The sequence below is a fragment of the Hevea brasiliensis genome, chromosome 2, assembly GCF_030052815.1.
Source record: "Hevea brasiliensis isolate MT/VB/25A 57/8 chromosome 2, ASM3005281v1, whole genome shotgun sequence".
NCBI lineage: Eukaryota > Viridiplantae > Streptophyta > Magnoliopsida > Malpighiales > Euphorbiaceae > Hevea > Hevea brasiliensis.
The window spans coordinates 104538642-104609849 of NC_079494.1; the positions used below are offsets into that span (position 1 = coordinate 104538642).

The 71208-nt window shown below is 31.9% G+C and overlaps 5 protein-coding genes, 2 long non-coding RNA genes and 1 other non-coding gene across 12 annotated transcripts; 5 read left to right on the forward strand and 3 right to left on the reverse strand.

The window, feature by feature from the left end:
- Window positions 1-1412: 1412 nt before the first annotated feature.
- LOC110648255 (pentatricopeptide repeat-containing protein At1g26460, mitochondrial) lies at window positions 1413-5821 on the forward strand. Of its 2 annotated transcripts, none has more exons than XM_021802427.2 (6): window positions 1413-2116; window positions 2302-2524; window positions 2638-3123; window positions 4149-4355; window positions 4940-5077; window positions 5170-5821. In XM_021802427.2, the coding sequence occupies exons 1-6, from the start codon at window positions 1494-1496 to the stop codon at window positions 5353-5355; spliced, it is 1863 nt and encodes a 620-aa protein (XP_021658119.2). In that variant the 5' UTR covers window positions 1413-1493; the 3' UTR covers window positions 5356-5821. The 2 variants fall into 2 exon arrangements, with proteins under 2 accessions (XP_021658119.2, XP_057993138.1); XM_058137155.1 differs by having other exon boundaries at window positions 4983-5077; window positions 5170-5313.
- A 2476-nt stretch (window positions 5822-8297) lies between these two features.
- LOC110648256 (triose phosphate/phosphate translocator, chloroplastic) lies at window positions 8298-15749 on the reverse strand. Of its 2 annotated transcripts, none has more exons than XM_021802428.2 (12): window positions 15136-15749; window positions 14867-14938; window positions 14529-14594; window positions 14282-14360; window positions 14080-14200; window positions 13373-13468; window positions 13105-13217; window positions 12363-12440; window positions 12144-12260; window positions 11863-11962; window positions 11438-11538; window positions 8298-8542 (listed from the first exon to the last, which is right to left on the reverse strand). In XM_021802428.2, exons 1-12 carry the CDS (start codon window positions 15420-15422, stop codon window positions 8483-8485), a joined length of 1290 nt encoding a protein of 429 aa, XP_021658120.2. In that variant the 5' UTR covers window positions 15423-15749; the 3' UTR covers window positions 8298-8482. The 2 variants fall into 2 exon arrangements, with proteins under 2 accessions (XP_021658120.2, XP_021658121.2); XM_021802429.2 differs by having other exon boundaries at window positions 8298-8842; window positions 15136-15746.
- Window positions 15750-20231: 4482 nt separating this feature from the next.
- On the forward strand, window positions 20232-22071 carry LOC131170603 (uncharacterized). Its single transcript, XR_009141399.1, has 3 exons — window positions 20232-20561; window positions 20801-21095; window positions 21293-22071. It is a non-coding gene; the product is annotated as an uncharacterized LOC131170603 (long non-coding RNA).
- A 9499-nt stretch (window positions 22072-31570) lies between these two features.
- On the forward strand, window positions 31571-33726 carry LOC131170607 (uncharacterized). The gene is made up of 4 exons (XR_009141400.1): window positions 31571-32274; window positions 32341-32717; window positions 32839-33133; window positions 33239-33726. It is a non-coding gene; the product is annotated as an uncharacterized LOC131170607 (long non-coding RNA).
- Window positions 33727-35723: 1997 nt separating this feature from the next.
- Window positions 35724-38045, forward strand: LOC110639227 (uncharacterized). The gene is made up of 5 exons (XM_021790085.2): window positions 35724-36035; window positions 36139-36211; window positions 36951-37002; window positions 37116-37185; window positions 37571-38045. The coding sequence occupies exons 1-5, from the start codon at window positions 35931-35933 to the stop codon at window positions 37652-37654; spliced, it is 384 nt and encodes a 127-aa protein (XP_021645777.2). The 5' UTR covers window positions 35724-35930; the 3' UTR covers window positions 37655-38045.
- Window positions 38046-39560: 1515 nt separating this feature from the next.
- Window positions 39561-41415, reverse strand: LOC110639230 (14-3-3-like protein GF14 iota). Its single transcript, XM_021790090.2, has 7 exons — window positions 41327-41415; window positions 40937-41243; window positions 40620-40707; window positions 40425-40534; window positions 40168-40316; window positions 40000-40046; window positions 39561-39914 (listed from the first exon to the last, which is right to left on the reverse strand). The coding sequence occupies exons 1-7, from the start codon at window positions 41397-41399 to the stop codon at window positions 39903-39905; spliced, it is 786 nt and encodes a 261-aa protein (XP_021645782.2). The 5' UTR covers window positions 41400-41415; the 3' UTR covers window positions 39561-39902.
- A 257-nt stretch (window positions 41416-41672) lies between these two features.
- Window positions 41673-41745, forward strand: TRNAA-UGC (transfer RNA alanine (anticodon UGC)). Its single transcript has one exon. It is a non-coding gene; the product is annotated as a tRNA-Ala (tRNA).
- A 1605-nt stretch (window positions 41746-43350) lies between these two features.
- LOC110639229 (probable methyltransferase PMT5) lies at window positions 43351-49381 on the reverse strand. 3 transcript variants are annotated; one of them, XR_009144369.1, is made up of 10 exons: window positions 48988-49374; window positions 47612-48526; window positions 47367-47502; window positions 46882-47122; window positions 46468-46693; window positions 46087-46249; window positions 45417-45718; window positions 45189-45321; window positions 44468-44671; window positions 43351-43854 (listed from the first exon to the last, which is right to left on the reverse strand). XR_009144369.1 is itself a non-coding variant. In XM_058137181.1 (10 exons), exons 2-9 carry the CDS (start codon window positions 48121-48123, stop codon window positions 44522-44524), a joined length of 1863 nt encoding a protein of 620 aa, XP_057993164.1. In that variant the 5' UTR covers window positions 48124-48526; window positions 48988-49374; the 3' UTR covers window positions 43351-43854; window positions 44486-44521. The 3 variants fall into 3 exon arrangements, 2 of the variants coding, with proteins under 2 accessions (XP_057993164.1, XP_057993168.1); XM_058137181.1 differs by having other exon boundaries at window positions 44486-44671; XM_058137185.1 differs by lacking the exons at window positions 43351-43854; window positions 44468-44671; window positions 45189-45321 and having other exon boundaries at window positions 45468-45720; window positions 46085-46249; window positions 48988-49381.
- Between the last annotated feature and the right edge of the window lie 21827 nt (window positions 49382-71208).

Genomic DNA, 71208 nt, shown 5'->3' on the forward strand with positions numbered 1-71208 from the left:
CTATATGAAATTTAATAAATATTAATAAATTCAATTTAGCTTACTTTTTAAAAAAAATTACTATCAATGAAATTAGTATATGTGGCAAGGAAAAAAATTACTAGCAATGAATTTAATTTAATATTGCCACTTGTGACATAAATATAACAGTTTTAGAATTCTATTTGGCAATATTAAAGAAAATTTGGTTGTTTTAAATATTACTACGTAACATAAATATAATAGCTTTAGAATCCTGGTTGACAACACAAGAGAAAAATTTGTATGCCTTATATATATATTATGTTAAGATATTTATTAATTAAGTACTAACAAAGCAATAACACGTAGCATTAAAAATCACATGAAACTTTTTTATAATAAAATAAAATAAAAATAAAAATATGTATTTTTAGAGTTCATGCAAATTAAAAAGCCACCAAAGTTTTGGTGGAGCCAAAAGAATAATACTTGAAAGTTTTGGTTGAAATTCTGTGGTTGCTTTTAGGTCACTTTACTAGATATTCCCTAAAGTCTTTGATTAGGCTTTTGAAATTCCCAATAGCCCAAAAAGAGAACAATTTCATCACTAGCTATATATATATATATTACTTTTTTCAGAAAATATTTTCTGTTGCATTTTATAGTATTTAAGACACTCAAAATAAGTTGATAAAAAATAATTTTTTTAATAAAAAACCCTCACCTTTTATATAGAAAGTCATTTATTATTTTTTAAATTTTAATAATTAATTAAAATATGAAAATATTTATATATACTGATATAAATATATATTATTAATTTAATATTATAATCAAACAATTAAAAATATTTTTCAGATATAAATTATTTTTTATAAAATAAATGATACTTAAATAAAAATTTGTTTATTTTTATTTTCTTTACTAAAAACTTGTTTTCAGGCACTTTTTCTATAATCTATTAAGGGAATATATAATTTATGTGTAATATAATTTTTAATAAATTATAAATTTATAATTTAATCACAAATATATTTAGATTTGTGTTAATCATATATTATGTTAATTAAATATAACTTTAGTATCTTAAAATTGAAAAAATAATTATGATATCTTAACTACAACTAACACAATTATTTCTAAATAATCACGTCTTTATCACAATCATTTATGCATTCAACATGTGATGATATTGAAAATTAATTATTCATTATTTTATTTTTATTTTATTATTTTTTTTGGTAGATTAATTATTTTATTTTTTGATGCTAGTTGTAATATTCCCTTGGTAAGCTTAAACAGTGCCTATCGGCCTGTGAATGTGAAAGGCCGGACTAAATTTTAAGATAACACCGAAGAAGAGCCAAGCCCAAGAACTTAAAGCCCAACCCATTAATTTTATTTATTTATTTAATTAGATGCCCACATATTTTCAGATAATATCTATAATACCCTCTATGCTAAGCTTACCATTTCCCACGCAGAGATGCCATGCCTGATAAACCCTAATCAGAACCTCACATAGGTCATCAATGGCGTATAAAATGGGAATCCTTACACGAAACAAAATCATAATCAAAACCTTTAGCTCCATCAAATCCATCTCCACCTTCACCTTCCTCTCTCAAGAACCCCAACTTGCTACCGAGCCAACCCACTCCGATCCTATCCCCCCCACCACCACCACTCGTTTACCTCCAAACCCAGCCTTCGGCAGTCCACTCTACAATGAGAACTTGCGCAACCCAATCCCAAACTCATCCCCTGGTGGTCAGTCTCTAATTAATTTCGGCTTCCTCCAGCAAACGCTAGCTGGTCGCATCCGGTCCATGTCTCAAAATCTCGACCTCAATGATCTGTTGAATGTGTTCGCGGATTGGATGAGCTCGCAGCGATGGCCTGATGTGAAACAACTGTTTGAGTTCTGGATAAGGTCGCTGGACAAAAATGGCAAGCCTAATAAGTCTGATGTCAATTTGTATAATCATTATTTGAGAGCAAATTTGATGATGGGAGCTACTGCTGGGGATATGTTGGACTTGGTTGCTCGGATGGAGGAGTATGGTTTGTTGCCTAACACAGCTTCCTTCAATTTGGTGCTCAAAGCCATGTACCAGGCCAGAGAGACTAAGGCTGCCGAGAAGTTGGTCCAAAGGTTAGCAATTTGAGATTTTTCTTTTGGTGGGATTTTATGTGAAAGGGAGGGGGTGATTACATCTTGATGAATCATTTACATTCTGTTTCTAGTTGATTTTAGAATTGGAATTGACACTTCTCTCATGAGTCTCTTTTAAGTTACTGTTCATTGGTTATATGATCAGATGTTGTACACTATTTCAGGATGGAGCAGACAGGGAATGATTCTCAGCCTGATGATGAGTCATATGATTTGGTTATTGAAATCCTCTTCTTGACAGAACAAATTGATGTTGCCTTGAAATATATAGATAAGAGTTTGAAATATGGTTATACGTTATCAGTGAGAGTGTTTAATGATTGTGTAAACAGTTGTGTTAATAAAGGCAGACTGGATGCGTTGGTGTTGATAATTGAAAAGTGCAAGGTACTTACTGATTAACTAATAGTTAAATCATTCTGCAAAGGGTGAATCTTTGCTACTTGAATTTTATATATGAAATTCTGTAATGTTACTTTATACATATGTGCTGCTTTTAGACAATGGATCAGAACAAAGCTTTCTGTCCAACTTGGACCACGTGCAACTTTATTGCAGAAGCTGCAATGAGAGAGGATAATAACAAGTTAGCATATTATGCCTTAGAATTTATGGCCAAATGGATTGCCAGGGGTGAGAATACTAGGCCTGCTGTTCTTCTTTCTGCAGATGAAGGGCTGGTTGTATCTGCACTTGGAACTGCTGGCAGGACCTACAGTTCTACTCTCTTGGATGCATCATGCAAAATTCTTCACCAATCATTACGTGAAAAAAAGACACCTAACCCAGAATCTTATATTGGGAAAATATATGCCTATGCATCACTGGGGAATCTACAGAAGGCATTTAGTACTCTGCGTGAATTTGAGTCTGCTTATGGGAGTTCTTCTGGCAAAGAAGCTGAAGAAGAACTGTTCTCACCATTTACTTCTCTATATCCTATGGTTGTGGCATGCTCAAAGAAAGGTTTTGAGACTCTGGACTCGGTATTTCTTTATATTTGGAAGTAATAAATATTCGAATCATTTTGCTATGTTTTCACTAATTGTTTAGTTTTTCAAATTCTATATATATATTTGTTGAATAACTGCAAATTGATGTTAATGGTGAACTTTTAGTTTGTTTACTTTTACTATATAACAAGTTGAGAGCTGAAGATTGGAAAAGGGTAGACAAATCACTACACTAAAATTTTTCATTATGATAACCAATTTATTCAAATTTCAAAGCATCATGACCTAGGTTTTATCAAATTATTGGGCTGTTCAACTGATGTGTATTTTAGCTCTTTTATCCAAAATATTATGAAGCAAATTATTTATGTTTTTTAGTGTGGCTATAAAATTTTTTTGATATTGCCTGTTACGACACTGGTTTCCAATGCTATGTGCTTTGAGGCTCTTTCATGGTCACATCACAGTTGTACTAAATTTATGCTTCTCCGTGGCTACTATACTGATATACTTATCTTCGTTAATCTTTAACATTCTTTATAGTTTACTAAAAGGAATATATTTTGATTTGAAGTTTTCAAAAGCGGAGAAAAAGCTTGATATTTGTTTTTGTTTGTAAATTGTAACTTGATTTATTATTGCACATCATCATACACATTTTATTTTATAACGTTGGTTGTTCAGCTTATGAGCAAATGTATGGTTGTGCCTTGGATTGCATGCTATTTCAATGAAATAGATTAATATTTTCAGCTCAAAGTTGCTGTTACAATTGTTTTTGGCAAAAGCATTATACCTGGGATTCAATTGCTTTACCAGAGTTTTTCATTAGAGACATGCTCTTGTTTTTTTCTGCTTTGCGAATTCTTATGCCATTGTGTTCCAAAGCAACTCAAAAGCAATTTTTTGTTGCTTTTAGCAAAAACATCCAAGGATCCCACTGGAAAAGATCAAAGCATTTGTGATTTCTGTTATCTTGGTTCTACTACTTGATTCCCTTTATTTTTATTCACTTATTTGTGCAGGGTTGCTAAATATTTATTCTTAAAATATATCAGGTATATTTTCAGCTGGGGAATTTGAGCTGTGCAGAACATCCATACAAGTCTGTTGCTGCTCTTAATTGTATAGTTTTAGGTTGTGCAAATATATGGGACCTTGACCGTGCCTATCAAACTTTTGAGGCGATTGGCTCTTCTTTTGGATTGACCCCTGATATTCATTCATACAATGCTCTTATGTATGCCTTTGGAAGGCTTAAGAAGGTGGAAATTTTTAGTCCCTCATCTCTTTTCTCCTTGCTGTCCTCTTCCTTCCAAAATCACAACAAATAATAATAATAATAAAATGAAACATAAAAAAAATCTTGACCACACCATTTTGTTTCCCGCAAGATGTACATAGGCTTCATTATGTTGGATGTGTTCACATTCTTGCACTGCCTGCAATGAGGAATTTACACAATATCTAGGAGATTGCCAACATGTTGATCTTGGAAAGAAAAAGGAAGAAATGAAACATTTTTGGCAGTCACGTTGAACTGTTGGGACTTGGGACTTAGTTTTGCTGTGAAACTGTAGGAGTCAAAATTATGCCTTTTTGGGCCATATATATATATATATATATATATATATATATATGTATATGCCAATATACTGCAGAAGGGCGTACTCGGCCAATGATTGTATCTACATCAGCATCGGATAACATGCATGTATGGTCATGAGCCTGTGTGATTAGTACCCACCAACATAATTCACAAAAATATGCTGGGAAGCACTCTTATGAATTGCTTGTTTGATATGCTCAGTTTCTTTTATGGTTAAAATTCCTTTGCTTTTCTCATCAGACATTTGAGGCTACAAGGTTGTTTGATCACATGGTAACTTTAGGTATCAAACCCAACTCAACATCATATTCATTGCTTGTTGATGTTCATCTCATCAATCGAGATGCAAAATCTGCTCTCTCTGTAATTGACGAGATGGTAAGTTCAACTTTCTTCTCATCGAGTGCTTATTGAGAGCACTTGTGTGATTCTAATCTCTCAGAAATTAATTTGTATGTTTTGCTGGTCAGGTGTCTGTCGGATTTATCCCCTCAAAGGAAACACTAAGGAAGGTCAGAAGGCGTTGTGTTCGTGAGATGGACTATGACAGTGATGCTTGTGTGGACTCCTTGACTAAAAAGTTCAAAATTCGAATGGGTCTTGAGAATCGTAGGGACATCCTATTCAATCTTGAGTATGGCACTGATTATGCTTGATAGGTAAAAGTCTGATGAAAGAAATCTTGTTGAAATACTGCACGAAGTTTTCGAAAGGGCTATACTGGTGTTTGCTCAGGTTCCATGAGATGAAATATCTACCCCTTGGTAATCTGTTGCCTTGATTTACGTTTTGTTTGGATTGGATGGGGGTGAGTGAAGGGTAAATAAGAGTAAGGAGTAGTAAGTAACTATTATACTTTTTGTTTTGGAAGAGATGAGTTAGTGAAGGGTAAGAGTAAGTAAGGGTTAGGCTTACCTTCCTTTCCTTTCCTTGCTCCTTAAATTCTAGTTTTTCTTACACCCCAAATTGAGATGTAAGCAGAAGGAGGTAAAAGTTAAAAATTATTTTATTTTTAATTTTTCTATTGTGTCCTTAATTTTTTATTAAAAATCTAATTATACTCATTAAAAGTAAACTTAACTTACCAGTACAAATAAATGTCTTCTCTTTCAAATTGCTGTACCTGATCTCTTCGCTCTTATGGATTTTGAATTCTTCCATAAACAAGGTTAGTTTTACCATTCTATTTAATTTCAGTCGTTAAATCATTTGTTCTTTCAATAAATTGTTATAATTATTATTTTTTAATTATCAATTTTTTAAATAATACATTATTTATTCAGTCTTTGTTAGATTTGTCCATTATTGTTTTGATTTATTAATTTTGTGATTTATTCATTGTGGACCATTACTTTTTGCAAATTCTAGATTTATTACGATGGATTTATTATTTAATAAATTATCTAATTACAAACCAAAAAAATATTACTTTATGTTTTGTTTTGTATTATATGTAACAAGAACATCAACTTCAACAGGCATGCCAACATCTACTTCTTTTTGAGTTAGCATATTCATAATAACCCTTGTACCTGTAGAATACATAAACTCAAAACAATTATACTATTATCAATTTTAACATATTGCAGCAGTTACAAAAAGTAAGAAACAAAAAGTGTAGATTTTTATCTGCAGATAAAATAGTGGCTCCATATATGATTTTTCAAGTAAATTTTATTTTATATTTAATTAAAATTATATATTTTATAAAATATTAAATACTTTTATTAATTATAATTATTTAAATATAAAACACTAAAAATAATTAATTAGATAATAATATATTTTTTTAAAGAGTAGAAAATATTTAATAAAAAAATAATATGTTCTATTCAATTTTTATTTTTTTTTTTATATTATAGTCTTAAAGACCAATTGATTGTTGGGATATTTTGATGCCTTGTTAGGCATATATATATATTGAGATTGCAAGGGTTTTTTAAGCTTAGCCTTCTAAATTAGTTTCCTTATTAATTCGTTTTATTTTTATATATATTTTGAGATTGTAAGGGTGAGATTGCAAGGGTTCTTTTTATGTTAGCTTTCTAAATTAGTTACCTTATTAATTCGCTTTATTTTTACCTTTAAGTTATTTAGTAATATAAAATCTTTCTATTATTATTAACAATAATTCTAAGTGCTTATCCTCTAATTTCGGTGGTTAAATTTCTTTTATATATATATATATATATATATATATATATATATATATATATATATATATATATATATATATATATATATGTGAAGTGGAAGATAAATTCTTTCATGTAGATAAATTCTTTTCATGTAGTTAAATTTTAATTTCATCCATTTTAATTTCATCCATTAAAAACAGACCGTGTAAAATGGTTAATTGTTACCATTCAAGGCCATTAATAAATAAAAACTTGCAAAAGTTTATTTTATAATGATAATATTTTACCTTTTAAAAAAATAAAATATTTTAAAAGATGTAAAATAACATTTGTATTACTTTGTAAATATCTAGGTTGAATGTGAAAATAGTACATGTTATGAATTGACATAAAAAAATAATTGAAAATTCAAATTATAAGTTGCTAAGTAAAAAATAAAAGTTCTTAATTTACATATTAAAAAAATAAAAAATAAAATTTTATTCAATAAGAAAGGGTATTTTTATATATCTAATAGTTATTTGTCCTTTTTTTACTTCTTTTTAAATATAAAAAATATACATCAACTCTTTTTATTTTTTCATTAATTCCTCCTTTTCAAGTATGAATTTTTTTTATTATAACTTTTCTTACCTTTACTCTTTCACTTCTTTACCCTCCCTTTCTCTAATTACCCTTTTCTCGCCTCATCCAAATTAAACAGGAATCCTGCGTTAACCATAATTTGCTGATTTACATCGTTTGACTTCTTTCAGGTTGCTCATCATTCTGCCTGACGATCTCAGTTTGTAGAGTTAGTTCATTGCTTGAAAGCTTCTTTTTGAACAAAAAGTCATTCTTGTTTCGTAAATTACTAATTGGAATTTATAATGTCTTTGTAGTAATCCCTTCTTTTTTAGTTAATACTTCTTTAATCAGCTTTGGTGGACTTGGAAAGCTCCCATCAAGATCCCTGAGCTGTCTTCGACTCCAGGCAAGACTTGCCACCCGAATTTCCATATAGGTTTTAAGTTCTTTCTTCAACCACACGAAAGCTGTCCCATCCCATTTTTTCTTTTTCTTTTTTCTCTTTAAATGTGTAAACTGTAAATTGTATTTTACAACTAAGGAGGGGGGGCGCCGCCTGCAAAGAATTGGAATTTGATTCATGAGGCCATTAGCTCACTAGTTGAGCGCTTTAGATACGGCCACAGATCTAGGTTGGGTCTAAAATATTGGTCAATGACTCATGGTTCTGATATCGTATTAAAACTGTGTCTATCCTCTCTTGAAAGGGTCTGGTTTGAGTGAGTCCTATTTAAATCATATTTGAAAAAAATAAAATCAAGAGTTTAACTATTAAATTGATTCAAATCGAATTAGAATTGAAATCATCAAAATTTTGTAGTCCAGTTTAGGACTCTTAATTCTATGGACCCAAACCTTAAATTTTGATTTGAAATTGAATTGTAAATAGTCCATGGTCGAAACTAGAGTATTTATAATGTAATGTAAGAGATCAATGGTTTAAATTTTAATAGCGCTCATCCAAAAATTTCAGACATAAAAAATAAAAAGAACTTGGTTTAGCAGGAGAATACCAAGATGCCACGCCTGATGCCAAGTTGTCAATGTGATGTAGCTTTAGGTATAGGCTGGGTCGTGATCAAAGATCAGAATTGCCGTATTTATTTGCACAGGAACTAGCGGCGCAGGAGAGCCGAACCTATAGATATATGGTAAAGATTTGAGAAGATTAAAAAAGAGGTAGGCGGGGGTACAGCAAAGTATGCTTGGCGCAACAGCAACTCCTTAGAATGCAGTATTAAAGAAAATGTGTACATTTTGCCTCTCCGATACTACCCTCTAAATATGGAAAAGTAAATATCACCATAATATTTTATGGCCTTCTTTGTCAGCTGATCTTATTCTTTCAACAATTTCAAAGAGCTTAAAATTTTTCACTTCCCTTTGAATTTGAACCCCACACAATATTTCCTTATGATGCAGGAGCTAAAGCAGCCTTCTGAAATGGTAAAGAAAGTTCATGAGTATACGATACGAAATCATCTGTACCAAAAATGAATAAGAAAAAATAATGACTAAAATTTGGTCCTTGTAGTATGGCAGGACCTATTAATTCTTATGTAACTCAGGACTAGGACTGTAATTTAGTGATCCCCTTCGGTATCCATGCTGTTTTTTTTTTGTTATTATGCAATTGTTAAAAAAAATTCTATTATTAAAACATATTTGTTTTAATTGCTCCATGTTTTTAAAGAGAAAATTGCTGCAAATAGTGAAAACCAAAAAAAATATCTTTTATTTGTTCGTCATTTTGTTTTCAGGGATATAATATTTTAGCATTGGATAACAACTAAAACAAAAAAACAGCATGGATACCAAACCGCTCAAAAGTTACAAGCTCATGCTTTGTTCACGTTTCCTAGAAATCAGAAGGGAGGCTTTAAAAGCGTCACTGCATATCTCAAGCTATTTCATCTTTGCCCGCTACCACATCTAGCCATAGCTCAAGACAGAAATAAGAACTACGCACTGCTCATGTGCGGTAGGTCTAAAGGCATACATAATGTCTTTACTTGTATGAACATATCATATATGATGAGTTAAAGGACAAACAGGGATGATGCTAAAACTTATGGTTTGAGGTCACGTCCACTACAGGATGAAATCATAAGTTGAAGAAAATCTCAACCGAGGCTTGTTAGTTATTCTGTCCTTCTCTTTATTACCCATTGTGACAGAATAGCGAAGGCTTCTAATCCTTTCGATCTTTGGGCATTAAGGAACTCAAACATTTTTTTTATCAAAATAGTTCATGTGTTTTATTCTCATAACAATCCTATAAATACAGGACTTTGGAAAGGACTTCTATTCAACTAATAAATAGCTAATACAGGACTCCCTGTTTAGAAATTACTCTTAACTCATTATAAATAGCTAATACATGACTGCCTATTTAGAAAGAACACTGTTGGCCCCATAAGCTCCAATGAGCTTGTTTTTGATGGTGACAGAACTTAATGAACTTAATTTAGCCCTTGTGCATAGTGTTAAGTCACTTTTGTTGGATGTATCTTTGAAAGACTTTGATAGAAGAGGCTTATGTATGTGGACGAAGCATTTAAAGTAGCTTATCATTTTGTATAACACAAGATGAATCAAAGTTGAGGAGAAGATAGAATAGAAATTGCTCTAATAGGCCAAATGTAAGGGATAAAATAGTTCTTTTGCCAAAAATTGAACTATAAAAGTTTTACATTTTAAATTTAAATGTTCAGAAATTGTTTCTAACTTATTTCTAAAGCTTTTGAATGGCCAAAATAATTTGTGGAAGTGGTTCATGAAAATCCAAAATCTTTGGAGGATGATTCAGATAGTAGCGAAATTAGCTAGCTACTTTTATCATCTAATTTTGCTAAAAGTCAAAATTAGCTACCTAATTTCATCCAGGTAACATTTTTTACTAACTACTTTTGGAAACACTTCCCTAAAATCAGTCTACACATTTTCAAGGAACTAACAACTAGTTTTTCAAATTTTTCTAGCTGTTGGTCCCTTTTTTGAGCACTAACATCTGCTTTTCAAATGTGTCTATATAAGGCTTCATTTACTTCTTTTGCACCTAATTAAAGCATTACAACCCTTAGAAATGTATTGTGAACATTATGAGCTTTCATTCTTGAGCATTAACTTCTCTATTGTTCTTTCATAGGTAAACTTTCTCTCTCATCTTAATACCTCTCTAATATTGTAAGCTTGAGTAAGTGATAGCGATTCAATCAAACCCAAACCTATTTAAGGTTCTCAAGCATCTTATAAGCTTGAAAGTGAGAGTTTTTGTGAAGAAGATATTGTAAAGGTTGCAAGCATGGTGAAGCTTCTGGTTGATTGTAGTGGCTTTTTCTTTGCTTCTTGAAATTAGACATATAGTGGAGAGTAACTCTCAAGGTCTTTTTTTAAGGAGTAGATGTAGACTAGCGAGAGCCGAACCACTATAAAATCATAGTGTTTGATCTTTCTCTTCCTTTACTCTTTAATTGCAAGTATGTTAATAAATTATTTTGGTTTACACATGTTGATATATTATCTGAAGTTGTTGAAACTGAAATTGATTGAGTTGTCATTCTGTCTTTGAGCTTTAAAGTGAAAGAAAAAGTTGGTTTAATTGGTTTATGATCTTTTGACTATTGTCTCTTGCACATATCACACACTTTAATTTCTCATCCTACACGCTTGAGAGTGCTTAGCTCCAATATTTCACAGTGTCTTGAGTAAGGGCCCAAAAAATTGTTAAAAGTTACCAATTCACCCCCCTCCCAATCACTTTCTCAGGGACAACAAAGACTAAATGATATTTAATAAATTCCTAAGTAACTCTTTTTTTTCTCCATGCATATATCACATATAAGACTGCCTTGAGAAGGGATCCAAGTTTGCTGGAACCAAAACTTATGTTAATACTGAATACTCAGACATCTGGTGCTGTTTAAGTAACTGCTCTATAAACTTACCCATGGAAGGAAAAAATCTCAAAAAATTTATCCATGGAAAACAAAATAAAAAATTGGAGAAAACATGATGGCTTAAAATATCTTACCCGTTTTTGCTCTTCCATGTTAGCCTTTATGAGAGAGTAGATGGCAACACCTGCAATGGCTATTGCAGTACCAATTCCAGTTTGAGTGGAAATTCTATTGCCTGCACATTTTGCAATCATTACTAAAATAAAAAAATAATGTCCAAAAAAGGTGGCTTGCAGCCAAGTTGAGAATTCCTACAAACAATGACACGAGATTCAGGAAGATCTAATTCCACAAGATATGATATTTTAGATAGCACGGTTCCTTCATTTTATTTCAGTATTTTTATGGAAAGAAAGCTTAGATCAAGCAACAGTTTGGTAAATGTAGCACCATCTCTTTTAACTTAAGCCCCATAATGATAAAAAGGACCTTTTTCACATCAGAAACATGCTTGTTCAAATTTTGTATGCAGTTCATATGAAAGATTAGTAGTAATTACCAAATACAACAATGGAGAATCCAATGACAAAAACTCGCTTCAACACATTTCCAACAGCATGTGTAAGTGGTGCAACTCGTTCCAAAGTATTTGTGGCAACCTGAAATTTAAAGCTCAAATGCAGTAGAGTACAAATTAAAGAGAGGGTTGGAGGGAGCGTTATGAAATCATGTCTATTAAAAGAGGCAAAGAGCATATGGGATTCATATTTTCGCAAATGCAATAATTAGTTTGGCATGTAAAGTTATAAGGAGATCTAGAAGTTTTATAAAAATGAATACCTGGTTATACAGATGATAAAACAGTCCAATCCAAAACAAATCAGACACAAACTTAAATAATCCCACTTTGGCAATTGCGCCTCTGAAACCATACTGCATCAGCTGAGGGCCCTCTATCTGAAAACACACTCAGATGAACCAACAGTCAGATATTAACAACAAAAACAAAGCAATAAAGATGATAAAATTTCAGTTGGATTCTGTGACAAGTATACTCACTAGTACTGCTGGAGGGATGCAAAACAAGAGGGCAATTATTGAAATGTAAGCATACACATTTGTGCTGTCCATACCAGTCTGTTAAAAATTGAATGGCAGTTAAAGAAGATGGTAAATCTAGTAACCAGAAATACATACTAGTACTCCTAACTTGATTTTCAATAGAAAAATTGCTTATATGAGCACTGTTCAGAATGACAGGATCTACAAATCTTTAGTTTGAATCTATTAATTTTAAAAATTCCACAGATTACATCTGTTGGCTTTATAGTTTAATTAAAGTTATGTTGCACGCCTTGAAGTATATATTGGGAGTATTCGGACCTTTGTGGAATAAGTGTCCTTTCATGCCTGAAACCAACAGCAAAAGGTTTTAAATAACTCTCAAAAATTCTGTTGTTTTCAACGTCCAAGAATAATGGTGCACCTGATAATCACAATAACATCAAGGAAACTACATTCAATTGAGTTGACTCTTCAAATTTGTCAGGTAGTAACAAATCCAGTGTAATTATAGAGATTTGTTTTTCTATAATCTGACTCAATTTAATCTGTCCCCAAAGGGTGCTTTTCAAATTTAAAAAAAAAAAATGATCTCAACACATCATTTCCAGACATGATGATAACCAATAGCCAAAGGATCCCTTCAGAAATGAAATTATTAAAGAAACTATTACATCCACCTCAACAGGTTACAAAAATGAAGAACAAGACAAACATCACACCACCTAAACAATCTTACCATTGCTTTTTTTGAATAGATACTTCTGTAGGTAAAAGCAATGTTTGAAATCATTGCACTTATGAACCCAGTCCAGTTGAAGGAAAGTTCAGTCAATGATGCCATTGATACACCTAATAGAGAAGTCAGAAAACCTCAATCAATAGGGTGCACAACAGGATTTCATATTGCATACATATCAGTATTGACTAACAGGTGTATATGCCAATATTTTTTAGAATTTTAGTTTGAAAAGATGGTATTTTATTTTTATAGTCCTAGAAATTACCAATAACTACTGGAGCCAATGACAACCATAGGGACAATGGAATTTGATGCCCCAGGACAAATTGAGAAGCAGCAGCATTGAAGAATGGCTCTAGAGCTGTAGAGGAACAAAGGGAAATAGTTAATAGATAGAATCCATCAAAGCTTTAATTCTCTCTCAACTTTGCTACTGTGTTAAACTAAAGATAAAAAAAAATGCACGAAAACTAAACTTCGATAATCAAAGCTGAACAAAATAAAAAGATGAAACCTCATCACCAAAACATAGTCAAGTCACTTAAGAAGTTTGTAGCTGTATCACTTTGCAAAAGCTTGAAAAAATCCATCAATGAGAAACTTATCCAGAAATGCTTTTCAATGGAATCTGTAAATACTATGTTAAACGTACATCTAAGACTATCTATATAATCCGGTCTGCAATTGGGGAATAACAAGCATAATAAATTTTCACAAAATAGAAATGTAGAAGATGATATGAATAAACAACTAATGTCAACAACCCTAGCTCTTGAACATTCTAGTGTTCTAAGCATTGAGGAAAAATGAAGTTTGCACTTATTTGTGTGCATTTGGATGTGGGCAAGTGCAACTGGAATCAAAACTGGATGTCCTCATTGTTCTGTAAAAGTAACAATTTTTAACACAGTTTTTTCACTAGTTAAAAGCAATTTCCAATAGTTACTTTCGCATCATTCAGATCATCAATACCTTTGATGGTGTGTGTAAAAGAGACAGCAACAGCTGCAAATGACACATTAGACATTACATGTCCAAGGGCATGACAGAATGCAACTGGAGTCAATAGTAGCAGGAGGTCCCTGTCAATCGGCTAGTTAGAGAGTAAATCATGTCATTAGTGAAGCCTCACTGAACCTTGTAGAGAAAAGATAGCAAGGCAACTGTAGCTTACTGCACGTTTTGGTAGACCAACAGCCCAAGAAACAAGACAGTATGCCACTCCAACTAAGAGATGTATGACCGATACAAAACTGCAAAGGGATTTTTCCAAATGTGAAAGAGAATAATACACTTCAAAAGCCATGGTTTTGTGCATTTTATAGAAAACAAACGTTTGGGGTGTGGTATAGGATATAATATGAACTCATCACTTGAAATCTAAGTTAAAAAAGCAGAATTGTCTAGCAAGATCCACATACTATGGATATGGGAAATAATTATAGACCTTCTTGTTCAGAATGTTGAAGACGACATTTAAGAAGTACCTACATAGAAAACACAAATCAATCCTTAATCTTTGGACCATATACAAGCAAATACTCATAAAACACACAAGGAGCTGCATAGCATTTTAGAAGCTACATGCTCCTTCCTGCAGTGTTAAATTGGCATAAAAAAGAAAAAAAAAGTCTATTTCCTGATAAATTTGAAGTTTTAAACACGTGTAGACAATCATGTATTCATACATTTTGGTTCATGGAATAGCATGAGAACAAAAGCTATTTGGCGTGAACCAAACAAAATTGACATAGCTTACCACATAAAGAAGAAGAAACCCGTAACCAGTGCAGGAAATCTCTCGCCAAAGCTTTTAGCAGGCTCCACATGTCTACAGCCACAAAAACAAGTAACAAACAGATAAAAACTACAACGATATCAATTACAGTCCAACACAAATATCTTACTAATACAGCAGAAGCATAAGTCGAAAAGAAGAGCGAAAATTGAAACTTTCTTATTTTCATTTCCTCCATTTTCTCATCAGCCAAACGGAAGCATACTAAAAGAACAAGTAATAAGTCTGACCCTTCGGCATCAGCAGCTGCAGCTTTTACGACAGGAAGTTCAACAGAACCTCGTCGCCTAATCGTTTGACTCCAACCGGCGAGTCTCAACGGCTTGCTTGAGAATTCAACTGGCAAAGGAGAGTTTGGAATGTCCGGCAACGAAGAGAAAGCCAAGCGAGTATCGAGGTGTGATCGAGTTTTAAGCAAAACATGATTTGGCGTAATTCTGCTAGGCGATAAGTAGAGTGAAGGCAAGCGAGAAGCACAAATTGAAGAATGAATTGAGGCTGTGACAGAAGAAGCCATTGAAAGAGCGAGCGAAATCTAACAAAGAAACTCGAAAGAGAATTGATATTTGGCAGTAAACGTTGATTGAAAACAAACACAGACGTCGAAATCGAGGGATTAAGGATTTTATAAGCGGAGATATCAGTAAGAGAGAGAGAGAGAGAGAGAGAGAGATTATAGCGCTCTTCTTCCTTGAAAGAGAAGCCTTTTTAAAGAAAAACATAAAAAAAAGAGGCTTAGCTCATGATTCAGGAACTCCAACACACGATAGAAGCAGAAGAAAAAGACTGTCAAGCGGCGTTTTGATTCTTTTGTCTGTTTGCCCCAATTTCCCTCGTAAATTTCACCGCTTTTCCGCTAAACAGTGAACAACTTTTGAGATTTTTTTTTTAAATTTCTTATATTATTCTTTTAAACAAATTATAAAAAATTACTAGAATGTACTTAAATTTTTTAAAGATAAATTTATCACATTAAATGCTTTAATTCTTTTTCACAATTATATTTTAAGAAAAATTATAGAATACTTTCTACGTATATAAAAATAATATTCATTCTCTTATAAAAAAAAATAAATTTTTTTTAATATAAAAAAATAAATATTATATTATTATAAAAAATAATATATATATATTAAAAAAATTATAAAATATTTACTGTATATATGAACATAATATTTTATTTCTCATAAAATAATAAATTTTTCTTATAAAAGAAAAGATAAATTCTAGATGATGATTATGATCGAGTGTATTTAATAATTTTTTATATTTTAATTTTTTATTTTTAAATGAAATAATATAATATTTATAAAAAAATATCACATTTAACATTAAAATATGGTGTACAATTTTAAAAAGGGAGTATCGATAAAGTTAATCGGTGTAAAAAAATTATTAATTTAAAAAAGAACGATGGTAATTATAATTTAAATAAAAAGGGTTAATTTATTTAAAGAATTATTAATTTATTAAAAATAAAAATACAATTTTTTTAGAGGTTACAAAGTTTTTTTAAATTTAATTTAATAATTTTTTTTAAAGTTGAGTAATAAATATAGAAGAAAATATAAGATATAAATATTGCAACAATTTTAAATGAGATTACCATATTTATTTTACTGAAGAGTGTTTTAATTCTATTATTTTAATTAAAATAATAATATACTGAATTTTGAAAATAAGGACTCGCTTTAAAAATTAAGAATTATGTATTGCATATTTAAAATTTAATTGAATATCTATCATATGAAAATCTTACCAATTTATTCTATTCTTTTTCACCTCTCTTTCTAAAAAAGTAAAAGAGAAAATATTGATGGTGACTAAATTATATTTAATTATTTAATAATTACGAAGCAATGGAAGCACTGGCTGATTAAATGGAATTTAAATTTTTTTATTACATTCTTAAATAGCTAAGGTTTTTTTTTTAATTTTATAATAATGCTTTTTTATTCTCGTAGTTATTATTTATTTTATATAATTTATTAATAAAAAATTACTATTTAATGTAATTAATGATATCAATAATGTCTCTCAATTTTATTTTTTATTATAAAAATATCTAATTTTTAAATTGAGTATCATTAAAATTATTGTTATATACTATTATAGGTTTACTGGTGAATTTATGACTAAATTTTATTTGTCTATCCCTTAAATTCAACATATATATTATGTCCATTTCTCAATTTTAATTTATCTCATAAAAATTTTTAAATTTAATTTAATACAAATAATTTTTAATATAAAAGATACTAAATAATAATTAAAAATGAATGTATTATTTTTTTTAATTTAATAAATAGAGATAAAACTATATATAATATCAACTTATATAAAAAAATTAAATTATAAATACTTAATTACGTTTAAATATTTTTAAAATAAAGTAAAATAATTACATGTTATTAATTTTTTCTTATATTTAAATAAGTCAAAGAAATTAAGATAAATTAGATATAAATCTTTTAGTTATTAATAAAAAGAAAATTAAAAAATAATATATGTAAAATTAATATAATCATATGATAAATTAAATTAAACTTAATTGTAAATTTTTATAAAAATATTAATTATAAACAGCATTGATTATTTACGTGAAAACAGTTATACAATAAAATCAAAAATATAAAATTTACTATTTTGTGAATAAAATTACACATAAATCAGATACACCTAATAATTTACCTCTATAATATCATTTCATATTATATGACCAATTAAAATAAATTATATATACACAATTTATTATTTATATTTTAAAAAATAATTGTAGTCTATTAGTATAATTTATTTTAATCAAAATTTAATAATTTTAAGAATGAGTTTAATATTATTAAATATAGGTTTTTTTTTTTTACTGTATTTGAAATATTTTATAAAATTTCAACAAGCAGCCCATCCTTTTCTATTGAATTTATGAAAAAAAAAAAACTTGGATTTTATTGATGAATGTCCCTTGGTGAGTTGTTTAATTTAATTAATAGTCCCAACAGCTTACCTAGAGGAGATCGTTGAGCAGAAGGAAGTGGCCGGTTGAAGATGCCTAAGCCTAAAGGAGAATTATATATGGAAATTTTATTATTAAAATAATTGAATGGAATTGGCAATTAATTAATAAATTAATGTAGTTTGGCAAGGTTGGCTTGCGTTGCCGCTCATGCCTGTAAGAGTTGAAGAAAAAGAGAAAATAGCAGCATTTGCTCATACGTCCAGGGACAGATGCGCATGTATTATTTTTATAATTATGTAAAATTTATATTTACTTTTCGAAAAAAAAGAAAAAATACTTTTAAATATATCAAAAATATTTTATAATTTTTTTGACATAAATGGCCTTGGTGGCCCACCTTCAATTCCACTATTAATTTATTATTAGCACTTTGCACGTCATTTTGTTTTTCATGCTACTTGAAAAAGATTTATGGCTTTTTTTTTTTAATTTATTATGTGGTTTCAACTCAAATTTTTTTACTTCGAAAAAAAAAGGTAAATCTTTACCACTTAAGGGTTACAAATTTGAATTGATTTAATTTAAAATTTGAATTTTTTAAATAATTCTGTTTATTCAATTTTTAATTTATTTAGTATATTTTTAAAAAATTGGAAGAATCAAATTGAATAATTTATTCCTTAATTAAGGCTTTATTTATTTTACATAAAATATTTTTTTACATTTTTTTAGCATTTATGACTCTTACAAAAATAATTAAAAGAAAATATTTTATTAATTAAAAAAAAAATTAAATTATTTTTAAAAAAATGACTTTCTCTTAAAAATGACTTTCCCTTAAAAAAACGTTATTTTAATAATCCCATTAAAAATATAAAAAAAATTCTATATATATATATAAATTTAATATTATAATTAAATAAAAAAACCTTTTAATAAAAATATTTTTTTATAAAATAATTTTCATGAAAAATATTTTTTAAGCTTAAATGTTATTATTTTTAAATTAGAGTAAAAATTAAGAAATATAATTGAAATGGGCATGATATGGGTTCAAAGCTGAAAAAATCTAATGTAAAGCTCACACCAATAAATAGAATCAAATTAATTTTTCAAAATTTTAAATTGAATCAAACCAACTCGATGGATGTTCCCACCTTGTATCTGACACTTCATTATGATTGAGAATATGTTTAGTTTAACGGTAACAATTAAATATGAATGATTCACGATCAATTATGGGCGATGAGGAGTTGGTGATTTTAGAATTGTAAATAAGTATCAAGAGTTTTGATAATTCAATAATTAAAGTAACGTCAAATTATAAAATTACTAATAAAAATATTTATTTTATATATATATATATATATATATATATATATATATGTCATGTAATGAATTTTAGTTATTATATATAATTATTTCCTTAGAAAATAATTTGATTGGTCAACAGTTTAGGAAGCTTAGGAATGCTGGCGTGCCAGATACTGAGTATATCGGTTGTACACTTTTCTAGTTTCTCTCAAACAGTTGTGAAAATCTGATTAGACTGAATATAATTTTTTTAAAATCTCACTTCAAATGAACAATTAAAATAATAAAAAATTGTGGTGATCGTTAAAAATTTAAGTATAAAGCTTGAAAAATAAAAAACAAAGCTGAAAAAAATAAAAAGGTAAATAAAATTAAAGATAAATAGGTTGATGGAGTCTATTGTTATTGATTGAGTGGGTAGGTCTTGAACATTGCATAGCAGAGTATATTTATAGTAGTACCTGACTGATTCTATGAAAATTTTGGAACTAGCACTTGCTTCATGTTGCACGTCCAGTCTATTCCTGTAACTTTTCAGCACTTATTTCTTAACCGCTGATAACTTATCTATGATCTAGTAACTTCTTGTAGTTTGACTAACTTCTTATAACTTTCTTCTAATAATCATCAAGAATAATATCTAATTATTTAATTCAGACATCATAGTTAAATTAATACAATAAAATTAATAAAATTAATTTCACAAACAATCAATTAATCAATCATGAGCCTAAAATAATTAATAAGCTAATTAAATTATTTTTTCTGTAAACAATCGTCTTCTCACATTGATTGGCCAGCAAGGCCATTCTAATGTGGTCATTTAATTATCCTTAAACACTTGAACCTCTCTTGCTTCTCTGTTACCTGAATAATTTTATCGTAACTTTACTTGCAAGCTTGTTTTAAGAATTTAAATTTAAATAAAATTCAATCTTTATAAGTCTTAATTCTAATAGACTTCTATCAAAAGTCTACTCAATCTTTCACTTTCATAAAGCAATTTACTAATATACTTTAATTGCTTTTCTCTTTCCTACGACCCATCTTCTTATTTCTTCTCATTTATTCTCTAATATTCAAAGAAACTCATTATCCACATATCAAAGAGCTTATGATAATTCTTCCTTCTCCAATCACAAACCCATCATGCTCAAGTTTTTTCCTTTGCCTCTTCCTTTCTTCTTTCTTTAGTGCACCACTCTCTCATTATGCGATTTCCTTGCCATTCGGTTATTGTCCGTCGACCACACCACCCGCGGCTTCCATTTTTGCCATTACTTCTTAGATTTCGGCAACCATTACCGATTCTTCTTTGTGAGCATCATCGACTCACACTCCTTAGTGTGATTTTACATCATTTGGTCGACACCCATCACATATATGGTATTCCTCCTCTTTTTTTGATTTCAAGCTTTCTTTTGAATCAATCTTGGCTATAGTAGCCATTTCTTGATAATATGGATACTTGTATTATTTGGTTGTTGTTGATTTATATGAAATTTGAAGATTTGGAAAGAACTATAGGTACTATGAATTTTGTTTCTTCAGAAATGAAATTGGTACCTTTGTACTATCTTGACTCTCTTTATGCACTAAGGGCATGTTACATAACTTATTTGCAGTATGGTTATCTTTAGATTTTCTGCTGTCAATATGTCATCTACTGCACCTGTCACATTTGGTACAACACCTAGCACCTGGTACCACATTGGAATAGCACCTGTCGCTACATCTGCAGTGCATTTGGTACAACACCTAGCATCTCACTTGGTACCAGTGCTGGAGCGACATCTCCTCTAGTGGTTTCCCCCCTGAGTTCCTCTATTCTAGGATTCAATGCTTTTTCTACCCTGAGGGTTTTCTTTCCTCCTAGCTTCCCAGCATCCAGTATTAACCCTTTCTACATAGTAGCTAGAGGTAAGAAATTCTTGTTGTACCTGTTATTCCTGTTTCAATCATTATTGTTGCCTTATGTGTTTCCCTACGAGTTGTGTTATTGCTTTCTTTCCTGAAGATTGGCCTTTATTTTAATATGCCAATTTTCTGTTCCTTCCCAGTAAAAGGGAAACTCAATCAAAATTCTTTTTGACTAGGTACTGTCATTATTTTTACAGGTGCTGCCTCAGGATTCTCTTCGTTTAGTAACTCTTCAAGTGTTAGACCCTCCTCCACTAGTTCATCTATGATAGTAAATGTTCTCTCCTTACTTATAATTTCCTTAGCCGCTTCCCATGTTATTTCTTTAACTCTTCCCTTACTTTATTTCTATAGAACCTAGGCATGGCTAATGCTAGCATTGGACTGCTTCACACTCTTACTGACTTTCTAGGTCCTCTTTTTCCTCTTGGCAAAGTAGATGAGCTGTTAGCTTGGAAGGCTCTGAAAGCTATTTAAAAATCAGGGGAAATAAAATCTTCACTGAGATACACACTTGGGTGAGCTGAGTGGATTGAAGACTTTCTCCCATATGCTCGAGCCTTTAGCAGAAGGTTGGCATTAAGAAGTTCATCTACTTGACTTGCTTTGCTCCTTCATTCTGCCCTAGACTCATCTTAGGTTCTCTTCAGTTTTAGACCCGCACTTGTAACTCCTTTATCTTGCCTATGGGACCCATATCCATCACCTGAAGGGCATCTACATGTTGACAGGTCTACTAGTGATTGGTGATGATGCTCTTAGTTTGATTACAGAGCCTAAGCTGAAATATCAACACAAAGGGAAGTTTACTTCTTATGCTATTTTGATCTCTGCTAGGACAGGTACCACCACTACTGACCACTTTATTTTAATTTGGTGTCTCCTATCTAAGTACCTGTTCCGTCCTGCATTTGGCCAGCCTTCTGTTGAGATCCTTCCTTTGGCTCATTTCATAGCCATATGAGGTGATGATGCTTTGGAGAGTTGATGTGTCCCAACCGCAAGTGCACGGGTCGTTCAAGTAGTATAGAAAAAAGATATCGTTCCCACGAGGAGTTGTGTTAATGATTGAATTTTTGATATAAAATAAAATATGTTAAAAATTGTATTTTAATCAAATTAATAAAAGAAATTTAGGAATTTGAAGCATAAGGTATGAAAATGCAAAACTAAATTTAAACAATGACTAATTTAATAATTCGCAAAATAAAAAATTTGATAATAATGAAAATTAATAAAATGAGATTAAACTAAACACTCAAAAGTAAAATTCCAAGCAATAATTGATGAAAGACGATTCTGGAGTTAAAGGTTCATATTTAAGTCATTTTGGGATTTTTCCTAGCTAGCCCAATCCATGAAATTTATAGGTTTAAAGGAGATTAATTCTAAAATCCTTTGAAAACTCTTTCGAGTGAGACAAAGCGTGCCTTAATTAACTTAATCCTACTTTCGTGGAGTTAAAATTAACCAAGACCCATTAGGTTCTTTAATCAATCAATTAAAACCCTCTTAACCCTTAGTCTATTTCTAAATCTAAGTTAATTAAGTCCAATTTCTTGATTAACTATCACTTGGTTTTCTCCTTTCGGTGCTTCAACCAAGGATTAAGAACATAACTTAATGGGGCCCTTCATTAAGCATGTGAATAAGCACACAAGAAATGGATTAAACCTCATAAATTCATTAAATTGGGACTAACCCAGTTCAAATCCACAAAAATAATTAAATATTACATCCCTTACTCCAGAATCAAAGTAAAACTACTCACTACCCATAATGTTTACAAGATATTCTTAGTTTGTATGGAAATAAAACTTTAATCTAAGCTAGGAAATAAGAAACTAAACACTAGAAATGTAGGAAAAATGTAAGAAAAGAAAGAAATCTCCAAATCTGGTTGGAAATGGTGTGGAAAATGATTGTGTCTCTTCAGCTGCTCCTCTTTCTCCTCTTCCTTTCCTTTTTCTGCTCCTTTTTAGTCTTCCCCCTTCTAAATTGGGAAATGGCACTATTTATAGCATTTTCTGACATGGAGCCCTAAAATGGTGTGTTTGAGGAGGGATTTTCTGAGGGAATCTTCTGCCAGCTCATTAATGAACTCTTTATGGGACTGCATAAGTGGACTGCATAAGTCATGCAGTCCTTTATGCGATTTGGTGTCTGGTTCACTTATGCGAAACTGCATGACTTGGTGCATAGGTTATGCACAATTCCGTGAAAGTGCATAAGGGAGGCGTGAATGTGCATAAGCTATGCAGTCTCCTTATGCACATTTTGGCAGGTATTGGAACAGTGATTTTTCTCCTTATGCAGATCTGCATAGCTTATGCGGCAAGTTATGCACAATTTGGTCAATGCATATTTCAGCTTGAAAACTTGTTTTTGACATCTTTGGCTGTAGAAGTCACTCCTCAATGGCAAAAATTCTCTTCAGTCCTTCAAAAACACCATTTTTTCCTATAAAACAAAGTAAAAATTACAAATTAATGCAAAATTGACAACTATGAAAAACTAACTAAATAACTAATGAAATTGGCTAAAAATGACTAATAATAAAATAAAATGGCTATGAAATTAGACCTAAATGACTATGTAAAATATATGCATCAAATACCTCCAAACTCAAGCTTTTGCTTGTCCTCAAGCAAACTTAAAATTGCAATGCAAATTTTTTTAGGGGTGCCTTATCCAAAGAGCTATGAAAATCAACTATTAAAGTAACTTAACACACCTTTAGCCACACCAACAATCCATATACCCATCCTTCAAAATGCAAAGAATCTAATGCTTATCCAAGCTTTCACCGCTTAGCCATCAAGTCAATTATCATTCAAAATCCCCAAACCAACCAATCAAAAGAGAAAGTTATGCTCAAAAGGAATTCTAGGACAATCAATAGGCAAAATGTCTCTATATAGAATGATGGAATTAAATGAATGAATAGATAATTTTCCAATCCCATAGGCAAATTCCCTATTCCTATCTCCACTAATGTAGCAAGTACTATCAAGAGATCAAAGGTCTTTTTAGGGATGTAATGGGGCCATGGGGTTCAAAAATGAGGCTAAGAAGAAAAATGGGTAAAAAGGATTCAAAGCATGAGAATATTTTCAATTTTGACAACATAAGGTACACTTCTTATTTTATTATATTTTTTTCTTTTTCTCTTTTTTTATATATGGAGGAGAGAAATACACAATGAGAATTGTCAAGTGCTAGCATAGTTTACAAAACACATAAAAATGGAGGGACATTTTGATTCTTTAAACTTGTATTTTGCTTTTTCTTTTGATGATTGTCCCTAAAATTTGCCACCCCCAAACTCATTTCTTTTAATACTTTGGGTGGATTTCTTTCATTTTGAATGACAATGGTGAAAAGCACATATACTAGCACTTTTACAAGGTGACAAGCATTTCTTCTCCCTTTTATTGTTTATTTTCTTTTTTTTTTTTTTGAATATGTACCTAATGTTATAAATAATTATTCTCATGAAAAGGGTTGGAGTGTTTGGTTCATTGGCTAGGTAGTAATAAGGGTTTCAAGAAAAATTAGGGACAAAAAGGCTCAAAAGGGTTTGCAAGGGTCAATTTTAATTAGGAAAAGGGCCAAAGGTTTAAAATGAGAAGGTTTAAATCAAAGAATGCCTAATCATCTCTCTTTTCAAGTACAAGCTGGTATTTCGCCTTGAAAGGTTTAGAAAATTTGTTATAGGATTGGTGAGACATCATTTGACTACCTTATATCCAATAACTCCCTCTAAACACTTCCATCTCCAAATGACTAGTTGGGTGGCTTTTTGGCTAAGAAGATATAGGCAAGGGATAGACACTTCAAAACCTTGCATCTCTTAGGAAACTTTCAATCCACAAACCCAACTAAAGGTAAGTCAAATCACTCTCATAGGCAACTTTTCAATACTCAAGGGATTTGGCAAAAGATTTTAATGCATGATGCATGATTCCTAAAAATGAGTAATGCATTAACTAAATGAAAGAAGTCTAATTGTGTGCAATGTGTACAATTCTAAGTGGTGTATAATGTGTGTGTAAATGTGTAATGTATATGTATGTATGGATGTATATGTAAAATATTTACAATATATGTAAATGGAATGGGATGAGATGCTTCTATACTCAAAATGTGAAAAATGTATGAAAAATGTAAAATGTAGCAAAAATCAAAATGTGCACCCCCAAACTCAAAATTAGACATTGTCCTCAATGTCTCAAGCAGTGCATTATCAAAACTCAAAGCAAATAATAATTACCAGGAATTGTGAAATTTAAGAGCAAAAAGAAAGAGTTACCTGGTATAGAGCAGCTGAGAATTCAAGAGATAATGGGGATGCATAAGAAGCTGGATAGGTTATGCAGAATAAAGTGCTGTCCAGAATAGGTGCATAAGGAGGGTGCATAAGCTGTGCGGTTCTGCATGAGTGCCATAAAGTGCTGCAAATTGACGTGGGGGGAAAAAGGAGTGAACAGGAATATAGGGAGGTGGAGGTGGGAAAATGGTGCCGAAAACAAATTTTGATTTGAACAGGGCATGTGTTAAGGCTGCATAAGTGAAAAGTGAGTGTGCATAACTTATGCACTCTCTTATGCATATTTCGGTGGGTGATAAAAAAGTGTGAAAAACTGATTATGCAAAAGTGCATAGCTTATGCGCTAACTTATGCAAGTTTCAGCTTGTTTTGGATTTCAGAGAAATAGGTCATGCGGAAGTGCATAAGTCATGCACTTTCCTTATGCAGGTCTCGGTAGGTTTTGGCTTTTAGGGAGTGTGGTCATGCAGAAGTGCATAAGCTATGCGCTCTGCTTATGCACCTCTCGGCAGGTTTTGGAATTCAGAGTTTTTGGTCATGCGGAAGTGCATAAGCTATGCGCTCTCCTTATGCAGATTTCGGCAGAGAGAGAAAATGCAAGATTTGAAGTCATGCAGAAGTGCATAAGTTATGCACTCCCCTTATGCAGATTTCGGTGGAGAGAGAAAATGCAGGATTTGAAGTCATACAAATGTGCATAAGTTATGCATCCTGCTTATGCAAGTTTCGGTAGATATGAAATTTGACAAAAATGTGGCTATGCAGAGTTGCATAAGCTATGCACTCTCCTTATGCAGTTTGCAACAGGGGTGAAAATGGCAAGAATTGTGGTTATGCAGGATTGCATAAGCTATGCAGTTACTTATGCACAATCCAACAAGATGGAGAGAACAATTAAAAATGATTTGCAAGTGTGAAAAATACCCTAGAATGAAGAAATATAATTCTATGAAGCATAAATCATGAGAAATTGTCATAAAAAACACATCAATATATACAAAGTCCATCAAAATTACATCACACAAGCTTGTAAAAATGAATTCTGCATAAAAGCCTTTGTGAACTAAGCCATTTTGACTCAAATTCTGCAAATCAATATTTAACACATTAAAACTTAATAAAATTTGCATAAAGTTGCATTTTTCCATAAATGAGAAATGACTCCCCATGTTAAGCCAAGAAAATGCAGCATATCCACCTTGAATCTCACAATCCAATTAAGCTCAAAACTACAAAAATGACCACCTTACCACCACATAAACATGATAAGCACAAATACTTAAAAATTACACACCCAACCTCACCAAGAACATAAGTCATCTGCTGCAGACCCCCCTCTTTGCTGCAGAATGTCATTTTTTTTTTCTCTCTGCATAAACCAGGTAGCAGACCTGCACAGGTTATGCAGCAAAAATCAATCAATTTTGGGAGAGTTTAAGGACAAAATTTTCAGGTTAAGAATCACTCCAGCAGTTCACCAGCCTTCCTCCATTGAAATACATCTAAAAGGGACAAGATTCAACAATGTCAAAAATTGAATTTGGGGAGATTTAAGATAAAAACAAAAGCTATGTAAATAAAAGTAAATCAACAAAAGTAAAATAAAAGAACTTGGGGTGCCTCCCAAGAGCGCTAATTTATAGTCCTTAGCTGGACTTTTGTCATTTTTCATGGTGGCTGGAATTGGAATTTATTGCCTCTGTTCCCAATAGGTGCTTCAATGAATCTATACTTTATTTTCTTTCCATCACATGAGAAGATCCTTGTTGCTTTGTCTAAAAATCCGACCATTTCTTTCTTGACAACTTTTGGTGCATCTTTTTCTTTGAGAGATGGTTGCTTTACTTCACTTTTCTCCACTTGCTCAACTTGAAAGATTGGTGCCATAGGACAAGGTGGATTACTATTCAAATGTTGTGCAAATGCAGCCTCTTTTGGATTTTCATCATTGATACTCCATTTATGGATAAGACTACTTTTAAGAGAAGCCTTCGGATAGCTCTTTCTAAAGTGCTCTTTTACTAACTCATCAACTATATCAATTCTCAAACAAGAGTCTACATCTTCATGTTGCTTCTTCTTATCATTGCCAATGTTGAAGACTAAATGATCATCTCCGACTCTGAGAGTAAGCTTTTCACCTTTCACGTCAATCAAAGCACCAGCTGTAGCTAGGAAAGGCCTCCCCAAAATGATTGGGATATTAGAATCCTCTTCCATGTCCAAGATGACAAAGTCAACAGGTATGTAGAATTTCCCAACCTTTAGAGGCACATTCTCCAAAATCCCTTCAGGATACTTAATTGATCTGTCAGCTAATTGAAGAGAAATGTGGGTCGGCTTAAGATCTCCCATGTTGAGCTTCTCATAGATGGAGAGCGGCATAAGGCTTACACTAGCCCCTAAATCACATAAAGCTTTTATAGAACATGATTCCCCAATGTGGCATGGAATTGAAAAACTCCCTGGATCCTTGAGCTTTGGAGGAAGTTTCCTTTGGAGGATAGCACTGCATTCCTCAATTAAGGCTACAGTCTCATAATCTTCAAGTCTTCTTTTATTTGAGAGAATTTCTTTCAAAAACTTAGCATAAGAAGGCATTTGGGAAAGAGCATCAATAAAAGGCACATCTATATATAGCTTCTTTAAAACCTCTAAGAACTTCCCAAATTGCTAATCAATCTTGGCTTTTTGAAATCTCTATGGAAAGGGAAGCTGTGGCTTGTAAGGCTCTGGAGGTATATATTTCTCTTCTTTTTCTCCAACCTCCTCTTTACCTTTTCTTGCACTCCCTTTTTCACTCTTTTGTTTTTCATCTCTCTCAACATCTTTCTCATTTTCTCTCTTCTCAACTTTTTCACTCTTCTCAGTATGCACTACTTTACCACTCCTCAGTGTGATGGCATGACATTGCTCCCTTGGATTTTCTGTTTGACTAGTAAGTTTCCCCATAGAATTGGTACTTGATGAGCTTGCCTGTTGTGCAATCTGATTTTCCAGCATCCTATTGTGTGTTTGCATTTGTTCCAGCCTTGCTTTCATCTCTCTCAACTCTTCATCACGCTTAGTTTGATTTGCAAGAATTTGTTGTAATAAAGCCTCTGTGGTGGAACTTTGTTCTTGCTGTTTTGGTAGAGGTGCAGGATTTGCATTCTTTTGCTGAAAACTAGGTGGTGGTTGCCAAGGTTGTTGGTATTGATGCCCTTGTTGTTGTGGTGGAAAGTTCTGAGTTAAAGCTTGAGTTTGCTGATTCCCCCATGAAAAATTTGGATGATTCCTCCAAGCATATGAAGGATAATCTACTCCACAGCTCATTGTTCCTTCTGCATAAGTAACTTGTTGAGAATTCCCAGAGCATGATGATGAACTGACTAGCATACTTAAATCCTCCATTTTCTTAGCAAGGACATTAGTGAGTGCATCAAATTTGGCATTGATCATGTTGAATGATCAAGCTCATACATTCCAGCAGCTTGCCTCTTTTGAGTTGGAGCTGGTCCTCTTGGACTACTCCAAAGATGAGTATTCTTTGCTATTTTCTCTAACAACTCATAAGCTTCATCTTCATGCTTAATGATGAATTCCCCTCCTGTTTTAGGTTCAATGATTCCTCTGATAGCAGGAGTGACATTTGTGTAAAAATTCTGGTTTATCATCCATTTAGGAATGGCATAATGTGGACATTGTCTCTCCAACTCCTTCCATCTCATCCATGACTCATAAAGAGTCTCATCTTCTCTTGGTCTAAAAGCAATCATTTGATTCCTCAACTCTTGAGTTTTTCCAGGTGGAAAGTATTGGGCAAGAAATGCATCAGTGAGTTGCTCCCAATTTGTAATCGAGTTGTGAGGTAAAGAATCAAGCCAATCCAATGCTCTATCTTTCAAAGAGAATGGAAACAATTTTAGCCTTGCTGCATCATCAGATACTCCTGGTTGCTTTTGCATGTCACAGATCATAACAAACTTCTTAAGATGAGTATGAGGATTTTCTGAAGGATGACCTCCGAATTAAGAATTCTGAATCATTTGTAGTACTCCAAAATCCATCTTATAACTATTTGCATCAATTCTTGGTCTTGCTATACTCTCTCTTAAATCATCAAAATGAGGAAATGCGTGATCCATCATACTTCCCTTAGGCACATTAGCATTTACAACTTCTTCACCATGAGCTGCATTTTCATTGTTTCGATTATTTCTAGCATTACCACCACCAATTCTGATTCTTTCATCAGCCATGTCTGCTTCTAATTCAGTTTCTCTCAAAGCTTCTTTTCTTTTTCTGGTTTCTTTCTTGTTGGCTTTACAAAATTTCTCAATTTCAGGATTAAACAATAAGGATGTGTCACTTGTGCTTCTAGCTCTTCTCATAAAAGATTAAGGGTACCTGAAAAAGAACAAACAAACACAAAATGAAAAGATAACAAAGATAAAACTATAAATAACTAAAATAATCAAGAATTCAATCTTAAACAAACAACTCCCCGGCAACGGCGCCAAAAACTTGATGTGTTCCAACCGCAAGTGCACGGGTCGTTCAAGTAGTACAGAAAAAGATATCGTTCCCACGAGGAGTTGTGTTAATGATTGAATTTTTGATATAAAATAAAATATGTTAAAAATTGTATTTTAATCAAATTAATAAAAGAAATTTAGGAATTTGAAGCATAAGGTATGAAAATGCAAAACTAAATTTAAACAATGACTAATTTAATAATTCACAAAATAAAAAATTTGATAATAATGAAAATTAATAAAATGAGATTAAACTAAACACTCAAAAGTAAAATTCCAAGCAATAATTGATGAAAGACGATTCTGGAGTTAAGGGTTCATATTTAAGTCATTTTGGGATTTTTCCTAGCTAGCCCAATCCATGAAATTTATGGGTTTAAAGGAGATTAATTCTAAAATCCTTTGAAAACTCTTTCGAGTGAGACAAAACGTGCCTTAATTAACTTAATCCTACTTTCGTGGAGTTAAAATTAATCAAGACCCATTAGGTTCTTTAATCAATCTATTAAAACCCTCTTAACCCTTAGTCTATTTCTAAATCTAAGTTAATTAAGTCCAATTTCTTGATTAACTATCACTTGGTTTTCTCCTTTCGGTGCTTCAACCAAGGATTAAGAACATAACTTAATGGGGCCCTTCATTAAGCATGTGAATAAGCACACAAGAAATGGATTAAACCTCATAAATTCATTAAATTGGGACTAACCCAGTTCAAATCCACAAAAATAATTAAATATTACATCCCTTACTCCAGAATCAAAGTAAAACTACTCACTACCCATAATGTTTACAAGATATTCTTAGTTTGTATGGAAATAAAACTTTAATGTAAGCTAGGAAATAAGAAACTAAACACTAGAAATGTAGGAAAAATGTAAGAAAAGAAAGAAATCTCCAAATCTGGTTGGAAATGGTGTGGAAAATGATTGTGTCTCTTCAGCTGCTCCTCTTTCTCCTCTTCCTTTCCTTTTTCTGCTCCTTTTTAGTCTTCCCCCTTCTAAAATGGGAAATGGGACTATTTATAGCATTTTCTGACATGGAGCCCTAAAATGGTGTGTTTGAGGAGGGATTTTCTGAGGGAATCTTCTGCCAGCTCATTAATGAACTCTTTATGGGACTGCATAAGTGGACTGCATAAGTCATGCAGTCCCTTATGTAGTTTTCGGCTGGTTTCTGGTTCACTTATGCGAAACTGCACGACTTGGTGCATAGGTTATGCACAATTCCGTGAAAGTGCATAAGGGAGGCGTGAATGTGCATAAGCTATGCAGTCTCCTTATGCACATTTCGGCAGGTATTGGAACAGTGATTTTTCTCTTTATGCAGATCTGCATAGCTTATGCGGCAAGTTATGCACAATTTGGTCAATGCATATTTCAGCTTGAAAACTTGTTTTTGACATCTTTGGCTGTAGAAGTCACTCCTCAATGGCAAAAATTCTCTTCAGTCCTTCAAAAACACCATTTTTCCTACAAAACAAAATAAAAATTACAAATTAATGCAAAATTGACAACTATGAAAAACTAACTAAATAACTAATGAAATTGGCTAAAAATGACTAATAATAAAATAAAATGGCTATGAAATTAGACTTAAATGACTATGCAAAATGTATGCATCAAGAGTATGCTTTTTGGCTGCATTTATCAGGCACTGGCTCAAATGACTCTCAATGCTCCCTTGAGTAAGTGAATGGGAGTTTTAGGGTGGTCTAGTTGTGGCTTTTCTCCTATTTCCCTCAGCTGTCAAGTTCTCCTCTAGCTCTTTTGATGAAGATCTTTGGGTCTTAAGTTATGTCCACTGCTTGCGATTGGAGTATTGATTAAGTGCTACAGTTCTTCCTCAACCTATCTCTTAGAGGCTATGATGACTTTACACCATTCAACTCTTCAGAGGATCTTGCTCTACTTCAGTTAACCAGTGGTTAAACTGGAGTGATGTGCCTTCTAGTGAGACCGCTATTCGCACTTGGTTCTCTTTTACTACTGTGAGGCCTTCACATACTGGCACTACCTTTGGTACTCTGCTAGGAGTGGCTCACCTAGGGTTAGAGCCGTATATGCCTTCTCTCTAGTCTTGACAGTTTAGTTTGATTTAGGGCATCCCATCACCCGCACCTTCCTGTAACCCGGTCTATATGACTAGAGCTTCTTTTCCTCAGGACCAAATCATTTTCTACTCTTACAATGAATCCAGGCTCTATGAGATAGTTCAGTTGTTTTTGGTGCAGTTCAGTTGTGTTTGGTGCCTTCCCCTACCTTTATTGCTCTTGCCTTCCATAGTTGGTGGACTTGTAGGTTTTAAGAGTTTGTAAAAGCTCAGATTATACCAGGTAACTCTTTCACTTTATTTCTGTTTCTTTTATACGTATTCACTTCTAACTTGCTGTCTTTTATAGGTGCTTCACTTGTTTCTCGACTCGTCCATGAGCAAAAGTTGGCCCCTTTACAACTTTCTCCTCCTGCCAAGAAAGTAAAGTCCACTGCACCATGTTTTAGTTCTAAGGTTCAGAGTACTTCACCTTCTATTGCTAGATTGAAGAAAGATCTTCCTATCTCCATTATTTCGAGGCACTTAGGCCATATGACTCTAAGGACTAAAGGTCCTAAGACCTCTACCTTGAATCCCATTGTGATTCCTGCTGCCTCGGACTCTGATTGCGTTGATTTTTCTAAGGACACTTCCACCACGGATATCTCTTCTTCCTAGGATGCTATTTCTAATGATGGTGGAAGGATTACTGCCCCTACCCTTGATCAGAGAGATGACATTGAGGTAGTAAAATAGGCTAATTCTATAGATGATGTGCAGTTTACTTCTCTTTCTGTGGTTTGTGACTTCACCCTGTATGCATTACTATTCCATCTCACTGCACTAACTTCCACTTTTCATGCAGGTACCAAATCCTCAGGTCGTAATGACTTCTATTGACCCTACCACTACTTCTACCTCAGTACCGACTGATGAGCCTGATGCTATTGTTGCACTAGCTACTCCTGTATCTCCACTAATCAGTTTTCATACTATACCTGATCCCTTGTCATCCCTGGATCTCTCTTTCTTCATCAATCTTAACGTTGATTCTACCAGTTCTCCCCTTAGACCCTTGGCATCTGTTGTTAATGCGGCCAAGAAAAGACTGAGGCTTCTGCTCACTTTAGAGATTGGTGGCCTTTTTGGGGATCGGCAAGGTATGATATTATCTTTTCTTTCTACTTTAGCAGCTTCTAAGCCATCTGGGTAGTTTTGTGACTTCCAAGCTTAGCTGTTTGATTTGTTCTTGAGCACTTGTATAGGATGAAGATAGCTGAATCTCTAACGAAGGAGATTTAAGAGTTTTTGTCTTAGAAGAGTAGTCTTCGCTTGCTGGTGGATCAGGCCAATTTCAGGTGAGCTTGGCTCAAAAGAAAAAAGAGGAGATTACTGCATTGGATAAGTGGTTACTTAAGCTATTGGCTAAGATTGCCCAGGTAAAGGCCCAGAGGCCTCACTGTTGGATCAGGTTGCAGAGATACAAGTTGACTACACCCAAAGTGTCAGGAAGATAGATGCTGAAGGCAAACTTCTGAAGGCGGCACTTCCTCAGATGGAGCTTTAGATTCAGAGTAGTCGTAGGTGCCTCAACTTCCTTTCTTCCGGCAGCAACCATTGGTCATTTATCCAAACAGCTCTTTTGTCCCTATTTTAGATCTAATTTGAGATTCATGCTTTTATGGGATGTAGTAAAGTATATTATATGACAGTTGTTTGACAGTTTTTTATGAACATTTAGCCACATTTATATCAGTGGTCGACAGGCCCTCTTTTACATAGCTGTTTTAACTTTACATGTGTGAATACCTCGAAAACATTACCATATGTTGACTTTATGTATTCTAGTGCTTACAATAATCTTAAAGAAAGCCATGGGGTTGGCCAGGTCGGGCCACAGGTTCGGCCAGGTGGGGTCGTAGGTTCGGCCTTAGCTTTCCTCCTTTGGCTACTCTTGCATTTCCCACATAGTGGGAAAATATTTTTTCAAGTACTTACTGTTAATTGATTTTTTTGTGTGGCTTCCCTACAAGGCTAGCCAACTAATATGCATTTCCTCTAAGTACCCAGTGTACTCGGAAGGGTCCTTCCCAAGTCAAAGACCATTTGCCAAATTTTTTGTCCTTGGCACTTATTAGCAGCATAGTTTTTCAAGCCAAGTCACCTTTCTGAAAGTTCTATCTTTAGATCTTTTTTTTGTAAATCCTTAAAACCTTTTTCTTTTGTGTGGCCATATGTTTAAAGGCCTATATGCGAACTTCATCTAATTCTTCTAACTCCATAGCCATTGACTCTGTGTATTCTCCTGGACTCAAGTTGTTCTATCTTGCCACCCGAAGTGAGAGAACTGTTACCTCCATGGGAAAGACAGCATCATGCCCATAGGTTAGGGTAAAATGGCTCAGTTTTGTTGCATCTCTGCTGGAGGTTCTGTACGCCCATAGGTTCTCTGACAGTATCCGATGCCACTCCCTTCTCCTCAATCATCTTTTCCAAGATACCTATCAAGGTTTTGTTAGATGCTTTTGCTTATCCGTTGGCTTGAAAAAAGTATGGAGTTGAAGTGAGAAGTTTTATACCATAATCTTCTACAAAGTCTCTCATGTCCTACCTAGTAAACATAGTCCCCTGGTCGGTTGTGATAATCTAAGGAATTCTGAACTTGTGTATGAACCTGACTAGATTGAACGTAGTTTCATCAAATCTCACTTTAAATGAATAATTAAAGTAAGAGAAAATTGTATTGATTACTGGAAATTTAAGTACAAGACTTGAAAAATAAATGTAAAGCTGGAAAAATAAAATGACAAATAAAATTAAAAATAAATAGACTGTTAAAATCTATTGTTATTGATTGATTGATTAAGTAGGTGAGTCTTGAATGTTACATAGCAAAGCATATTTTTATAATGGCACCTGACTGATCCTGTGAAGATTTCAGAACCAGCAATTGTTTCATGTTGCATGTCCAGGCTATTTCTGTAATTCCACACCTGTTTCTTAACCGCTGATAACTTGTCCATGATTTAGTAACTTCCTATATTTTGGTTAACTCCTTATAACTTCTTTTTGATAACTATCAAGAATAATATCTAATTATTTAATTCAACCCTCATAATTAAATTAATATAATAAAATTAATTAAATTAATTTTATAAAAATTTAATTTAATTAGTCATGGGCCTAAAATAATTAATGAGCTGATTAAATTATTTTTAGTGTAAACAATAATAAGTTTTTATTTTAAAGTTACTTTTAATAATATAAATACATAAAAATTAATTATTTTATAAATTTAATAAATTAATATATAATCAACTATTTAATTGCACTAAAATTTAAAGCATGTGTAATAATGATTTACACATTTAAAATTATTTTATTTATATAAATAATAAAATTTAATTACATTAAAATTTTAAATATTTATATTAATTTATTTTTTGATTTAAATTATGTTTAAAAGCTTGCTTCCTCTCTCATCAATTTATTTGCTTTTATTATCTTGTAACATTTTTAATATATTTTAATATATATGTTGTATAAAAATTATTTTATATATATATATATAGTCTCAAGTGCGGTGAAATCTTAAGTTCGAGTTAGAGTTAATTGTGTTAAAAATAATAAAAATTAAATATAAATTTAAAAATAATAATAAATTGAAAACCCTTATAATTCGATCTCATCGCTCAATTATAGAGATTAAAATCAATTGGGACCAATCCGCTGGGCAGACCTACTGTGAAGCCCAATAGGCCCAAACATAGCACCAACGTCGCCTCGAAGTCTCTTTTGGGATCAAAAGCTAAACCCTTAGGCCTTACCGAAGAAAAACGGAAAACGCTTTCCATTTTCCAGTTTCCAATTCCTAAAGTTACAGAAAGAAATTTAAACGCGAACAGCGTCAAGATTTGGCCTTTTTTTCCGGAGAGAAATATCCAAACAGGCCTGAAAATGGAGGTTGCTGGTGATGACAAAGAGAGAGAAGAGGAACAGGATGGCATGTCCGTACATTCTCCTTGTAAAGCTCCTCCTTCTTCTGCTTCTTCTCTACCTAAGGTCTCTCTCTCTCTAATTCTCTCTGTGTTTTGTACAGATTTTTGTTTTTTTTTTTGCGTTTTTTATTGGATTAACAGATTTTGGTTTTGTTTTGGGTAATTAGGAGCAATCACAGGTTGAATTGGAGCTCAGGCTATTAGAAGCTCTTGAAATTTATCCTCTGGTTAAACTACGAGGCAGGTTCTTTTAGAATCCTCAAAGTTTTACTTTTATTTACATGTCGACGGTATCAGTTTGCTTGATGAATCGAATTTGGTATATTGAATACCCTAAAAATTCAAAACAAAACCTATGTTATCTTGGTAATTGTGAAGAAAATTCATAGCTGGCAACTAGTGCAATGGAATTTTTTTCATTGGAAAATTGAGATACAATATGTCAAGAAAACCCATATTTTAGAACTTTTTTATCTGTAGAATTGTTATTTCTTTTTTAAAGGAGAGACAAATTGGGAAGCTCGATTGACTAGAGCTGGATTTACTAGGGCTGAGGTTTTGCTTTTTGGTTTTGGTTTATCAATTGTATTACTCATTTTAGTCTCCATAATATGTCCACAAGCAATTTTAGTTGAGTGGCTGAATGTGGTCTTAAGCATCACTCATCAGTTAATTAGTTCTAAGGTCTGCATTTATTTGTCTAAATGCCTTTCAGGTTCCATTTAAAAACAGGTTCCATTTAAAGCTTTCCTGCATTATTTTTTAGAATAGTACAGAATGAGTTCAGTTAATGCTTATTTTTCGTTATTTATCCAGAAGCATTTGGTGATTTCTCGAGTATTAAATCTTTTTAACGTCTGTCCAAGGTGGCAGACTTTTACTGCAGCTCATTTCTATCATAAAATTCTATAAACTTCTAGGGTTTATAATCATTCTATTAAAATATTTGATAATCACCAAATGGATTCTTTTCATGCAGGCATGCATCGCCACTTTGTTCTTTATGGTCTTATGGAATTTCTGCGTAGAAGGTTGTTTGCCTCAGAACTCTGTTTCCATTTCACTTCTGGGTTTTGAAGTAAAGATTTTGCTGAAACTACTGTTTCTATCAAATATTGTTAATACCTTGATGATTTCATCACAGCTTTGATCGGCAGTTTTCGCCTGATGAGGTTTTGCAGTTGCTGGACCGTTTCTACAACATAGAAATGCTGGTATTTTACAGACTTGAGTATATTTTTCCCTTTATGTTCTTGTCAGTAAAAAAAATGTCTATGTGGTTAGATGATGGATGTAGTAAATGTTATTGATCACTCAATATTAGGAAGCAATCAATAAGTATCTCATAGATCAAAGTTTTGGACTGAGTGTGGGAAGTTCCTTTCTATATTTTTGTATGAAATGGTTGTTCTCAACAGATTTGAGCATGCACCTTTGTGGTTGCTCGTCCAAAACTCATAGAATTGCACCAAACAATAGGGCCTTTAAAAAACTAGAATTACAATTACCATATGTTATACTTTTGCATTTTGAATATCATCTCTATTTTTTTAGGAGAGTAGTGTATTTATTGATTTTTTTTTTTTTTTTTTTTTTCAGAAACCAGATGATGAAGAATCAGAAATCCTGGGTCATGAAGAAGATTTTACGTTGCCTCAAAGTTATTTTGTTAAGGAAGAGTAATAGCTTGCAGTTTTGGCATGTGTTCATTTCTAGATTTACTTGGTCCTGGTTATGTTCCCAAATGTTAACAAAACAAAGGGGCAAGCTTTGAGAGGAGGTACATATTGCTTAGAATCTCCGAATTTTTAATATTCTGGTCATGATCCTTCTCAATTGTGGCTGTTACGTGACTTTCCACTTTCTTATTTGGGAAGAAAAATTTGTAAATACAAATAGAGAGGAGCTATAGTGCTTACAGTTAACTAGGTTGTCTGAACATCGTAAGTCATAAATTGCTACTACTTTGTGGGGTTTGCATCATTGACTGATGTGCAAGGACATTAAATCCTCGGATGGAGAGGAAAATGAGGTCCCTTTAGCGTTACTTTTATAATAAACTAATTCCAGAATATTTCTTCTGTTGTCTTTTCTCAGGAGTGGATGAAAATGGAAGCCACTAGTTTTGATTCTTTTCCAATGTAAAGGACTCGTTTTAGTCAAATATCTACTTTGTATTTAACAACTCCTGTTGAATGGCCTAGACCTGCTGACCCAGTTCATGTGGGGTCCACTCTTGGTCCACCATGAACGAGGCTAGACAAGAAAAATCGAAATGGAAGTCCATCTCATGGTCAGTATTCAGTAAGCATAGTATGGGAGAAGTAAAGTTATTAGGTAATATTTAGAGGCTTACGCCTAAATTTGGCGCTTTTTTTTTTTTTAATTTAACATTTCAAGTAATATTTTATTTTTTTCAAAAAAAAAAAGTATAATATTTTATTTATTTTGGGATCCCTACATTAGATTGTGATCGCCATTTACCCCAGTTTGCACTTGGACTTGATAAAATTTTTTTAATTCGAGGTCCTATTGGACCCAAACTAACTATAGGGACTCAAATAAGATTTAGATGTAAGTTGTAGATTGGCCCAAATTTAGTTGGGAACTTTTCGCGTACATATTGTGAAGATTGGGGTTTAACATTTTTGATTTGGTTTTGCATTGGAAGATTGAAAAGAGCCATAGGCAATGATTACAGAACCAACGAGGTTTAGAATTTCAGCTTCAGCTTCAGGTTTTTTTTCCCCCTTATTTTCTTGTAAGAGAGTAACAATGGAGAAGGCTCTGAAGAGTTGAGGCCTTTCCATTGGAGGCCATTTCTGTAGCAATTAGCATTTAACCTTCCCCTCTCTGTAGCAGTCCTCCAAATTTCTCTTCCCTCAAGTTTAACCACAATACAAAAGTCCTTTTTTGGAACAAATGCTTATTTGGTTATTTTTTAAAAAAAAAGTTCAAACACACTAAAAACAATTTTAGGGTGAAACCACTCTAGTACTAGGACAGGCTGAGGCCAACAAGGGAGCAATAATAAGAACACATTATTCTTGATTTTTCGATGCATCAAAATTTTCAAGGTGATTTGCAAATCTAAACTAAAATAAATCATTTATAAAAAAAGAATTTGATTATATTTTTTTATTTATTTTTTTTAAAATAAAATTTATTTTAAATTAAAAAAAATTGAATTCATTTATTAAATATGAGAATTAACAAAAAAAAGTCTTGAATTCTTGTAAAATTATAATTTCTAAACAAGGAGAGATTATTATTATAAGGGAATAATTTCAGATATCAAAAAGTTTGAATTGTACTAATTTTTATTACTGAAGTACCAAAGTATTATATCTTTGAAAAAAAAAACCAAATTATTATAATTCAAATCGTAAAAACGTATAAAACTCTAGAGAAAGTTTGAATTTGTCCCAACTAAACTCATCATGTTACCTCTAGCAATGCAACTGCTAGTCTTGATAAATGGATGAACAAGAAAGCCCTCATTTGGTCAGCTGGCTGTTAAGTGAATTGCTTTAAACGACAAATGGAGTGGCACTGCGGCAGGAAGAAATTTAGGGGGAAAGTATGATAGTGAAGTCATAATGAAAATGCTCATCATTTTGATATAAGGTCTATACATAGAAGAATATTTAATAAGAGTAAAGCAAGGAAAACAAAAGTAGAAATTTGTTTTAAAATGGTGAAAAATAACAAAAATACAAGAGAAGAAAGTAGAACAAAGAAAAGGAAAAATGGAAAAGCAATTGATCTATCTATCATCAGACTTTGGTAGACCACAAAAACACCATCACTTCATGGACTGTCTACTTCATTTGATCCAATTCAATCCCCTCGCAAGAAAAGCTAATAAAAAGAAGCCACTTCTGCAAATTAATCTAGCCTGCCTTTGCCATGTGCAGGATTCTCAATTTTGTCAATGCTGGCTCTGCAAAGGGACTAGATTTTAATGGCACTGTGGAGAAAAAAAACTTGAATTCGGTTCATTCACAGGAATTTATGTAAGAACTCACCTCTCCTTCTGCAGGCTTGGATTCTTCACTCTTTAAGTTATCCTCACCTATATGGATGCAAATTATCTTAGAAAAAAGTACAAATTAACTGAAATTTAACTAAAGAAATTCCTAATAATAACCATACAAACTAATACAGGTGAGTTTCTTGTTGAGTTTAAACTTTACCTCCATCTTCAGGCAAGTCAGAAGTCCAGAGAGTGAGGTTATCTCTCAATAACTGCATAATAAGAGTGCTGTCCTTATATGATTCCTCACTCAAGGTGTCCAACTCAGCAATGGCCTCATCAAAAGCTTGTTTGGCCAAATGGCAAGCCCTGCAAGTTATGACACCAAAAGACTCATTCATCATTGTTAATGCAACAAATTATCTAGCAATTCAATTAACCTTGAACAGATTACATCAGAGATTATTAATCTACTACCTTTCGGGAGAATTCATGATCTCATAGTAGAAAACAGAGAAATTAAGTGCAAGGCCAAGACGAATTGGGTGAGTTGAAGGAAGGTCTGTGCTTGCATTGGTAGAAGCAGCCTAAATAGAAACAGCAACAGGATTGCACTTCAATAAATCAATTCACACAAGATATCTGTATCAGAAAAATCAAAGGGAAACATGCCTCATAACCCTTGAGTGACTGATCAGCGGCCTCCTTCCTTTCCTGATCATTCTTGAACTCAGCCAGATAACGATAGTAGTCACCCTTCCTGAATTCATGAAAGCATTGACACAATAATTTAAAAAAAACAAGAGCCTTAAAGTCCCTACAAGAATAATGCCAATGAGCTTTGACAAAATTATCTTCAGAAGTAAGAGCCTAATAAATAACATGTAATTTAACAATCTTGCATCTATGTGTGTATTCAATTATTCACAAAATTTTCATAATTGTAGCCAATGATTAACAAAGCAGATTTAAATACAGACTTTACTCACATCTTGTAGTAGAAAACAGTAGCTTCCCCAGAGGTGGAAGAAGGGATGAGATGCTTGTCTATGATGGAAAGAATGTCATTGCAAATGCCAGAGAGTTCCTCTTCTACCTTCTGGCGGTAACCCTTAATCAGTTTAACATTGTTTTCATTTCCTTTAATCTCTTCCTTCTGTTCAATGGAGGACATAATGCGCCAAGAAGCTCTCCTAGCACCAATCACATTCTTGTAACCCACAGAGAGGAGGTTCCTCTCCTCCACAGTGAGCTCACAATCAAGCCTTGCAATTTTTTTCATACACTCAACCATTTCTGATTCATCATTAATGAAATTGGAAGTTTGAGAATATTCTGAAATTATAGACAAGAATGAATGGATAAGAAATAGAGAATACCTTCGTAACGCTCGGCCTGTTCGGCGAGCTTGGCCATGTAAACATGAGTGTCTCGCTCCTTATCGGCGGACATGGTTGAGAATTGAGAGAGAAGATGTGAGAGAGAGAGAGAGAGAGAGATGTGAAAAGCGAGGAAAGGGGAGAAGGATTAAATAAATATAAGGGAGAGGCGCGGGAGGAGGAGGAGGAGGAAGACCAGATCTGGACCGTTGCTTCTCTTTCAACTTTGAGAGGGGAAAAGCGCGCATTTCGTTAATTATTATTACGATGATCCGCTGTTTTTGTAAATTTTATGTTCTTCTCAAAATATAAATAAATAAAATATATATCTTAACCAGCATAATCAGGGGATGTAGCTCAAATGGTAGAGCGCTCGCTTTGCATGCGAGAGGTACAGGGTTCGATCCCCTGCATCTGCATATCCCATATCTTTTCCTTTTTCATAAAATACAATGGATCTCTCGTAGTCATTAGACGTCCTCGACTCCATTGTCACCACCATCACCTGCGCCTGTAAACAACCGAGTTAAATCAGCCGCAGCCTCCCTCACCATCCCTTGTTAGCCCAGATCACCTTCTCCAAGTCTGCACCATTCTTTGCCAACAGCAAAACACTCCAAACTCCACTCTAAACTCTCCTCTTGCCCGCGAATTCTTCCTCCAAATCTGTAATAAGTTCACTTCACACGGCCTAAGGCCCATTACAACATGAGTGGTAGAACTAAATAGGGTCAAACTCAACACCCCACCTAGTTTACTCTAATTACACAGTTGCTGAAGATAAACCCACTAGGTAAACCAAGGTCTAGATGTACAAAAAAGGGCCCCAACATGCTCTCACAGCTAAATCAAACCAAAATAAAGGCCTAAGGCCCAACTTAACTAAACCCTAATTTTTGCTTAATCCGATAGGTGGATTCGAACATGTGAGAGCCAATGCCGCTCTCCTCACTTCCAGATTGCAATTAATTGCTTATTTGACATTGCGTTTAGAGAGTTAAAATTATTTTTCTGAATAAAAATATCATTTTAGATACTGTTAAAAAAATAATTTGAGAAAAATTATTTTATTATTTTAATATTCTTATGACTAAAATTTATCATATTTAATTTTAAATTATTTTTTAATGCTCTCTAATTAGTATATTTTAAAAAGTGATTTTATCAACAGTAATATAAAACAGACCCTAAGTTGTTCCCAAGCAGGCAATGAAGTCGAACAAAGCGCAAGGAGTCAAATAACTAGGAGACAATGATCCCCACTATAAACACACCCCTTGAAGATAAAACAACCCAAAGGGCCCTCAAGCAACACAGAACCGTACCCAAAACTATGGTGGAGAGCAGATTGAATACATCATTGACAGTTTTATCAATAGGTTCAGACTCTGCCTGCAAATATAATGATATGAAGTTGTATAAACAAGAGCAATCAATCATTTCCCTTTTGATTTTAACATCCTATTTTGAAAGGAGAAGGGGTAAAATGACTATTTGTCTATGATATGAAAGGCAATTTACAGGCTTATTAATTACAACCTACATATTGTTTATGAGTCGCCACCTGCAAACATTTATTTGCGTATGGTGTTTTCCAAATCCAGCAAAGATGCATAATATCATAAACATCACACAACAATTACTTAAAATCTAATGAGCCAAGCTTCAAATCTGAGCTCAAGCTCAGTAAAAATCTAATAAGGTGGCATCAGCGCAGTTAATTTAAATGAAAATAATAATGTCAAATAAAATTAAACCACAAATACCTGTTTTCTTTAAACTAAAGAGAGTCACAGTACTAATTCTTGAGGGTCTAAATTACTCATTGAATTATTGTCAGTGAAATCTTATTTATAAATAAAGAGAAAAGAACACTTCCTAAACGAGGGAACTTAATGATCACCGACCAGACATATTTTACATTCCTTGCATGCGGCCAGGAGTTCTTTTATCCATTTTTTTATTCTTTTTTTTTAAATAATAAAAAAAAAACATGTGGAAGATGAGACAAGCATAGTCGGGGGAAAAAAAAAAAGAATCACTTTCACTACATAAGAAAGAAAAGCATAGAAGAGAATGCTGAGTTCAGATACAGAATTTTCCACTGTATAAACATATTCACTTGAAAAGCTTTAGACCTAACCTTCTAAACAGTACAGCTGAAACAATAAAATTTAAAAAAAACCCCCCTTCAACTTCCAATATATAAAGATCCCGAGTCCAAACCGAGAGAGAACATTGTGTAACTATCATTTCATCGTCTGTCAGTTCAGTTCATCCTCGACAGTAGTGATTGTTCAACACAGTAATTACGTCTGATATTTAAAAAAAGAAAAAGGACAGAAAAATAACACTCAAAAGAATTTTGTGTTGAAAAAAAAATGATGAATGAATTACTACAAATGCTTTGACAAAAATTGCATGCTTTCCAGCTACTTGTGCAGCCAGCCAGCCTCCCTTCTACTCTACAGCTTCTCTGGGTTTAAGTGGTCGAGCCGCATAATGATGCTATCAAAAATATTCATGACCTGCCGTTGACAAGAACGTCAAAGTCAACTTTAAAGTACAACCATTCACTTTATGATGGAAAAATACAGAACATAAGTTAGCCTCCAATGAAGTTTTCATCCATAATGTGCTGAAATGAAATGAACTTTAGTAGGACTTTTGTATATGGGTTTGCTTGTAGAGGCTCAACTATCTTGAAAGGCTGTAAGTCGTAGTCATTGTAAGGGTCTAAAATCATTGAATCAACATATTTCGGGTTATTTAGGACAAAAGACTTGTTGCCGCATGTGGCACAAACTCAAGGGTCACGAGTTACAGTTCAAATATGCTACTAACGTGAAGGAAAATATTGCTGTACAAATTACTTTAGGTGTTTTGTTGTTGCTAAAGGCATAAAATATTGCAAGGAGAGCATCCAACACAAATCCAGTAAGAAATGACTAATTAGTAAGTACATGCACGTCAAAAACCTAACCCAAACTCCAATTCATGCAGATATCAACCAAGCTAAGACTCATAATTAAAAATATGACTCTTATGAGAGTAAATGGTGAAGTTTATAACCTAATTAAAATACAAATCCTTACCCAAAGGTTATATTTAACAGTTCTATAGGCAGATAATAGGAATTACCAGAGCTAAAGACTGTACATTTCAGAAATTGTGAGACCCCTGATGCTAGATCAATCATTTTCTCACAAATGGTTTCTGGCAAACAAGTAGCCGCTGGTCGCTGCCATTCTGCAAGTCGATCACCCTCGCTTCCCAGTTTATCTGTGTAGCGAGTGCCCGTGCCATCTCAATGGCGCCTAATTTATCAGAAAGAACAATCCATCCCTGCCAAACAAACTAGTTGCATAAAAATGTTGCAGAGGAAGTAACTTAAGGAGAAAAAGGACAAGAAATGCTGGATACAGAGGAATGGCACCAATGCACACCTATATGAAGATGAGGTCTACCTTTTGGTTTGACTAGGTAAAAAAAAAAGAAAAATCAATTGACCATTTTGTTCACCAGTTATAAATTTCGAAGCATAAAAGTACAACTTGCTTCCTAGGTTTCTGTTAGCAATAGGATTCTTGCTCCTACATCCTACTAAGACCTACATTGGGCCTAATTATGCCATGCATTAGGTTCTAATTTGTTTCTGTGTAGATGGAATTCTATAAAATTAAGAATTTGAACTTGCTGATATGTCATCAATAAAGGTAGCATATAAAACTGGAGCACAATCCACATGGAGTTCTGAGAGGCACTTTCAACATAAAATAGAAAGTGAGCAACCTTATAGGATACTGCACAAATCACTCAAGTTTAGGCAAGGAAGAAATGTCAAGAATATAGTGAAAAGTACCTCAGGTCGTAGAATTCGATCCATCTCTAAAAGCAAGTCCATCATGCTGCACCTCTCTGAACTGAGATGTGAGAGAAGCCCATTTGCATGAAGCATGTCATATGTACGGGGGTATGTAGGGAAGGGTTCACACCTATATACCAACAGATAAAACAATTTCATTTTTTTCAATTAATCTATTTCCTAAAACACTAATAAAATAATTTTCTTTCTTCTAATGACACTTACCAATCATGCAAAACACCAGCAAAACCTCGGTCAAGTATGAGAGGAAGTGTGTTACGAGCCCAAACAGGTACAACATTCATCACCCACACTGATTTTTTTCCCTCCAGAAATGCAGCATTTAAACCCCCATAATGAGCATTCATGTCCATCACATTACGTATCATGTTATATGGAGGTAATGGATCTTCATCCCCTGGCCTCTTAGGATGGTCAGAGAAAATTAAGGGTGTAAGCAAAGACCAATAGTTTCTCAGAGCTGATCCCCAAAATTGCAAGTCTTCAAAGAAATCTTCAGGCTGAACTCCTGCAAGGCCAAAAATGAATCAATAAACTAGACAACTAATGTGTTCAATAAATAACAGAAGGATTTTAAATAAATGTTATATGGCCATTGCTTGGTGCAACAGCAATAGTCTTAGGCTTGCAAGCATAAGACTGCAGGTATGAGTCCAGATAGCAAACGCTTCTAGTGAAATACTTGAGGATAGAGCTTTCTCTAATTTTGTGTCCTAGGCCACTTGGATAGAAACAATAACTGGGTAATGACTTAATCTGATAAATGTCATGATGACCGGAAAATAAGTTGCACAGAAACAGAAATAAATAAATATGGAAAAGAAAATAAATACATAAATAAAGGCAATAGATAAATGTGTTTAAAACAATACTTTCCATGAACTTGAAGCTCAGCTGAGCTCAAATGGAAACCCGAAGACTTGTTCTGAATGGGAATCCAGTGTTTGCTGGTGGTTCCAGTTATACATGCCACAAGAGGTTGATAATATGGTGAATTATCAGGACCATCATTGCATAGTGGTGGAGTATCCTGCTTACTATAGTAAAAAAAGGGAGGGAAAAGAAAAGACAAGAACATTAGCATGCATTGCCTAAGAGTTTTAAAGTGAGAGAGTGAAAAAAAAAGGAGGAGGGGGGGGAGGCAAGGAAGCTCTATAAATTCAAGTGTTCTTGCTAAAAATCAGAACTCGCCTGATAATGTATGAAAATAATAAACAATTTAGGGAAGACTGCACTATATAATTAACATCCTCACCGAGATTTATAGCAATTGACATGAACAGTTTTCTGCCATACGAAAGTCTCTTCCTGCTGGGCCAGAAAAGTCCAACATATTTTTTCAGTTAATTCTTCTATAAGTGTCATTGTGTTTCTCCTCCTTGAGTTCAAGGAGCTCCCATGTGGCTTGCTTACTGGTGAGGTTAAAACAAAGTAACCTCCAGGCTTGAGAACTCGATCAACTTCAATAAGGAACATGCCATCTGTTTTAACAAGCCACTCTTAGAAAGAAAATGCGAGTGATTTCAAGAAAAAAAGTATTACCCCTTAAATTTAACAATTTCACATACCAAAGTACAGACAACCTTTTTTCATAAAATAATTTTGCAGAAAACCTAAAATGAAGCTATCCAATAATTAGAAGAAAATATGCCAAAACAAATATAGGTACCTTTTTCATCCCAATTAATGCCACATTGAGCACAATGAACCATGTCAAATGACAATGATGGATATGGAAGCTGCCGTGAGATGAAATTGCCAATAATTGCTGGAAGACCTCTCTCAAGGGCTAGCTGAACTTGACTGCCAGTTGCTTCATATACCGCAATACAAACCACCATTAACTTCAGTGACACTAAATGAGCTCCAAAGCTGCCAAATCCACAACCAATATCTAGCACAGTTTGCACCTATAATTATCATAAGCAGATGAGAAACTATAAACAGATATCCATATGCTCATAATTCCATTCAGAACATAGAAAAGGGTAGACCATATGGCATCCTGACTATCTAACCATATGGCATCCTGACTATCTAACCATAAACTTTATCATGAAACTATAGAAAACTATTAACCATTCTATTGAACAAATGCTAATATTCATAAAATCATTGCCCCACAAGCAACTATAAAATGTCAAGAAGACTTACACCAGCTTGAAGAAATTCAGAGTCACTTCCTAAACCTATCATCTCTGCAATCTGGCGAGAATAATCTTTGACACCATCAAAAATCAATCCGTCTTCTGAGTGAAAAGCAATTTGATTCTCTTCCAGTAACATCAACCTGCACAATGTGTTATTAGAAATATAACCCCAAATAATTAAATCAATACTACAAGCAATGGCAAGTTTAATACTGATTAAACCACATAAGATTAACAAAAAAGAATTACCTTTTGGTCATGCTTCCAGATGAAAGAAACTGATCCTTGGTAAGCTTCACATTATTACTCCATATCACATCCCTACCAGCTGGCCACCTTAAGGGGATCTTATAGTCCTTTGGAGGGCGAACCAAACACCGTGGTCTTGGTCTTGACATTTCACAATGCCTATCAAACTCCTCACCATCTTTAAACCCAGCCAACAAATTTGCTGAAACATTATAACAGGGCACATAATTTTCTCTTTCTCTGCCACAAAGTCCCAGTTCTTTTTGCCGGCTAGCTCCTGACGAGAGGGTTCTCAGCTCCAAATAATCAACTGCAGCTTGCTCCTTTAACCTTCTATAGTTTGAATAAATGTCAGGAACCGGAGTGTTAGTTACAGAATCAAATGCACTTGAAGATGTGGATCCTAAGATAGCGATTAGTACAAGCACACAAATAAGGCACAACAGCAACCAACTATGCGGCGGTCTAGGGCCGAAAACTACAGATGGTTTATTAAACCAGGGGCTTCTCATGTCCAAATTGTTTCAGAATCCACTAAATAACCAATGTCAAACTAAACCTCCAAGAACAGTGAAAACCATAACCTATCATAACATATAAGCTTCTATATATGTTACCATGAATCCGCACAATTCCTACAAGCATTGAAAACAACTTCCTGGAGATCTTTCACAGAGAGATCATACCAATCAGTACTCACATTATAAAAAATCCTTAAGTTCACTATATAACAAGCATCAAACTGAGGCCCAGGCACCTGAATTGCAATCCTAATTATGAATCAACAATCCACACAATTCAGCTAAGCAGAAGAATTACAATTTCCAATCACCCTTCAGTGTCTCAAATGTAGAGAATTGAACACAACTGATTAAAAGCCAAACCAGTCTGGATTACCTAACCAATCAGATCAACCTGCAAGAAAAGTCAAAGAAGCAAACAAAATAAATAAAGAATACAAAAAGATCGATATCACAAAATTTTGAGTCTCCAACAGTCTGTTTGGCTATTTACCAAGAAAACCAAAAGGTAAAAGAGAATCTCACAGCCAATTGAGTTTCCAAAAAAAAAAAAAAAAAAAAAGAAAGAAAGAAAATAAAAGAAAAGAAAAACAGCTCTGCAGAGGATTCCAAATCCTCTTTTCACTTTATAAAATTTAAACTACAATTCTCAAAAGAAAAACAAAAAAAAATTAAATGCATGACTTTCCATTCCCACAGCAATCCAGATCTCGAAAAGAAAAACCCAGAAATGAGATCAAATCAAAATTATATACAGATAAAAATCTAACCATTTATAACATCACATTGTTTACCAAAATTGAGATAAACCCAACAAAAATGGAAACGATTTAGGGTTTTGTGGAGGGTAAATACCAGTTTTGGCTCGTTGAAGACGAGAGATTCAGAGAAAGATCACAAGAGAGAGATAGAGAGAACCATTTTAGAGAGCGTCCAATTATATCGGGTTGAAATTTATTTGTGCGATACAATAAAGAATGGTATAAAAATCAGTGATGAGATCTAAATGGTTAGGAAACCAAATCACGAATCATCTTCGGCTGTTCAACACAGGAAAAAAAAAAAAAAAAAAGATTAATTAAGGCTTCTGTAGGCCTCGGAAGAAGAGGAAGGAGAGAATATTTGTAATTTTACAGTGTTGTGCACTTATTAATTTTATTATATTTCTTGCTTTATCAAATACTCTACGCCAATCAATCCTTGTAAAAAGGTAATTATCCGTTTGGACGTGCTGGAAGGACAGATGGTGTGGTAATGCTTGTGATTTTATCTTTCTTGCTAATTCTATATATTATTAGTTAAATTGAACTGTATGCATCTTTGAGTATTAGATTTTTGGTGCCAAATGGAGGTTAATATTTCACGCGCATGAACCTCCCAAATAATGTCGCATCATAACTTCTGTGTTGTTTGAAGTTTTCTACTTTCTTAAATGCCAAACAGCTTGCCCCACTAAACTAAACAAGGCAATTCTAAACCCATTAAATTGACCCACAAGTTATCTTTAACGGGTTTTGTTTAATTTTGCCCTCAAATTATTTTAATAGTTAATAATTTGAGTTGGGTAGCCTAATTTCTTTTTTTTTTTTTTATAATAAGGAATTAAAAAAAAATAAAGACTTAAATTTAAATCTATTAAGTGAATGATATGTTGATAATTTAGATTTGAATCCTTTATTATTAATGAATTTGAGATTTCATATTAGAATATATTTAATTGTATTGCGAGACAATACATTATTTAATGATCAATTAAGCAATAATTTATTACGATTTTGATTTAATAAATACTTTAAGGATAATTTTTATTTAGACATAATTTATCATGAATTTAATATATAAATATGTGAGATAAGATTCAACTATATATCTCGTACTTAATAGATATATTCAATCATATATCTTGTGTTTTCTGCTTGAGTGTAAGTAAAAAATAGTCATCAATAATTGGCTTAATGGGCAAGCTTATCGATGTAGAATTATGTAAGTTCAACAATTGTAAACTAATGCGCACCAGCTCAATACAAATGTCTGAGGTGAAAGTGAAATCTTGACAACCAAATGGACCGGATTCTTAAATAGTAGCCGAGCCGTTGTTGAAAATAAGTGGTGAATTGTGGAGTGAGCATATGTGGGTTTGATTTGATATAAAAAAAATTGAAAATTAAATAAATCAAAATTTATAATAAATTAAATCAAACTAAATTAAAATAAAAAATAATAGATTTACATTAAATCGATTTAATTTGATTCAATTCGAATTTTCAATTTAAATTCATATTGAGCTTTTTTTTTAATTAATTTTGAAATAATTTATATTTTATTTTAGTTATATTTTTTATTTTTAACTTTAATTTGAGATATAATAATAATTAATTAATTAAAATTAATTTGATTCTTTCAATTAAAAAAAAACTTAATTAAATAATTTAAATTTCTTAATAAAAATAAATTAAATTAGATGTATTCTACGCTTACTTAGTTTAAAATAAAGAAAATATTAATTTGTTAGACAAATAATGTGATTTAACGAAATTTTACAATTCTATCTCATGATGTTTTTTTTCATAAAAATTATGAAAAATTTATTAATTTAATAGAAAAAATAAAATTTCTTTACATAAAAGAACATATATAATATTTTTTAATAATATTAAAAAAATTATAAATTAAATTAAATAAGATATATTTATTTATTATTTCACATTTAACATATATTATTTTAATTAAAATTTAAAGTGTTGTGAAAATATGATAATTTAAGATATTAAATAATTTTTTTTCATTAAATTAATAAAATTTTCCGTGATTAACTACTTTGTGAAAAATTATCATTTTACGGAAAAAAAAACTTAATGAAATAAATTTTAAAATTTCGTTCCATGATAAAGTAATTTTATTTTGTTTTAAATTAATATATATAAAAAAATTAAATTAAAATTTTAAATTAAATCAATTCCATCTATTTGTAACGCTTACCCTAGTGAATTACCAAAGAAAAGCTTTGCTATTTGTAGAAGGTGAAGATCTAACACAAAAGTAATAAATAATAGGTGCCCAGCTCCACCACATGAACACCAAACCTGTCACCCGCAGCTTCAGGTCCCACCCCATTGTCATCAATTGCCATCCCTCTCTCTACTCGGCCACTTTTCTAGCCATCTACTGAAACAAATGCTGCAAGGTTACCCATTGATATATTACCAACCTCAATTCAGAAACTATTATTGCTTATTAGTTTAATTATTTGTGAGCATTCGGCAAATAATACAATCACCATCTTGAAATTACTAATCTATTGATAAAGGAATGCCTGAGAAAATATCAAACCAACCAAAGAAAGAATGGACTGAACAAATTCAAGAATGCCTTCGTTCAGATGAAATCTCTAGTTTTTGTTGGCAATTACCAGACAGGAATACGACTTTCCAACCTACAATATTTATTAAGAGGGACCATCAATAGATAGAATTATGAATGCTATGAAGCATTACGGCTCAAAAATAATAGAGCCAATGGTTTATTGATGCCCTTATTTTGTACAATATAGATTAGCCAAAGCACTGTGACTAATCCCATAAAATGCAAGTCTCTTTTTCCAATTTCCCATCATCATCATTTAAGTCCTTCCCAGTTCCCTGTTCAAGTAATCCACCTGTCAACTTGATGAAAGTTCGCCACAGTCCATGTAACTCTGGGAGCCTAACAGATCTTGAAATGTTGAGAGTTGGCGGAACCTGACCAAGAGAAACACCTTTAGGTGGACCTCCAATTGCCTGGGATGGTTCTTCCATAATGACATTGATCTCCTCTCCCCAACTCATGCAAAGTATTTGCCCCTGAGAGGCGTGCATTTTTGTGTAGCACCATAGCTCCTACCTGCAGCCCTTGCTGTTCAAAGATTATGAAGTCTTGAGTTTGATTGTCAAACCCATTTTGAGGAAATTGAGAATTTGTATTGGGGTATCGATATGATGATATCCTCCTTCCACAAAATTGCTTGTCCTTTGAAACGTGCGAAATTTGCAGAAGATGACAATTGCAGAACTTAATTTATAAATCATTTTAATATTATTAAATTAATATTCATCAATATTATTACAAAAAACTTTCATTTTCAAGGAATAAAACAAAGCTAATAAAGAGCAAAGAATCAAAATCTAAAGAGTTGATCGAGATACTTAATTGGTGACAAATATTGAGGTAGAGTTAAACAAGATGAAAGAAAATGACATTTTTGGTAGACATGAAATGATTCTAATAATATAAATATTAATCTTAACGTTCAAACGAGAAAATTTAATGGGATAGATTCTCTGGTGTTGAATAAATTGTCTCTAGCCGAGTGGATGGTCCAGTATATTCATCTCTCACCCAGTAGGCAATCATAGCCATTTTCAATTTCAAATGAAAATCGTTTTCACTTTCAGAATTACTTGTCCTATTAATTAATGTGGAACTAAAGACGAGAGAAATTTGAAACTAAGAATCCCAAACCTAATTGCATGAGTTGGCCAAGTAATTAACACATTGCTGGTTTTATTAAGCAATTTCCTTTGTTCATTGTGAGTGAGGCCTCATTCTAGTGGTAAAAATTGAGCTCTATGGTCAAGAGATTTCAAATTCTACTCATATATTTGTCTGTTATTAATTATTGGTTCTACTTTGCGTGGGTTTATATACTTTAACTAAGGGTAATTATTTTGTAAATTATGATCATTCATCATGACCTTGTCACATGTCATGTATTCCTATCTTGGATAAATAATAATAATACTAATAATAATAATAATAATAATAATAATAATAATAATAAATTTACAGGAAATAGAAAATATAAATTAATAAATAATTATTAATTAATTAAATTCACTTAATGTGAAATCCTTACACTTTTATTTGAAAAAAAAAGAGAGAATGAGGAAGAGAGAGGAGATCCAGAGAGAGAAAAAGAACTAGAGAAATGAATCAAATAAAAAATTAAAAAATATAATATGGTATGCCATGTGATAATCATGTTATAAAAAATTATAATTTTCAAATTAGTTTTTGAATTTTAAATAAAAATTCTTTAATTTTAAAATTTATGATTAAATTATTTAAAATTAAAAATTTTAATTATAATTAGCAAGTAACAGTAAAAATTTAGATTTATTTAACAAATAGGCCTTAATTATATATTATTGGTCATTTTGTTTAGTCCCAAATCAATATAAGATTTTCTTTTTAGGAGCGTTTGGTTTGAGTAAAAAGGGATAATTATTACCTTTTAGCTTTTAACTCTCATTAGTATCAATTGTGAAAGGACTAAGTTAATAATTATCTTATTTGAAATTAAAAATTATAAAGATAATATTTAATTCTTAATTTTTTTACTTTTCTAGCAAACACATTCTTATAATTATAAAAGCAGCAAAATGGATAGAAAAAAAATCCCTATGTTCAATTGTTCACATTCTGCTGGCTCCTAATAATTAATCCCACTAACTAGAATGTTTATTGACAAATTAAAATCCTTTTCCAAGAGAAAATGAATTAGTATTTCTGAATTTGGTTGAATATACCATATTGGAATTGAGAATCCTCCTCTACTTACTGTGGGACATCATTATGAGCCTAAATACTTGTACTGAATAGAGAAAATTAGAATACCTATAAAGGCCAGGGTTCCAAAAAAGCCGCAAGGCCACATGGGATAATGAGAATGTCATGTGTTTTTCAATTATGATTTTTAATTTCTTCATAAATTAATTAATTAATTATTCTCTTTGCAGGATGAAGGAGCAGTGCCACTGCCAGTGAAAGAAGATGGAAGGGGACCAAGTGTTTGGAACACATTCTCACCAATGCTTTGATTGCAGCAGCCGCAGCAGGTGCCCATAAAATTTAAGTAGACCATGAAGATGATCAGAGCTCTCCATAGCTAATAAACACTATTAATTATTGATGTTGCTTGCAAATTTTCTCGTGAGTATAGATTTACAATTGAAGAAAAAAAAAAAAAACAACAATGAAAAAGATTAGTTGAATAATCTCTTCTATACACTTAAGTCAGAGGATATTTAACTTAATTTATAAAAATTAATTTATAATTATTTAAATTTTTAAATAATTATTTATTTATTTAAAATATTTATAAATGACTAATAAATAATTATTGTGTTTAATAAAAAATAACTTACAAATATATTTATTATTAAAATAATTAAAAATGATATTAAATAGAATATATATTAAAATTTTAAAAATTAATAAAAATAATATAATAAAATAATTGATCAAATTAAATTATAAGCATAATACTTATAAGAATCACGCTGAAAAATGAGCCCCAATTTATTTTTTAAATTTGTAATTTCAAAAAATTTTCTAAGCAAACAAATAATTTTATTTTAAGAGCTATAAATTACGAAAAACATACTCTCAGCAATGACAAGTCTTAAAAAAAAAAAAACCAGGAGAGAGAAACATACTGGTCTCCTTTTATAGGCATCATATGGACTCCATAGCTAATAAGCACTATCTCTCCAAGTTTTCTTGTTGATTTGGGGCAATGCAAAATTTTCTTTATTAGATCAATCATTAACCCATTCAGTCGTTATTGTTCGTTCCAGCCTTCAGAGATGGACAACCTAATGGAGACAGGATATGTAATTCATCCATCGATTCCTATCTTAACTCAGAAAAAAAATTTATTGACAATTAAATTTTGAATTTGTGTTCCGACACACTGAGTGGCATAACTTGCTCGGTTACACTGTAGACGGGTAAGGGGTGTCACATCAAAAGCCGCTTGCATGGGATTTATATTCTCATAAGGAATTTTTCTAATCATCATTTCCCATAGCATAGCCCAAAACTAATATACATCAAGACTTTTGCCATAGGATTTCTTTTATTAACTCTATATATACGTATATAGGATACCCATATTAACTCTATTTGACATAAAATAAAATTGCTAAATATTTGAGATAATAATTTAAATAAAATAAAATTAGTTTCAAATGATTAAATTATTATTTCACTAAATCTAGTTCATATACACATTAATATTGTGTAAAATAGATTTCAAATTCATATAGAAGTATGAAAAAATAATAAATTAATATTAAGTGAAATATAAATTAAGTTCATATATCAAAAATTAATGTTAATATTTTAAATAAAATAAAATAGTTTTTTCATTATCATTATAATAAATTATTATGAGTATTTTTGATAATCCTAACGTTCCCCTTCTTTCCACTTTTATGTATTCTCTCTCTCTCTATATATATATATATATGTGAGAGGCAAACTTATAAACTGTAAAAAAATATTTACTTTTAAAAATTATTTATAATATTATAAAAATATAAATTTATTTTATAATAAAATTTTAATAAGATAAAAATTAAAATTTATATATTTCATAAATTATAATAAACTAATAAATTTTAATAATTAATTAGAAATCAGCCTTCATATAACATTGTTATTTCAATTCATATATATATATATATATATATATACACACACACACATAAAACTTATTATTTATTTAAAACAAACGTCAATTTAAGATTTTTCGTAAAATTTATGGTTTTTTTTTAAAACGTAAATTTATGATTTTTTTAATTAATTATTTTTTATAAAATTAATTTTTTTTTAAAAACTTTCATACACAATTGTTTTTAGGAAATACAATTTTATTTCTCAAAATTTTATTTTGAATTAAGTTGAAGTTAAATTCAAGTAGGCTAAGAATTTTAAATCTATAATAATTCTAAAATTAATTTAAATAATAAAAAAATTATATAATTGCCTCTAAAATTATTTAAATAATAAAAAATTTATATAATTGCAAATAATATAAATAATGAAAGATATTATTGGTATTCTTAATGTTTCCCCTTCCCACTTTTATATAGTATATAGATAGTTTAAAATAAATAATTAGAGACATTTTTTAAATGAGAATTTTTTTGTCTAAATTCCCATAGTCACCATAATTATATATATATATATACACACACACTTTCTCATATTAGTTTATCAAGTAAAATGACTTTCGTTATAAATAAAGTAAAGTCAATTTAAATTATTCTAAAATAGATAATGCGTAGTGATAAGATAAATTTAATTATTTAATAATTAAAAATAATTCATTTCACATAGAATATTAAAATTATATATTAAAAAACTAAAGTAAAAATTGGGAAGGTTTAATCAATTAAAAGAAAGAAAAGGGAAAAAAAAATTAAATAGTATTATTTTTGAAATAATAGTAACTCAAAAGTTGAATTTTTATACTCAACTCAACTCAACTCAACTAAACTAAGCCTTTATCCCAAAAATTTGGGGTTGACTATATGGATTCGCTTTCTCCACTCTAAACGATTTTGGGTTAAATCCTTAAAAATGTGTAATGCTTCTAGGTCATGTCATATTACTCTCCTCCAAGTCAATTTAGGTCTACCCTTTTTTTCCTTTCTATTCTTTAACCTAATGTGCTCTACTTGTCTAACTAGAGCCTCCGTATTTCTACGCTTCACATGACCAAACCACCTCAATCTCCTTTCTCTCAACTTATCTTCAATTGGTATTACTCCTACCTTTTCTCTAATACTCTCATTATGGACTTTATCTAGTCTAGTATGGCCACTCATCCACCTTAACATTCTCATCTCTGCAACTCTTATCTTAGACGCACATGACTCTTTCAATGTCCAATACTTACTATCATATAACATAACCGGTCGTATGGCTGTACGGTAAAATTTTCCTTTTAACTTATTAGGAATCTTACGATCACATAAAACTCCCGTGGCACTTCTCCACTTCAACCATCCGACTTTAATCTTGTGACTAACATCTTCCTCACATCCCCTATCTACTTGAAGGACTGAGCCTAGATATTTAAAGTGATTACTTTGGGACAGTACCACTCCATTCAAACTAACTCCTTCTCTATCACCAGTTTGGCCTTCACTAAACTTGCAATGCATGTATTTTGTCTTCGTTCTACTTAACTTAAAACCCTTTGACTTTAGAGCACTTCTCCAAAGCTTTAGCTTTCTATTGACTCCTTCTCGTGTCTCATTTATCAGAACAATATCATCCGCAAACATCATGCACCAAGGAATACTCTCTTGTATATGTTTCGTCAATTCATCTAAAACTAATGTAAAAAGGTAAGAGCTTATGGCTGATCCTTGGTGTAATCTAATTGAGATCGGAAAATCTCTTGTGTCCCCTCCCACCGTGCACACAATAGTAGTTGCTCCTTCATACATATCTTTCAACACTTGTATGTATCTAATAGATACCCTCTTTTGTTCTAACACATTCCATAAGACATCTCTTGGAACACTATCATAAGCCTTCTCCAAATCAATAAAAACCATGTGCAGATCTTTCTTCACATCTCTATATTTCTCTATCAAGCTTCTAATGAGAAAAATCGCTTCCATAGTTGAACGACCGGGCATGAAACCAAATTGATTGAAAGAGATAGAAGTATGATGACGTAGTCGATGCTCCACAACTCTCTCCCACAACTTCATAGTATGGCTCATGAGTTTAATTCTCCTATAGTTTGAGCAACTCTGTATGTCTCCCTTATTTTTAAAAATAGGTACTAAGATACTTCTCCTCCATTCATCAGACATTTTCTTTGAGTTTAGAATTTTATTAAATAATTTAGTTAACCATGCCACTCCCATATCTCCCAAACACTTCCACACTTCAATTGGTATTTCATCGGGTCCACAGGCTTTACCCACTTTCATTCTCTTAAGTGCTTCCTTTACTTCTAAAGAACTAATCCTTCTAGTATAATTCACATTCTTTTCTATTGTTCTATAATCTATATTCACGCTATTACCATTTTGACTATTATTAAAGAGATCATTAAAATAATTTCTCCATATTTCTTTAATGTCCTCATCTTTCACCAACACTTTTTCTTCTTTATCCTTAATGTACCTAACTTGATTGAGATCTTGACATTTCCTTTCTCTCCTCCTTGCTAATCTATAAATATCTTTCTCCCCTTTTTTAGTTCCAAGTTTCTCATATAGCTTTTCAAAGGCCTGTGCTCTTGCTTGACTAACTGTCTTTTTTGCCTCTTTCTTTGCTATCTTGTACTATTCATATGCCTTATTATTATCACATTTAGGTAATTTCTTATACCATTCCCTTTTTCTCTTCACTGCCTTTTGTACTTCCTCATTCCACCACCATCTTTCTTTTGAGGGTGGTCCATGTCCTTTAGACTCTTCAAGTATTTTTTTAGCTACTTCTCTAATCTTTGATGCCATCTGAATCCACATATCATTGGCCTCCATATCCAGCTTCCATACTTCGGACTCGAGAAGCTCATTTTTGAACTTCACTTGCTTTACTCCTTTGAACTCCCACCACTTTGTTCGAGCTACACTATATCTTCTGACCTTACTTGAATTGTTCCTAAACTTGACATCCAAGACCACCAACTGATGTTGACTTGTTAAAGCCTCTCCTGGAATGACCTTGCAATCCTTGCATAAAGCTCTATTTGTCTTCCTGATTAAGAGGAAGTCGATTTGGTTTCTATGTTGTCCACTTTTGAAAGTCACTAAATGTGATTCTCTTTTTATAAAGTAGGTATTTGTTAGCATTAGGTCGTATACCATAGCAAAATCCAGGATGCTTTTTCCCTCCTCATTTCGACTTCCAAAACCAAAACCTCCATGAACATTCTCATAACCTTGTCTATCACTTCCTACATGTCCATTCAAATCTCCACCAATGAAAACATTCTCTTCATTCGGTATACTTTGTATTAAATCATCCATATCTTTTCAAAACCTTTGTTTACTCTTATTGTCTAGTCCTATTTGTGGGGCATAAGTACTAACTACATTTATTATTTCTCCTTCTAGTACTAGTTTTACTAGTATAATTCTATCTCCTACTCTTTTCACAGCTATTACTGCGTCTTTCAATATCTTGTCTATGATTATGCCCACTCTGTTCTTTTTTCTCTCCTTTCCGGTAAATCACAGTTTGTACCATGAATTACCCACTTCCTTACTTTTCTCTCTTACCCATTTAGTCTCCTGAATGCAAGCAATATTCACCTTTCTCCTTTCCAAAGTATCCATAAGCTCCATTAATTTTTCTGTAAGTGATCCAACATTCCAAGTACCAACTCTGATCCTCCTCCTAACCTGCTCCTTCCTAATTGGTCTCTTTCTATGATATCTTCTATTGTTTTCTATGTCTATCTTGTGTTCTGTTCCACTATATGTTCTACCCTCTGTCCTATGGACTAACTTCTTTACCCACACCCGTCCATGATGTGGGAACCCTTGCTCACTTAACACCACACCCGGGCATCGGCATGGCGCGTCGCTTTCGGTGAACGCCCTACACCCTTGCATATTTCTCACTACACCCGGGCTCCGATGTAGCGCGTCGTTAGTAGAGGACGCCCCAACATTTATATCATTTGAATCCATATCATAAGGTGTGACGAAATTTTTACGCTAGTTGTCACCTACCGCAACCCTCCTCCTTTATCCGGGCTTGGGACCGACTAAGCACAAACTACTTAGGCGGAGTTAAAAGTTGAATTTTTATATATAAATAAAATTGCATTTGTAATTTTATATTTTTTTAAATGTGATATTAATTCTATAATATTTTAATTTATTTTTTTTTAATGACAATATTATGGATTATTTTTAATTTATTTTATATTGAGAATTTGTAATTTTTATATTCATGTTGTTAAAGTATTTATTTAAGAAAAAATTATAAAAATATCTTTTAGTTTCAGTTGATAATTTAATTATATGTTAATAATATTAACTTTTTTTTGCAAATATTAAATAAGTTTAATAATAAAGTATTTCAATAATTTAAAATAACAAATCAGTGAGATTTATTTTAATTATATTGGAGTTATAAAAAAACTATGCAATTTTAAATTTTAATCATAATTATATTCAAATAAATAAAAAAATAAAATAAAAATGTTAAAACTAAATCAACGTACAATTAAAATAAATTAATAAAATTATTTACACAAAAATAAAGCTCAACGTTGATTTTGATTTTACTTTACACTTGTAAAAATTATATTAAATTTTTTTAAGAACTGAATTAAAATTGAATTAAAAAAATTAAAGATAAAACTCTAAACTGAATATTAAAGAAAATCAAAACGTTGATCAAACAAAAAATTTAACTATATTTAATTTGATTTCGATTTGTTGAAAAAAATAAAAATCAAATTAGAGCATGATCTAAATTATAATCAAATTAAAATTTTACTTATTAAATGGCAAAATCATTTAACTCTCTCTCTCTTTATTTATTTATTTATTTTTGGTTTCACATGAGAATGCTGGTGCAAGCAAAATTACTGCTGAACAAACAGAGGCAACCAGCAGAAGCCATTAAAAGCAAAACAATTAAACGACATATTTTTTAAGCCAGATCAAGAACAATACGCAGCCTAATTTACATGGGTCAAAACGTAAAGCAAGTAAACCGAAGAGCAGGAAGCTTTATCGAGTGAAAAGACCTAAAAACCAAGATATTTGTGGAGAGACGCAAGCAGAAAGGCACGCGTGGACGAAAAGGAAAGGGAAGCCACAGATCGTTTTGAAAAGTAGCCGTGGGCAAGAGAGCAAACAAGTGCCATTAAAGGTAATAACCCAATTCAGCCTATACGTTTTAGTGCTTAAGTTTAATTGATTAGTATTTGTTTTGAATTAAAACCTAAAATAAGCTCAGGTTATTTAATTTCACCGTAATTAATTTTTCAAAATAATTTTGATGAGAAAAATTAAAAATACATATATAATTATTAATAAAATTATTAAATTGAAGACGACATATGTTTATCTTTTTTAGAGCGCCTCATTATTAACATTTGTTGGATGTTTAACAAATTACAATCTTTTTCATGTATTAATTCACTGCAAAATGTGTGAGAATAAGGAAGAGTATTAGAAGACAAATTAAAATTTATAGTCCCCAAAATATTTATCTTAAACAATTAGGGACAATTAAAATAATTATCCCCCGTTAACCATTTTTAGGGACAATAAAAAATATATGACACCTAAAAATATTTTAAGAGGACAATAAAAAAGGATCACCAAAAAATTTTATCCCAAATAATATAAATCTAAAATGCAAAGAAACGAATATACATGTCGTCCCTAAATATTGTTAAAGCTAATTATATGGGACAATTTTTTATTTTCCCATATTGTTGTCTCTATTTCTAACTAAAAAGGATAAGTAATTTTTAATAAACTAGTAAAAAAAAAAATATTATGGTTCACAATATTAAAGTTTTAGTTAATTAATTAGGGTAATTTACATATTTTAGTTTCATGTTAGTCTTCAAAATTATAAAATTAAAAAATATTGGGAATGAATATTTAAATTGTTTCTAATAAATTAATAAAAATATTTTAAAAGATAATTAAATATAGTTTTACGTGTAAAATCCTAAAAACTGAAGAATTGAAAACAACTTCAATTATAATCTTAATTAAATAATACTAAGTATAAAAAGGAATAAAATATCTTATTATATTTATTTCTATAACACTAAGAAATGAGAGACCATAAAAACAATAAAGACCAAATTTCTAATTTACAATAATATGTAATATTTAATAGATTAGTAAATATATACACTTTATGTTACTATTAGGGGTGTGCAAACGGGTTCGGTTTCGAACTGAACCGAACCGATAAAACGAAAATTGAAAATAAAAAATTTTAAAAACCGAACCAAACATATTAATAAGAGAAAACCGAACCGAATCAAACCGATAAATATCGGTTATGTTCGGTTTTAAACCAATCAAACCGAAATTTATAAATTGAGCATTTGATTTCCAACTGGGTTTGGTTTGGTTTTAAACTGATCAAACCTAAATCTTAGGGTTCGATTCGATTTTCTTTGATTTCTTTGATATATATGTTAATAATTTCGGTTTAGTTTGGTTTTTTTATTTATTTATGAAAATAACCGAACCAATTTGATTAACCGAAATTATCAAAAATTATAAACCGAACCTAATCGATTGAGTTTTAAAACCGAACCGATTGAATTGAATTGACTCGGTTCGATTTGATTTTTCGGTTTAAACCGAAAACTGCTCTCCCCTAGTTACTATTAGGTCTCATACTAAAATTTAAATATTATAATTTAGTTGACATATTTTTAAACAACAGTGATCGATTAAAAAAAAACATAATTTTTTTTTTTCACTCAAAGGTATACACACATACAGTTCAGGGATATGACACACCCCTTGATAAAATCATAGCAATTTTACTAAGGTATGCTAACTCATATAAACCGCCTACAGATGCTATCTACAACCGACGTGGGATCCCGAAGGATCAGCCCTCCACGCGACGAACAATATATACGCGACTGATGTGTGGGGGGGACAATGTGTACGTGATTGATGTGTGGGGGGTTAAACCCACGTATACATAGGCCTCACCTTCTTGAGATCTTTGATTTTTTTTACCAAAGGTGTACCGATAGTTCAGGAACAAGACACACCCCTTAACAAAATTATAATAATTTTACTAAGGCATGCCAACTTATATAAACTATTTACACATGCTATTCATGACCAATATGTGATCTCGAAGGAAAAAAAAAATTAGGATAAAAGGAATATAGTAAAAAGACAACTCGTAAGCCCATATCTCAAACCAATAAAAAAAAATCACAAGAGACCACTTACCCAGCTTAATCTCTAGTGTTATTCTCTTTACTTTAGAAGGAGATTTTCTAACTTACAAATATAATAACTATTTCTCAAATCTAATTTTTAAGATAAAAAAATATTTATTTCTATAATAAATTTGTATATATCTCTAATTAATATAATTTTGTGTTTAATTAAATTAATAAAATCTTAATTTTAATTACTAATTTTATTAATCTTTTTCTCTAAATATTTTCTTCTAAATTTAAAAATAGCAACAACATTAAATTTATATTTATAATTAATAACATATAAAGTTTTGTGATATAAAATTTCTTTATTTATTTAATACCCATAGAGTTTACACAATTGGTGGCTAAACTTGCTATACTATCGTTCAGTGTTTCACTTTTTTCTATATTTATTTTATTTATGTATTTATTTTATCCTAAAATTTTGTGCCTAATACAGATTCGCTTTCCTTACTTCCATGTTCAGTGTACTTGCCCCTCAATCTTTCAACTTGTAATTTTTCTCTCCAGTTTGTAGGGCTCGTAAGGGACGGACACTAACCTTAGCCATGGAAGTTTCTACCATTTTGTCTAATTACAAATTAATAGTTATTGTATCCGGATCAGGCAATCACTTCTTCATCTCTAATTGTAAGCTCTAACCTGAAGTTCTAATTATTTTTTTGTTTTGTTGTGGATAAAATTCAGAAGCATGCTTAGGAAGTCCCAGCGTGACAAGCATGCACTCGAGGTTCATTTCTATATTTATTATTTTTGTTGCTTTTTTTGGAGGAATTTCTTGCACTGCATCAATCTTTTTGTTTTGTGATTACAAAAAAAAAAAAAAAATCTTTCTGTTTATTTTCCGAGAATAAATTGGACTAGGAATTTTTGTAGTTTTAGCAATCATTTAATTTTAGAGTACTGGAATGCGAGAGAAGTGAGGAGGCAACAACTAAATTAGGGCAAATTGGTAGTTCTTTTATGTTCTAATTGGAAAAATAAGCTAAGCTTATTGTAATCAAGTGTGGCTGTGTTGATATTGAGTAATTATGTATTGCGATTTAGTTGAGATGAATAATGCAAGCAACTGTATTAAAATTAATTTCAAGTTATGTATTGTGGGTATTGTACATGATAGATGTTCATTTGTAGAAAGTTGGGAGGAATTTTAGTATTTTGTTTCACATTGTTTTCACCATTGCTTTAGCTGCTTATCCTTTGTGACAATTGTCTTGTTCTTCCTTCCTACACAATCAATAGGTGAATTGGAGCCGAAGTTTCCTCAAGCATTGCAATTTGCAAGTATGTAGATACCAATCTTTTCATTTTATTTTTACTCTAAAGCATTGCTTTAGCATTGAATACATAAATGAAGAAAAATCATTAAAGACTCAACACATGGATTCAATTACATGGATTCTAACCTATGTTCATATAAACTACATGGATTTTAAACCATGTTCATATAATCCTAAGATCTCTACCATATTTGTTTTACTAGTCTAACATATAATCACATGAATAACATAAACTATATAGATTAGTTCACAGTTTAAATGTATACCTTATTTGTAAAATAATCAATGCTCCACAAATGAATCAAGCGAGAGTCTTTTAAGGATGCTAAGAAAAAGCTAACGCGCCACCACTTAGTGCATATACTTCATACTTTTGTATGTGATTTTCTTCTTTTTCTTCTACATCTAATGAAGACAAAAACTTGGAATGACAACTTTTGTCCAATAGTTGCATTACTTTATATATATAATTATTGAGAAGAGTTACATCTTTTTATACAGTTATATCTTTTTGTAATATACACGACTTTTCATGCGATTATTCTTGGTACTGATTTTAAGTCTAATGGATCCAGGTTGATCAACATGGGTGACCTAAACCATATTTCTAACATCTCCCACTCCCATAGGATGAGTCAACTCTCATTTCAAATTCTGCAAATTTTATACTTTACAAATAGACCATGTGACCAGTGCATACTTCAAGAGCTCATTTGCTATATACCTGTTAGGATAATATAGCATCTCGACTGATGGAGTTTAGAGCAGATATAGTATGCAACACCCTAAATCATTTATCACATTCAAATCTCTTTCGATCTTATTCACATATTATGAGTTCATAATTATGTCTTTATCTCAAAGATAAACATAATTGGTTGGCCTATGAACATAGACTAATGTGACAATTTCAATGATCTTTCTCTTTTCATGATACTTTCAACCTTAATTTAACTTGCTTTTTTAGGAATGCTTGCTTTTCTAGGAATTTTCCTCCAGACCGAATCTTTCATAGTCCTTTGGCAATACCCTAAGATAGCAAGCATTAAACTAAGTCTCAAATAACTAATTAGAGTCATGAGGGTGCTAAGTAAAGATTATCTTTGCGGTCTCACACAATACCAATTAGAGATCACACTTGTATTTTCTTTGATAGATAGAAATTTCACATGTGGTATAAATCACATGTTACGGTATTTGCTCCTTTTCATGGAAATATGTCTTTATTAAATACCATACAAGTGATAGTTCAGATACCTTAATATCAAACTTTGAGTTCACTTGTCTACTCTTTCACGCCATAACTCACATCTAGCCTTCAAAATAGATAATGTGACTCAAATCACATATGGTCAATGCAATTACTTAGCTTACAATGACTCTAGTTCCTTGTCTATTTTCTAAGGTGACATTTTATGTTATAAGTTTTGAGCACTTTATATTATTATCATGTAAATAAGAATAAGCTTATAACTGTCTCATCTCCATTCACCACTAAAGCTATGGAGGTGATTGCCTATGTGAGAAGGCCAATCTTTTTATCTGTTCGAGATATTTCTTAAGTTCTAATATATGTTCAAAATATATATACACACACATATATATGAAATTGACACATATGAACATGTTTGTGAAATATATAATATAAGTTCATTAACAACATCTAAGCAAACCCAAAGATCTAACATGCCTATTGTAAACATTTTTTACAATAGGTTACTATATCATACATAGATGTGTACTTTATGTTCATCTTTTTTCATGCAACTATGTCTCTAAAAAATATATTTAATATCAATATGCTTTTAGATACCTTTGTATCCTCTTAACTATTTTCCAAATTTGATATCCTTAATCAAAATGATATCTACTAACCAACCCAATAATATAGCATATATAATTGTATTAGCATAGGGAACTTTTCCTATTTGCTCTCTTTTTGGTAAATCAACCAATTCACATACTTGGTTTCATTTCATAAAATCCACCTTTTCGGTAAATCAACCAATTCACATACTTGGTTTCATTTCATAAAATCTACATATAAGGTTATTCATCCTTGGCAGGGCATATGAGGGATATACTTATTATTACTTTTTTCTTTATCTTATGAGGTAACTATAAATGCTTTCCCTTTGATCTCAAAACGCTAATAAGAAATATTCATATGACTTAATCACCGTAATTGATCAGATTGATAAATTGACTCATCAATATTAATGTTACTTCCACTAGGACTAGCAATATACGTTGGATACTCTATAGGTTGTATTTTGATGGTAATTGAAACTAGCTAATTATTAGATACACCAGGAGCACTAAAAAATAATGTTCCTTTAAATACAATAAAATAGTTTTTCCTTACTTATAGAAAGGTGGGACCCATGTTTATAAAGAGAGGGTGCATGTGTACCGGGTGTACCTAATAATCTCTCATTGAAACTTGTTTCATTGTCAATTGAATACTCCCACTCAGAAAAGAATCCATTTGGATTTGTATAGCGGAAGCGGTCTAGTCCATAATTTCATATAAAGGTAAATCTTGACCTATCTCGCCTTGTCAAGAAATTCATTCTTTAAGAATGTGAATATCATGATTCAAATTCAGTTACCATGTCACTATTTTGTTCACTCATAAATACATGTCTTTTTAACTGTTCCGAGTATCTTATAAGAACACATTTCTTTCCCCTTGGACTAAATTTTCCATATTTATGAGAAGGATTGTGAACAAAAATAACACACCCTTAAGGTTTTAATAACACTTAAGTATGATTTTCTATGAGTACATACGCATAAGGAGTTGTAGTAATTGATTTAGAGAAAACTTAATTAAGGACAAATACAATGGTAAACAATTTATTACCCCAATAGGTAATAGGCAAATTAAGAGTCTCTTACTCTTTCAGAACATATGGGATTTTCATATTGATATATAAATATAAACTAATATGAGACAATATGCAATAAATTCTAAATTTATATACATAAATATCCTATTTCATAATTAATTATGCTAGCACTTATTTCACATTAGACTTAGAATTAAAAAAATTTACTACATTTCCAATCATCATCTAAAATCGTAATGTACAATAAGTTTAACATTATTAATTATGTAAGGAACTATAATCTTTAATTATTTAAATTTAAGATTAATCAATAATATATTCAATAACTAATATTGAAATATTTTATAAGACACACATACATGTCTTATATACATAGCTATTTACATATAAATAACTTTCTAAAGCGATATATATATATATATATATATATATATATATATATATATATATATATCACATAAATAATTCAATTCAATCTCTAATCCAATTAGAGGTATAAAATTCTAAAACAAATTTAGAAGCTAAAATTAATTTTCAATGAAGTCAATTACAACTAATTTTAATTGAATTCGTCAAATTATTAATTTTAATTTGCCCCATATAATTTTAGAAACTTCTTTTCTAAAATATAAATAAATTAAAAACTTTTAATTCCATTTCCTAATCATATTAGGAATATTAATTCCAAAATAATTTTAGAATTAATAAAATTAATTTTAATGAGATCAATTAAAACTCATTTTAATTGAATTCATCAGATTAATTTAATTTTCCCCATAGTTAGCCCTTTTTAATTTTTAGAAAAACAATTTTTCTAAAAAAATAAATATTGAATTAAACAATTTTAATTCAATAATTTATTTTTTCAACTGCCCTCTATTAATTTTAGAAATCAATTTCTACAATAAATATTGAATTAAACAATTTAATGCAATAAATTCTTCATCCAATTTCCCTTTAATTAATTTTAGAAACTAATTTCTAAAATTAATATTGAATTAAACAATTTTAATTTATGTTCCAATTGAACCAAAATAAAATTGTAATATACATTTTAGTCAAAATAGGAAAGATCAAGGGCAATTAGAAAGGAAATTTAAATGGAAAACTTGTAAATTTTACAAGAAAATATGGGCATGATTGATTATTTATAGAATTGTAATTAAAACAAAAAACAATGGCAAGGGCTCTCAATGGCATTATCGCAAATACTATTAACTTGAGGGGCAGCAAGAAGAACACTTCTTCTCCTTCCTTCTGGTTCACGATCGAACCAGTAGCCTCTATGGGAAACTTCAGCGTCGCATGAATAAGAGGACTGCCAAGGACATCCCCTGACATTGCTCCGGCCATAGGTAGCTACGGCAACACTAGCGACGGTGCTAGTTCTCGCCAGTAACCATGCTTGCTGCCTCTTCCTCAATATTTCACATAACATGGTAGATTTAAAATCAATTTCCAAATCACAAATTTCGACCACTCAAGACATAGTGCTACCGCCAGTCGGACATTCAGCTGCAGTTTAGGACCACTTGCTAAAGTCAATAATGCAACTTATTGCTTTTTTTTTTTTATTCATTTTACTTTGACATTCTTTGAATGCGTATATTTTTAGTTCACACCATTAGAGTACTTAGCTTTGCAATCACTCACACACATATATAGGTCTATGTCTAAACCATTGTATCCTTCTATATACACTTGTCCATAGTGAACCATCGTGTAATTTCATATATACATGTCCACAATGAATCATTGTATCCTTCCATGTATACATGTTTATGATGAATCATTGTGTCCTTTTCATATTTCTTTGACCAAAGTTGTAACAACTCAAATTAAAAAAAAAAAAAAAAGAACCCAGAAATTCACAGCACACCCCCCCCCCCATTTCACCTCCCTCCTCTCACTTTCTCTCACCTCTCCCTATCTCTTTCCTTTTTTTACGGCAAACCACCACCGTCGGTAATGCCCACCAGCATGGCACAGCTCCGGCGACCCTCCAGGCAGCCTCCAGCGGTAGCCAGAACCACCAGAAGCAACGGTGACGATTGGGTCCCAAACTTTGAATGCTCGTATCCGATGATCCCGACGTCCGATTGGAATGATTCCAGAGGCTATGGACTCCTAAGAGAGAGCTCTTTCAGATGAGACCAACCTCGCTAAATTTGGTGGGTGTTTCCGGTGCCGGTGAAGAGAGAGAAAATCAGCTTTTTTTGATTTTCTGACGAGATTTCCAACAATCTGACTGTTGGATCGACAATCCAAGACCACCTATGGACTCAAGAGGAGGAGAGGAGCATTTTGGTGTGACCAGTTCCTGCATATGTCATTGGCAATTAGCGACCGACCATCGTACGCGGTGGTTCCGACGGTGGTTTCTGCGAGCTTTAAGGATGATTCAACTTCCAGAGGCTTTCTCATAAATTGTTGAAATTTTTGAGACACAGATAAGCTTTGAGTAAGATTATTTTCATTATTTCTCAGTCTGTGGTGCTTAAATGCAGTATTTCTTAAATAGGAAAAATTAAAGAAAAATTTTAAGAAAAATATATGATGAAATTAAAATTATTTAGAGATATGTTATGGTATTTGTTGAATTTTTAAGTGATTGTGAAATATTTTTGAAAAATATATATGGGTTTTAGTTAGATTTTTAGCATCTGAGTCTATAAGATCATCTGGTTTATGGTATTTAAATTTTATATGATTGGTTGAAGCTTGAGGATGGAGAGTTAAATTTGTAAATGTTGATTTGGGTTGAATTAGAAACATGTTAGCTATTGAAAACTTATGGAATTGAGTAATATTCTTGAATAAAAATTCATAAAATATTCATGGGTAATTAGAAATTACAATTCCTTTTGCGATAGCTTTATAACATTATTAAGGATTACATAGCAAAATTTTAGAATTTTTTAGAGCTTGTTTGAGTGGATTTTTACAAAATATCAATTATAGGAACAAAAACGTAATTTTTCAAGTTTATGACTATTGTCTAATTTGGAGGGCCCAAGAGGGGAAACTTTGCCGAATTTTCGGCATAAATTAGGATTGCCTCTTTAAATTTATTTTATTTGAATTAGCACAACCTCTACAATCGTCTCTGGTGTACTGTGAGTAAAATATTAATTTTAATTATAATTTCAATATTATTATGTGTTCAGACATGTCTATGCATCACTTATAAATATGTATCTATGTAGTTAAACACTAGGCATGTTTTATATTGCATTATTAATTGATGAAGTGCCACGGATGTTGTTTATGGTAATTTAGAGTAGTGTGCGTACGTTAACGTGTGTGTGATGTGTGGTATTTGATATGGATAGGACGGGTAGATGCGGCTTGAGAGACACTCGTTGGGACCCAGTCCTTTATAGATAAGTCAGGGTAGGCATGGCTCAAGATGATCTCGCTGGCTCCCGCATTTGGTTTATCAAGCGAAAGTCCTGCTTGAGAGACCCTCGTTGGTAGAGGTTAGATTAAGAGAGCTGTATAGGGGATCAGCTCCCATATATGTACTGTTTGAACATTATTGGGTGTGTGAGTGCTCCAAATTGCCTTTTTGCTGTTATGATGTGATTTGTATGAAAATTTTGATGGTGTTGCATTCCACTCTTTAGAATGTATTAGCTTTAGATAGTTGTAAAAATTATAGTTAAAATTGGTATTTTACTCTCTGAGTCGAACGCTCACTCCTGTTCACCTATTTTTCCAGGCTACAGGAGGAGTTCTTTTATAGAGCAACCTGCATTCTTCCTTGCAGGTTTAACATCGGTTATTTAATTATTTTATTATTTTTCTAAATTTGAAATCTAGAACTCCGCATGTATTAGTAATAGTATGGACCTTATTAAAAATTGTGTTAATTTAAATTCTTAAGATTAATAAATGAAGATTTGTATGATATTTAAATAATTTATAAGTGATAGTATCAGGGTTGAGCGGACCTCCCCTGACTTCAGTTTTTTATGGTTATCGGATTGGGTTGACCTGAATAAAAATATTTTATTTTATTTAATTTTATTTACATGTTGGGCCTAAGTTTTTGGGCTTTGGTTATGGATTTGAGAATAATAAGGCTTACAATGGACCTCGAGGGCTTTATGCCAGCCCAGGTCCTAGTGTTGGTTCGACCCATAGGTTGGGTCGTGACAAATGTAGTATAAGAGCTTAGGCTTTAGATTCA

Bases quoted from the DNA above. Each gene is read 5' to 3' on its own strand.
- LOC110648255 (XM_021802427.2), top strand. From the start codon at position 1,494: ATGGCGTATAAAATGGGAATCCTTACACGAAACAAAATCATAATCAAA. The intron at 2,117-2,301 runs GTTAGCAATTTG...ACACTATTTCAG, and splicing joins GCCGAGAAGTTGGTCCAAAG to GATGGAGCAGACAGGGAATG. The intron at 4,356-4,939 runs GTGGAAATTTTT...TTTTCTCATCAG, and splicing joins CCTTTGGAAGGCTTAAGAAG to ACATTTGAGGCTACAAGGTT.
- LOC110648256 (XM_021802428.2), bottom strand. From the start codon at position 15,422: ATGGCTTCTTCTGTCACAGCCTCAATTCATTCTTCAATTTGTGCTTCT. The intron at 14,595-14,866 runs GTAAGCTATGTC...TTTTCTATGTAG, and splicing joins GGTTTCTTCTTCTTTATGTG to GTACTTCTTAAATGTCGTCT. The intron at 14,361-14,528 runs GTATGTGGATCT...ATCCCTTTGCAG, and splicing joins AATTATTTCCCATATCCATA to TTTTGTATCGGTCATACATC.
- LOC110639227 (XM_021790085.2), top strand. From the start codon at position 35,931: ATGGAGGTTGCTGGTGATGACAAAGAGAGAGAAGAGGAACAGGATGGC. The intron at 36,212-36,950 runs GCAGGTTCTTTT...CTTTTCATGCAG, and splicing joins TCCTCTGGTTAAACTACGAG to GCATGCATCGCCACTTTGTT. The intron at 37,003-37,115 runs GTTGTTTGCCTC...ATTTCATCACAG, and splicing joins ATGGAATTTCTGCGTAGAAG to CTTTGATCGGCAGTTTTCGC.
- LOC110639230 (XM_021790090.2), bottom strand. From the start codon at position 41,399: ATGTCCGCCGATAAGGAGCGAGACACTCATGTTTACATGGCCAAGCTC. The intron at 40,708-40,936 runs GTGAGTAAAGTC...TCATGAATTCAG, and splicing joins ACTGTTTTCTACTACAAGAT to GAAGGGTGACTACTATCGTT. The intron at 40,047-40,167 runs GTAAAGTTTAAA...GCATCCATATAG, and splicing joins TGACTTGCCTGAAGATGGAG to GTGAGGATAACTTAAAGAGT.
- LOC110639229 (XM_058137181.1), bottom strand. From the start codon at position 48,123: ATGAGAAGCCCCTGGTTTAATAAACCATCTGTAGTTTTCGGCCCTAGA. The intron at 45,719-46,086 runs AAGTATTGTTTT...GGCCTTGCAGGA, and splicing joins CTGAGCTTCAAGTTCATGGA to GTTCAGCCTGAAGATTTCTT. The intron at 45,322-45,416 runs GTAAGTGTCATT...GTTGGTATATAG, and splicing joins GCTGGTGTTTTGCATGATTG to GTGTGAACCCTTCCCTACAT.